Source organism: Rhinatrema bivittatum, chromosome 16, assembly GCF_901001135.1.
Source record: "Rhinatrema bivittatum chromosome 16, aRhiBiv1.1, whole genome shotgun sequence".
Classification (NCBI taxonomy): domain Eukaryota; kingdom Metazoa; phylum Chordata; class Amphibia; order Gymnophiona; family Rhinatrematidae; genus Rhinatrema; species Rhinatrema bivittatum.
Window position 1 is genome coordinate 16,272,272 of NC_042630.1, and position 72,089 is coordinate 16,344,360.

Sequence of the window (72,089 nt, forward strand, 5' to 3'; positions counted from 1 at the left end):
AGTAATCAAGGAATCGGTCAAACTCATCCATTCTGCATCATGTAGTTTCTGCTTTCTGGTTCAGTTCTAGCAGCCATATTGGTCTTGGAAAAAGTCAGTAAGCTTTGTATTTTGTGGTCACTAAAAGGGAGGCAGCACCTGAGCTTTGCAGGGCACACTCACTCATGATTTCTCTTCATACATTCTGTTGAGTTGATATCAGCCATGTCTACATTAATGTGGTCTTTTATTCAGCACTGTCAATCAATCTATTATTTAATTATGGGGCTTAAGCATGTCTGCTGGACTTGAGTCCCTCTGAACTAACTGAAAAGCTTATTGGGAACCCACAAGGATATACACTGTATATATGTATTTACTGTAGTGCAAATATTTTTATTTGTATTGTGTCTGCTGTGAAAACAGAGTCATACCCCTAATTAAAATAGCATTACAGAGTCACACAGAATATAAGATGATATTCATGTACTTTATATCACAGGTCTGATTTTACAAGAACGAGGTGCATCAGCAGAGCTGTCTGTTTATATTGGGCAGAGGAGGGTATTCTCACAATTGGCATAGCAAGAGGTGCTACAGGCAGAATTGAGCTACTCTGCATTATACAGACATAAACCAGTGCATAGGTTACTAAACCACAAGCCAGATTTAATGGGACAAGATCCGGTGCCTCAGTTTACCCAGCTATTGTTGGTTTGCAAATAAAAATTATAACTCTGTTCCTTCTGCCCTCTTCTCATTGACAGTTTTCATAATTATGCAGACATATGAAAATCCTGCCAGATCGCCCATCCCAGAGATGGTTGCCCATATCCTTCTGATCTTCTAAAGTGGCTGGAATCCAGCCCGATTCATAGATCCTAAGCGTTAACAGTATTATCATTATCAATATGAAATTTGCACATCCTCTACCCATGCAGAGGGTCGACTTTGGACCTTTCTGCCCTTCATTATCATAATCAATTGAAATCAGCAATGAATAATGAGTCTCTTCCTCCTCCGATGGGATCTGGAAGAAATGAGGCACAATTACAGGATAATTCTCTCCGGAGGGAGATCTCTCCCTGTCAGAGGGTGGGGAGGAACGAGTATAAATGCAGGCAGGATCCTGGGGCAGTCACCACTGCGGTGATACGTCAGGACCTGGGGAGTCACCGGGAAGGGTCAGACGGTCCAAACTTTTGAACTCCACAAGGATTCAATCAAGGATTTCTGATTCAAGGTATTATAACAAACTCTCCCTTTTGTTTCTGACTTTGCAGTATGATGTCTTTTTTTCCCCCTCACTAAAAGGTCTTCCCCTTCCATTTCCATTGTTCTGTGTGACACATATAAAACGAGGATCAGAATGGATTTAAATGCTGATGTTAGTCAGTAGAGCTTTCCCCCATTTATCAGCAGACATACGTGAAGGCAGGCTTCAGGGGTGCAAGATGTTAATAAAAACAGTGAAGAGAAGGAATGAAACTGGGAGACTGGGAGGAAGAGAAAAAGAATTAGAGAGGGAGAGCAAAAAAAAGATAAACAATGAGAGATCGAGACGTGTTACGTGAGATCTTAATTTTACATGCAAGAAATCAAAATATGAAACTTTCGATTTCCTAGCCATGAGAGAGAAGCTTTGGTTTCTCCTATTTTTTTTTTGTAAACTTTCATAGATTCTGATAATTGCTAGCTTGGCATGATCCTCCAGGGACCAGTCCTTAAGTATTACATTCTCTAAAGTGACCTTTCTCTGCACTCCAGAATTTACACATTTTTTATTTATTTTTAAAATGTGTATACCGCACTATCACCCATTCTAGGTGGTTAACTACCATGCATACATAATCCATTAAAAAAAAAAACCAGAAATAAAATAAAAGCATCATATCATCAAATAACATAAGATTGTGAATTAGATTTTTTTTTCCCTCCTTTACTCTCCCTTCTCAGATATTTCCTCAGTCAACACTAAGGAGTTTTATGGCACTCCTGGAGTTGGCAGTTCTGCTGGCGATACCCGCTGCTCTCTGCAGCTCCCTCTCCCTGTCCCAGGGCTGCACCCTTCACAGCCAAAAAGAGGTGGGATTAATGCAGGACGGGGACATCCTGATTGGAGGATTGATTCCTGTCCACTTCAGCTGGCAGAGACTGGAGAACCAGGTCACCGGACAGTCCATTCTCTGCAATACGTAAGATGTCTGCCTGTCATTTTCATCTGAAGTCTCCCGTGCTGTTCTAAAAGTCTCCCGCATAAGAGTGATCCCTGTGGGTGCTCCGTTTCTCTGCTCTGTCTCTCCCTGTGGGTGCTGCCCGTTTGCGTGCCTTTGCTATGTGGCTCCCTGAGGGCTCTGTTGGACTTTGGCCTTGCAGGCTCCCTGACGCGGTGGGACTTAACGGGACCCGGTGGTACTTGACCATCACCAGGTCCAGAGGCTCCACTACAAAAAAAAAGTTTGTATGATGAAGATGGGAGGTAGATCTTTGACTTGGGTGAGATATGTCAAACCTCCATCTAACCTTCCTGAAGTAAATTCAGTAGGCTAACATGAAAAGTTAGACACGTAAAGTTGAGTGTCGCTAATGCATGTAAGGGGGGTGCACGCTCTTTGAGATCCCAGGCTGCCTTCTGCTGTTCTTGGATTTCTGCCTTTCAGGTTAGCCATCAGGGACCACAAATAAAGTCAGTATAAGTCTCCTGCTGGTAGCGTGTTTACTTTGTTCTCTATAATTTTACCTACGTTGATGTGTAATCTGCATTCCACACACATTAACCCAGAAGGAGCTCCAAGACCAGACCCCGGAGAGAGAGAGAGAGAGAGCGTGAGAGTCTTTGCTCTGTGGCTCCCAGCTCACATCTGCCTCAGTTTGTTGGTGACGGATTGACCCTCTGTCTTTCCCTTTCATTGCACCATCAGGTCGAAGATCACAGGTTGACCTTCGGAAGTCAGCTTTGCTGGGCAGACCTGGACCACTTGTTTCTGTGCTGCTAGTTGTGACTGAGTGGAAGAAGTTCACAAAGAGGCTGGGAGAATCTGCACCCCGCCCTAAAAAAAAAAAAAGTTGACCAACTTGGTTTCAAAATCTGCAGTTTTCTTTTGTCTATATAAGCCATTATTTAAGGGGGAGGGGGCTGTTCCCACAAAATATTAGTGATTCAAGTTAAAATATCAGATCTGCGTCCCTCACGGAAGGGAAACAGACAATTCCAAAAGGCCAAATCAGGAAATAAAAGTCAGCTTTTCCTGACGCCATATTTACGTAGGACGTGTGCGTACACTACAATACTTTGAATTACATCCCCCCTCCCTAACTTATCCTCATTTCTCCTTCTCTCCACATCGTTTTCCTGCTCTTCCATTTCTCCTGTTCCCTCTCCTTCCCTCCCTTTGCCCTGTTGCCATTAATCTCCTCCTGCTCGCTCTCCCCCCCCCCCCCCCCCATCCCTTTCCACCTTCTGTGTCGCTTCAAGGTGGATTATATTCAGGTGCTGGAGACATTTTCCTAACCCCAAAGGGAGCACAGTCTGAAGGGGGTTATTCATTAAAGGTTTTCTCCCATTTTGTGTCTATGGGGAAAATAGTAAATAGAGCCTCAAGTTTGTAACTTGTTGCAATGGAGGATGAAGTGACTTGCGCAAGGAGAAGCAGCAGGCGGATCTGAGCCCGGGCTTCCCCAAGTCACGGCCTGCTGCTCCAACCACCAGGCTGCTCCTCCACTGCTGCCTCCTGTCTCCTTCTCCCTCCCATCTTATTGCTTTCTCCTCCCTTCAGCTCTTTCTCTCCCATTTCTGCTTCCTTTCCCCCCTTTCTCCTGTCTGCTCTCTTCCTGCATTCTTTCCTGGTTCCACATACGCTATCTATCCTTCCACTCTCCTCTGCTTGTGTCTCATTTTCTCCCCCAAAAAGGCACAGACAAGGAACAAAGATCTCTGTAGGAGTGGAGAGGACCAATTGGCCTAATCCTCTTTATTTTACCCTGTCTGGTTCTGACAACACAGTTTCTTGGCAGGAGGGTGAGGAGACTGGAGAATCCCTGCCCCCCAAATTATTGGTTGGCTATGTCCTTCCCAGAGGTTAAGAGAGAAAGATGGTACCTACGTTCTAGCACACTGATTGGCCTCAGTTACACGGGAGCAGAGAAAAGAGGAAGCCGTTGGTAGCTAATGCAGTGGGGATACAGCCAGAGACGTTGCTTTGAAAAGGGTGTCAAGCCAACGTAGCCAGGGAATAAGACTTCTGCCTTCCTTAAGGGACTTGAAACAGCAAAGTCTAAAAAGCAATGCACCAGAAATTAAAAAAAACAAAGACTAGAGGTGAGGCAGATATGATCTGGAAATCACAGAAGAGAATTTTGCAGGACTGAGGCGACCACATCTAACTGGATGATGACCCCCTTGCAGCCGAGGACACATTAGCTAAGAGGTTTATTGTAATCTGTAAGATGATTCATAAATATCTTATTTTATAAGAGACTTCCCAATATTATGTAAATAGTTATACTAACTGCTCGGTTATCTTTCTCTTTTTCTCTACCCAGTTATTCGATCCCTGTTGTAATGTAACTTTAAGAACTTTTTTGCACTTGTCAATGTTCCGTTTCTGTGTTCACACCCCCTGTTATATGTAAACCGGCATGATGTGATTTTTAATCATGAATGCCGGTATAGAAAAACTCTAAATAAATAAAATAAATAAATGTTCTTATATAAATAAATAAGTGTGGAATTCCATTTAATCTTCAGATTATACACCAAGGCATATGCTTGGGTGCAAGCCATGGTGTTCTCCATCAATGAAATCAATCAAGACCAAACCCTCCTCCCCAACATCAGTCTGGGCTTCCAGATCTATGACACCTGCAACTCAGTCACCAGAGCCCTGGAGGGCACCGCATGGATGCTGACAGGGCAGGAGAAGCCCGTCTTGAACTACCGATGTCAAAGCCAAGCGCCACTAGCAGCCGTTATCGGAGAATGCATTTCTACTGCCTCCATTTCTACGGCAAGGGTGCTGGGACTTTACAGGTCTCCCCAGGTAAGATAAGACATGGCCTCATCATCTGAAACATCTTCATTTATCAACGACATTCATAGTATAGTAATAGTATGAGGCATGAAGACCAAGACTCATACAAGCACTTCAAGGCTGAGGAACAAGTAATAAAAGATGTCCTATTGGACTTATTTTCAAGTAAGGTTTTCCAAAGGCAAAACATAAGACATAATGTCATCTCCTTGAAATGTAGAAACATAAAATACGATAGCAGACATGGACAGAAAGACCCATCTAGTCTGCCCAGTATACTTCCTGCTGGAATGCCTTCACTTCTTGGTCATCAGGGATCCTCTGGGTAGAGAGAGATAAGAGAGAAAAAGTACTGAAGAGCTGCAAAGTGAAAGTTCTTGAAGGTATGCATGAATGGATAGGAAGCCAATGTAATGACTTGAGAAGAGGGGTTATATGGGTGTAGTCACTTTGGTGAAAGATAAGTTAAGCAGCTGAATTTCGGGTAGATTGTAGTAGACAGAGATGGCTCACTGGGAGACTTGTGAGGAACAGGTTGCAGGAGGTGATGAGAGTGGACAAGGGTTCTGGTAATATGTTCAAGAAGGAAGAGGTTTTGTTAATGTTATAGAGAAAGAAACGACACATTTTAGCACTGTTTTGAATGTGTAGAGAAGGAAAGAGAGAAGTCTAAGATGATTCCAAGGTTATGGGCGGAAGGAACTGGGAGGATTAAAGTGTTATCCTCAGAAAAAAAGAAAGGGGGAAGAGGGGAAGTGGGTCTGGGGGGAAAGATAAAGAGTTCTGTCTTGGCTATGTGGAGTTTAAGGTGGCGATGGGATATCCAGGCAAACAGGCTGAGATATGGGTCTGGATTCTGGATGAAATTTCTGGTATAGAGAGGTAAATCTGAATCATCAGCATAAAGACACAATTGAAAGCCATAACAGGAGATCAGAATACCAGGGAAATTAGTACACAGAGAGAAGAGGAGGTGGCCTAGGATACAGTTCTGTATACAGATGGCTCCATAATGACAATGATATTAATAATATAAATAATATTGCACTATGGGAAAATTCCCATCTCCCCATATATTAAGAGATCTGCCTTTCTTCTCTACACAAACCTTCTGCTCTTTCAGATAAGTTATTTCTCAACAAGTCCTGTGCTGAGCGACAAGTTCCAGTTTCCATCCTTTTTCCGGATGCTTCCTAGTGACGATGTACAGGCCTTGGGCTTGGCCCAGCTGGTGGCCTATTTTGGCTGGACATGGGTAGGGCTGCTTTCTAGTTTGGGTGACTACGGTACGCTGGGATCGCAACTCTTGAAGGTGGAACTTTCGAAGCTGAGCGTCTGCATTGCCTTTCATGAAACATTTCCTATGGTTCTCCCAGATATGAAAATCAAACATATCTTAGAGGTGGTTAAGGGATCATCAGCCAATATCATTCTGGTGTATTCTTCGTACTCTTATTTCATGCCTGTTGTAGAGGAACTATATAGAGCAAACATTACTGGCAAGGTGTGGATAACCTCTGATGGTTGGTCAAGCACTTTCCATCTCTTAAAGATAGAATATAATCATATTTTCAGTGGTGCCTTTGGGTTTACAGTTCATGAAGGTGATATGTCAAAGTTCAATGAATTTCTTCTCAAGCGCCATCCATCTACCTCTCCAACTGACATATTTATCAAATTTTTATGGAAGGAGCTCTTCAGGTGTCACTGGCCAGACTCGAAGGAAAACATAACTGCTTCAGTTAATGTGGATGCCAACATACCTGGGGTCATGTGCACGGGAACTGAGAATTTACAAGACCTGAAAGGTCATAATTCACAATGGTTTGACATGAGCATTAGCTATGGCATCTACAATGCGGTTTACTCTGTGGCACATGCCTTGTGGGACATGAGTTCCTGTGTGCCAGGGGAAGGGCCATTCACTAACAGCACGTGCGCTGACATCCAGAATTTCAAGCCATGGCAGGTAAGAAGCAGTGGTGAGTTTTATGTTTTAAGTGAAGTTGCTGTTTGTTGGTGGAGGGACTTATTTATTTATTTGTGCACCTTCGCTTGACATCACAGCATGTAACAAAATCAAAGCAAAATAAAATACATCAGAAAGTAACCTACTAAAACTTCAAACATAACACATCACATTATCTTCAACAATTCAACCCTACCCTCCCATCCATAAAAGCTTTTACTGCATTATAGCTACTCAGATCCAAATGCCATCTCAAAAAGCCAGGCTTTCCTGTTCTTGCTTTGTTGGGAAAGAGGGAGTTTGGGGTAAGCATTGTGCTAAATGATATTATTATTATTATATTTTATTCTTTATAGAATTTTAATATTTTATTGATTATTTATTTATTTATTTATTTAATTTCTTTTCCTATACCGATGCTCAAGACTAGGTCTTATCGTACCGGTTTACAATGTAACTGAGGGGAAACCAATTAACATCAAGGTAGAAAGTAAAGTTACATTAAACAGGGAGCATAAAACCTGGGCAATGGAAGACAGTACAGAGTTTAAACTATGTATTTGTATGTATTTGTATATTTTATTGAATGTTGTAATTCTATTGTAAGCCAATCTGTGTCTTGTTTCTGAACAGCGGGGTATAAATGTGAACTAGAATAGACTAGAATAATATGCCACAGCAACTAAATAAATGTCATTATTTAAAGATACTGCCTTGTCAGACCTTGAGTTGGATCCTTCAGAGCAGAGCAGAGGAGCACTGGTGGGAGAGCTGGCCAGGGAAGTGTCCACTGCTGTCATCCTTCCCTATAAATAAGCAGAGGATTACAGTTTATAGTGCTGTGAGCCCAGGGTGTTTCTGGAGCACCACATTTACAATGTTGAAATGAAAAAAAATCATCAACTGTTCCAATGGCATTTCCAGAGCATGATCATCATATAGAAACGATTTTATTCCCTTAGCTATTGCATTACATGAAAAAGGTGCATTTCAGGAACAAGATGGGGGAAGAGATATTCTTTGACAGCAGCGGCAATCCCAGTGCCGTGTATGACATCATCAACTTGCACCTGCAGCCTGACGGCACCATCCATGATGCGAAGGTGGGAAGCTTTGACTCCAGGACGCCCAAAGGGCAAGAGCTGCCCATCAACATCAGCGCCATCCAGTGGCACGCACAAAGCACAGAGGTATAAGGGCAAGTTAAGCAAGCGCAGGAATTTTCTTAAAAGCTGTCGTGACGCTCAGAGATAAGGATCCAAACACTTTCAATACCATTATGCCTTGAAGAAGTCGTATAAGCTCCGTAGACTGCCCTCTTCAAATCCTCCTTATCCATTCTTTCTAAAACTGCACCACCATTCAGCGGGTCACTCAGAATAAAATATGATAGCAGATGAGGACTGTAAGGCCCATCTGGTTTGCTCAGTTTATTTCCTAGCGCAGTGCTATTCACCCTAGTAGATCTCCAGCATTCCTCTGTCAAAGCAACACTGGAAGCACTGGGAGCAGGCAAAGAAAATACCTCGTTCCTGGCTGGGATTTTGAAATCTGTTCCTAGAGATCCAGACTGGCCATTGTCGGAGACAAGGTGCTGGGCTCATTGCACCCTTGGTCTGACCCAGCTTGACCCTTCTTATGTCCTTAAGCCCAGGGCTTTCTGAAACTTACGTAAGCCATTGTGTTCAAGCAGAGGGCACGCCCTAAGAAAAGCAGAGTCTACAGGCTGATTAGCATTATGGCCTCTTGCTGATCTGTTAAGAGATACATTAAGAGACTGAGCATCATGAAGGAATATCAAACTATTCTTACTGGTGCCTTTTTCTTTATCTCTGTTAAAAGCTTCATTATCAAGTACAAAGTCAAACAGGGCCGTTTATTTTCTTATGGTGGCAGGAATAGTGTAGGAGCATAGGTTATGCACGTGGCCATCCCACCACTGCCAGGACATGGGGTATCCACGAACTCGGAACCACCTGCCCTGGTGCCCATAGCTTCAAGGTACACACCTGTTCCTGATTCCTCCCAGCAATGTTCTCCTATTATCTTATAAATTCAGGAACCTTTTTCGGATTATCCCCTTTAGTTTAAAGTAAAAACTAATAATAATATGTATAGATCTAAAAAAAAGATTTTCTTTTCTCTCTCTTTCTTTCCTCTCTGCCAGGCACCACGCTCCGTGTGCAGCGAGAGCTGCTCCCCCGGGTATAGGAAGGCGGCTCAGAAGGGACGGCCCCTCTGCTGCTTCGACTGCCTCCCCTGCGCAGAGGGGGAGATTTCTAATGTGACGGGTATTCATTCAACCTAGGACCATAGTATTTATTGGATTTTGTATAACTTAAAATAGAACAATTTTATTATCAGCCGTACAGTGAGTGAGCATATGCGTCTTCACACAGTGGAGTTTCTTCTACCAAACTACCCACTAGCAAAGCTATACGTTGGAGATGGACCCTACCCAAGGTTTTCACTTTATTGGTACCTGATTCACTTGATGCAGATTCTGAACTCTGGTGAAAACACTTGAGAAAAGCCCCTGCTGACTCTTCTGGCAAGCAGTAACTCAGAAGCAAGTTTCCAAGTCTTGCACTCCTTGCTCTGACTTCAGCCTGAAACTCTGCTCCAAACACTTAAGGCAAATCTTCAGTGAACTACAAAGAGTATAGGGACCAACTATACCTGGAAACATTTGATTTCCATTCTCCCTGAGATTGAAGCGAGGCACACTTACATATTCACTCTCATACTCTCTTTCACACACACATACAAGCGCATCCTCGCACACACACTCACTCATCTCATTCTTCCACACAAATACTCTCACACAGCTGCCCGCACACTTCACTCCCTCTTCCATGTACACTTGTACATTCACACAGGTCCGCCCACACAGTAACACACACACACACCCAAGTCTACCCACATTAATACACATACATGACCTTACACATTTTTCTCCCTGTCACTCCCATACTCTCACATCTCTTACACACACACACTCTCATTACCCCAACATACCAGGAACAATAGCCTCTTCCTCTAGGCCCACTGGATGTCATCCTCCTGCTAAATGCATGCTAATCAGCTTATTAACATGCAAAGGAAAAGGGAAGTCACAGATCAACTGGCACCATTTTGCATTCTGATGTCGGTGAGGCAGTAGCAATTTGAGATTGCTCCTGTCCTTTCTACTGCCAAAGGACTCCCATAGTAATAGGGGGAAGAAAGGGCTTACTGGGGCTTGCTAGCTGGTGGGGTTGGAATTTTGGGTGAAGGTGGGGTATGCACCCTCTGGGGAAGGACTTGCTAGCTAATACTTCGTGGGGAAAGAGCCTACAGGGGGCTGGATTTTTGAGGAAAGGTAGTTGAACTTGGAGATGCTGCCGGGGGAGTGCTTTCCCATGGCTAGAAACACACAGTCACTGCTGGCATTATCTGTGCATTCTTTCACATAGAAAGCATCTTTACTGTGCGAAGAGTCTGGGGTGCTTTCTTTGGTAAAGAATGCACAGATGTTGCCTGCACTCATGTACCGTTTAATGAATAGCATAGGAATAACTTTTATTAAAGCTGGCTAGTTTTAACTATGTTAGTAAATAGGCCCCTGTGTAGATACTTCCATGATTAGGAAGGAGATATACCGAGTTGCTTTTCATGAGAAATCCACTCTTTATTAGGGTAAAGGGAACATGTTTCTCAGTATACATCATAAACATTTGATATTTTTTATTTCTAGATTCCAATGTCTGTTGGCAATGTGCAAGCGACCAATGGCCCAATGACAGAAGAAGCGAATGTGTCCCAAAGAGAATGGAATTCCTCTCCTATCAGGAGGTCTTGGCTAACATTTTAGCTATTGTTGCCATTTGCTGCTCCATCATGACAGCTGCCATTTTATGCATCTTCATCAAGTACCGAGATACCCCCATTGCTAAAGCCAATAACCTTGAACTCTCTTTCCTTCTTCTGGGAGCTCTGGCACTGAGTTTTCTCTGTTCTCTACTCTTCATTGGAGATCCTCAGCCAACAATTTGCTTGCTTCGCCAATCTGTCTTTGGCATCATGTTTGCTTTCTGTGTTTCTTGTGTGTTGGCCAAGACCATCATGGTGGTCATCGCCTTCAATGCCACCAAGCCCAATAGTAACTTGAGGGGTTGGTTGGGACCCCGGGTGCCAATTATGATAGTTGCTGCTTCCACGCTTCTTCAGATTTTCCTCTGTGCCACCTGGCTGTTGCTTTGCCCTCCCTTCCCAGAGAAGAACATGAAACTGAAGACTGGCATTATCATATGGCAGTGCAATGAATGCTCAGATGTTGCTTTCTGGTGCATGCTAGGATACATGGGACTTTTGGCATGTGTCAGCTTCCTGGTGGCCTTCCTTGCACGCAAGTTGCCTGACAGCTTCAATGAGGCCAAATGGATCACATTTAGCATGCTCGTGTTCCTGAGTGTTTGGCTGTCCTTCATTCCAGGCTATCTGAGCACACAAGGGAAGTACACAGTTGCTGTGGAAGTCTTTGGGATCATCTCTTCCAGTGCAGGGATTCTTGTTTGTATATTTCTGCCTAAATGCTACATAATGTTGCTGAGACCTGATATGAACACCCGGGAGCAGCTCTTAGGGAAAGGGGCCAGAGAGAAAAAGATAAAGGCCATCTAGGAATCTATCATGGTTACTCCCTGTAATGTAGTTCTAGTATTTGTAATGGTCCTGAAGAAAAATGGAAGTCCTGCAGTTTGTGACATCTTTATTGAACTACAAAAAAAATATTGGAGTACCTGAGCTTTCAAGACTACATAAAGCTCTTCTTCAGATGTGACTCACTCACGATTACTGTTTGCAATTTATGCTGAGTTTAAATTGCTGCTGTTTTGATTCCTTCAATATCTACAATACTGTTGTCTTTCTATGGCTACTGGCATTTGATCTACTGCTTAATGACTGTATTAAATTGGTTCTGTCTGTCTGTCTGACGAGTTTGCAGACTGATAATTTATCTCATTTAGATATTGAGAGGTCAATATTCAAAGCTGGCCATTTAAGTAGCTTAGCTGGATATTACTTATCCAGCTAAATTACAAGGTATATTCAGTGGCATGGTTAAGCTGCTGAATATACACTTATATATCTGCACGAGGTCGTATAAGTTATAACTGGCTAAGTTTAGACCTGCTCTATGGCATGTCTAATTTAGCCACTTAATTTATGCAGCTAAGACTGAATATCATTAGTTATCTGAGTAACTTATACAGCTAACTTGCTCTACTCTGATCTGCCCACTACACGCCCTTAGGTTGTGGCTAACTTTTTAGCCATGTAATTAACTTATGAGGCTAAGCAGCAGCCCCTGAACATAGGCACAAATTCAGGGGCCACTACTTAGCCACAATAAGTTACACTTATCCAGGTAAATAGCGCTGAACGCACTTTGAATATTGATCTCAGACTGTCCAAAGCTTAGTCGGGACCTACATGCATAAAATAAGGAGCTCCACAGGTAGATTGCCTGAATGTGCTTGAATGGGATTTTCAGCCTGCAGAAACTAGACGCACATGAATTTGAACACATAATGGGGAGCTGTTCTCCAGGGGGATGTTTTGGTGGAATGTTAGGAATCTTAACGTTTCATAAAGTATAAGTGTGCCCAGCATGCCGATGATAGCACTTGTAATGTAAACCACTTTGAAGCAACTTACGTATATTTATGGAGAGGGCTTTTTCAATGCCATTTTGCCAGCGTACAATAGTGATTTAATTGCGTATGCTGACCTGTCTGCAAATTGCCCTCAGAGCGCTTAAAAAGTACCTGCAGAGGTGCCCAGCCCATGTATTTTTAACTCCCTTAAGAAGGGGCATTCCGGGGGGGAGGGGGGGGGGGTTATGGCGGAGGAGAAAAATACACGGCATGGAACGTTCAAATCTATACGAGGTGCAAAGTCCACGGGGAACTTTTGTGCCCATGTAAGTCCAATTTTCCAAAAAAAAACAAACTACGGGTGTAGTTTCTTTTGGAAATTGCCCATCCTGGTCCACGGGTGCAAAATTACCCATGGGCATTGCGTTTAGACGAGGCTCCTGAAAATTGCCTCCTTTGACACAGAGCAACCCCAATATTTAAACACGATTTCTGGGTGTGTCTTGTCTTGGAAAAGCAGGTTTGTTTGGGGTTGTTTTGTGTGCTGAAAAGCATGCACATAGCTTCGGGGTGAAGCCGTCCTTTGAAAATGTACCCTTGAGAACCTTTCGGGTTTTTATATGTTTTACTTGTATTGTCTACTGTCAGTGCAAAGTCAAACCCCCCATTAAAAGAGCATTTATCGAGTCCCACAGGTTGTCAGGTTAGCACTAATGTTCTTCGTGTTAGAGATCTGCCTGCGCAGGAGTGCGGTGCTCAGGCAGAGCTGCGTCCAGGTGTGTGAGAGAGTTTCCCGTACCGGAATAGCAGGCAGTGCAACGGGGCAGGACTGCTCAATAGCATAGCAGATGAGGGCAAAAAAAAAAAAAAGACTCATCGATCAGTCTGGTCTGCCCAGTTATTCCTGTCCGTGTAGACTGGATGGCCATTGATTGAAGAGCACGGATTGAGGCAGTTCTTGTAGGAAACGATGATGAGTTATACAGGTTACTGAGACCCAAACCAGAGCCACTGGGGTGAATCCTCGGTCTACTCTACTATCATTAGGGTCTTAATAAAGTGCAGTTTATGCAAACCTGCAGGAAAAACAGAAGGCAAGACACATTTAAATTTCATTTCCTCTTTAATAAGGATTCCTAAGGGACAATTTTGGGTGGGATAATGAAAGCGCACCCTACAGAAATGAAATCAGTCATTAAATGGCCCAAAAATGCAGCACAAATATACTTTTTTGAGCGTGAGTGACAGAGTGACAAACACACAAACCTAACAAGTTGTATGTAGATAGTTTGATAAGTTTGAATGTCCCCTGTACTCACTGAGCCCCGACTTTGGACATTTCTGCAATTAATTTTCATAATTAATCGAGATCAGCAATAAGTAATGACTCTTACTCCTCCGATGGGATCTGGAAGAAATGAGAGACAATTACAGGATAATTCTCTCCAGCGGGAGATCTCTCCCTGTCAGGGGGTGGGGAGGAACGAGTATAAATGCAGGCAGGATCCTGGGGCAGTCACCACTGCGGTGATACATCAGGACCTGGGGAGTCACCGGGAAGGGTCAGACTGTACCAATTCTGCCAGAATCCATCTTGGGACTATTGATTTCAGGTATCTTAACAAGACCTCCCATTTGTTTCTGCATGCATTTTTATGACAGTGCAATATCACTTCCCCTACCATTTGCAGTCATGTGTGTCTGTGTGTATGTACGCATGCACAAGGGCCATTAGTCGATAGCTTCGAAATCCCAAAATTGGGCTTTCTTCCTGTTTATTAGCGCACGCCTGCGAGGGCAGGCTTTAAGGTGCAGGAGGGCAATAAACATAGTGTCAGGGAGGGAATGAAGCCCAGAGATCAGGAGAGGGGAGAAAAGTAATAGAAAAAGACAGAAAGAGACAATAGAAGGATAAGAGTCTAAAAGACCTAAAAATCTTTTTTAAATTTACTTGAGAGTTCTACCAGTAACTTTTACTAGCCATGATTTTATAATTTTGTAATTTCTTTATAAAATCCTTGACATTTTAATCATGAATGGTTATATCATTATTTACATTGAGATATATATAGAGAGAGAGGGAGGTGGGGGGCTCGGATTTCACAAAATATCTAATTATTTTGGTAAAACTTAAGCCTTCATTGGTTTTGGTCGCTGACTGCTCGACATGATCCTCCAGGGACCGGTCCTTATATCCTGCCATCCTACAGAGCCACCTTTCTCTGCACACCAGGAGTTTACAGGCTGACATTTATTTTCTCCACATTGTGCTACTAAGCTTCTGACTGTCTCAAGTGTTTCTGTCGATAATGTTTCCCCAGCCCACCCTGTATGTGCGCCATGTCACTTCTGGGACTGGTGGTTCTGCTGGCGATGCCCCCTCCTCTCTCCCTGTCCCCGGGCTGCACCCTCCGGATCCAGAAAGAGGTGGGCTTCGCGCAGGACGGGGACATCCTGATTGGAGGAATAATTCCGGTGCACATCGACTGGCTGCAATCAGGGAATCAGATCACTGGACAGCCCGATCTCTGCGACGCGTAAGATGCCCGCTTTTCACGTTCACCTTATGTCTCCTGCACTGCTCTAAAAGTCTCTGCTACTAATTTATCATTTGTAAAGCACCACTAGACATTCACAGTGCTGTGCAGATACACATAAAATACAGTCCCTGCTCCATGGAGCTTACAGTTTAGACAAGAGAAATATATACAATAAACAAGCCTATGGGAAGTGTATTTATTGTATTTATTTATTCTCCTGTATGAGACTGATCCCTGCAAGTGCTGTATATATATGTGTGTGTGTGTGTGTGTGTGTGTGTGTGTGTGTGTCTGCTCTTTAGCAACTTTTGAGTTCTGTTCTCATGTGGCTGTGTCTCTGCTCTTTGGTTCTTCTATGTGACCCTTCTACCAGGAAAGATTTTGCCTACCCACCATGTCCATCTTTTATATTATGTGAGAAAAAGGAATATCGGGTATCAATACAGGGAAGAGATCTCATGGATGGGGAGAGGAGAAGGTGAGGGGGAGAGGACCAGGGATGGGTCGTGGAAGGGAGGAGGACAAGAGATGGGGTTGAGAAGAAAGAGAGAGAGAGGACCGGATATGGGAGAAAAACGAGGTATGTGTTGGGAAGGAAGGAATCTGAGAATGGGAGGAAAGCAGGAAGAGAGAAGGAAGAGAGAAGGAAATTCTGGGATTGAGGTAATAGGAGGGGTTGCCAATGGGTTCCTGGATCCCGGGGGATAGAATCCGTGATCGAAAGAGAGGGAATGTGAATTGCAGCAGTGGGAGGAGAGGGGTGCAAGGGGTGAGGAGGAGGCAGTTGGTCCTGATTGTGCTCTGGTCTTACTTCCCTTTACATCCCCTCTCTCACCTCTCACCCAGTCTGACACTCACATACCCAGCACCAATCCCTTCTTTCTTACACACAAAAACACCCCCTCCCTCCTTCATTCCCCCCCCCCCCCACCTCTCTCCCTCATGCCTTCCAGCTGATTCCCACTCATTCCCCAGTAACCTCCCATTCATTCCCTTCCAATCTCCCCAAAATGTTTATTTATTTATTTAGATGTTTTATATACCGTCGATCCAAAAGACGATCGCAACAGTTTACAAAGTCAGCTTTAGAATTCTTGGTCAGCATTCACATCGCTGTCGGCTTTCATATTCTAGGTCAACACAACAGCAAAATCATTTTCTCCTTCATATCCACACATATTCTAGGTTAACGATTTAGCAATATATAATCTAGTACAAAGTCATACATTTTCTAGATTGATCCCTTTTGCTCTGTCTACTCCAGACCCATGCTCCCCTCCTGTTCCCTGCATGCTGCCTGGGAGGGAAGGAGCTGGACCAGGAAGCAGAGAGTTGTCCTTTGCTGAGCGAGACTCAGCTCTACAGCCAGCCTGCTGCCCTCAAGAGTTTTGCCACCCTAGGTCTCACCATTTTCTCTGCCATTCCTCCTTTCTCCCACTTATCTCTCCTTCCTTCCCTTCTGCTCTCTGCCATCTTTTTCTCCCTCCCCTCCTCCTGCTGTATTTTTCCCCTTTCTCTTCTTGTCCTTTCTCTCCTCCACTGTTCCCCGTCCTTCCTCCTCCTCCCCAGTCTCTCCTCGGCATCCCCACCCTTCTAGCAATGATTAGTGGGGAGATGAGATCCTTGCCCCCTGCCCCTGTGGCACTAATTTTCCTCATCCTTCTTGTGGTTAGGGAGAGGAGGTAGCTGCTGCCTGCTTGAGGATTTGGGGACATAGCCAGGGACAAATGGCTTCTAGAAACAAGCTTCTTAGTGTGGAGACAATCCCCGAAACCCAACCATATCTCCATAACCTTAATCATCAATGTACTGATTCAGCAGCTGTAGAAAGGAACTAGATATCTAGAAAGGGACTCTTTTGGATAATAGAAGGACTAGGGTGGCACTTCATGAAATTAGTAAGTAGCACATTTAAAACAAATCAGAGAAAATTATTTTTCACTCAGTGCACAATTTAGCTCTGGAATTTACCATCAGAGGATATGATTAAACCAGCTAGTTCCTAGTGGATAAGTCCATAACCACAAGTTCCTAGTGGATAAGTCCATAAACTGCTATTAATCAAGTTGTCTTAGGGAATAGCCACTGTTTATTTCCGGCATTAATAGCATGGGATCAATTTAATATTTGTATCCTGTATTGGCCACTGTTGGAAATAGAATGCTGGGCCTAATGGACCCTTGTTCTGACCCAGTATGGCAATTTCTTATATTCTTATGTTCCTATGAGATAAAAAAAATCCAAAAAGCAGTAAATAAGAACTTAAAGTAAACAAAGACTTAATATAAGGCAGATATGATCTGGAAGTCACAAAACAGAAACAAATAAACCTGAGGCAACCAAAAGTGACTTGATGATGACCATCATATACTGTCTGAATGTGGATTTCCCTTTACTTCTCAGATTAAATACCAAGGCATACGGCTGGGTGCAAGCCATGGTTTTCTCCATCAATGAAATCAACCAAGATCAAACCCTACTCCCCAACATCAGCCTGGGTTTCCAGATCTATGATACCTGCTACTCAATTACTAGATCCCTGAAGGGCACCATGTGGATGTTGACAGGGCAGGGGAAACCTGTCTTGAACTATCGCTTGCTGAACCAAGCATCACTGGTAGCCATCATCGGAGAATCCAGATCCACCTCCTCAATTACTATAGCGAGGGTGCTAGGGCTTTACAGGTTCCCCCAGGTAAGACATGGCCTCCTTATCTGAGCTGTCCTCATTCGGCATCAAGCTTGAAGGTGCAGTAATCTAGTGGGACATGAGGTCCAAGACTCATAAAACCAATTTCTGATGAAATAGCGAGAAAAGATAATCCTTCAACTTACACTCAAGAAGAGTTTTGCCAAAGGCAGAAAATATAAAAAATAACACCAGAGATTAGGACTGACTGAGATAGCTTAGCAACAATAGACAGCAGCTTCAAAATGATCAAACTCCTTTAATTTCCAGGCATAGAGGCTCTCTCTTGTTTTATCTACCCAAGGTTGGCATAAAAGTAGTATAACGATGCCTATCAAAAAATAATACAATGTTTTGCTTTTGAAAAATTTCCAGCTGCCTATCTTTTAGAAGATCTGACCTTTCCTCCCTTATTCTGAATTCTTCTGCTCTTACAGATAAGTTATTTTTCAACAAGTCCCCTGCTGAGTGACAAGTTCCAGTTTCCATCCTTTCTCCGGATGCTTCCCAGTGATGATGTCCAGGCCCTGGGGTTGGCCCAGATGGTAGCCCACTTTGGATGGACATGGGTGGGGCTGCTGTCCAGTGCAGGAGACTACGGTACACTGGGATCCCAACTCTTGAAAGAGAAGCTGTCAATGCTGGGCATCTGTGTTGCCTTTCATGAAACATTTCCATTGGTTTCCTCTGCCACAAAAATCATGCTTATCATGGAGATGGTCAAGGGATCATCAGCTAAAGTCATATTGGTTTATTCCTCATACTCTTATTTCATGCCTGTAATAGAGGAAATACACAGACTGAACATTACTGATAAGATATGGATTGTTTCCGACAGTTGGTCAAGTGTTTTCCATCTTTTAAAGAAAGAATACACTTATATGTTGAGGGGTACACTTGGGTTTGGAGTTCATGAAGGTGAGATGCCAGGGTTCAAGGAGTTCCTTCTCAAGCTTCATCCTTCTACCTCTCCCAGTGACCTATTTATCAAATCACTATGGAAGGAGATCTTCAGCTGTCACTGGCCTGACCAGAATAACTTGACCACATTGGCCAACGTGAATGGCAGTGTACCCAGAATCATGTGCACTGGAGCTGAGAAGCTACAAGAGTTCAGAGGTCAAATTCCACGTGAGTTTGACACAAGCATCAGCTACAATATCTACAATGCCGTTTACTCCATAGCTCACGCCTTATGGGATATGAGCTCTTGTGTGCCAGGGAAAGGACCCTTCACCAACAGAACATGTGCCAACAGCCACAATTTCAAACCATGGCAGGTGAGATTTAGCATCAAGCCTTATGTTTTAACTATATGTGTGAACATCTAAAGAGCTGAAATACTGTCGTGGAACAACTGACTGCAGAAATCTCCACTGCTGTCACCAACCTCTCTACTTATAGAGAGGTTTTCAGAGCTATTAGCACAAGGTCTATTAGAAGCATGAAGTTAACCACTTTAAAATGAACATGTTTAACTGTTGCATGGCCTGCCTACACCATGAGCATAACGCTTAGCAGTTTTCATCTCCAGCTCCTACATTACTTGAGGAAGGTTCACTTCAGAAACAAGATAGGTGAGGAGATATACTTTGACAGTGACGGCAACCCCCCTGCTGTGTATGACATTATCAACTGGCAGCAGCAGCCTGATGGCACCATCCATGATGTGAAGGTGGGACACTTTGACTCCAGGGCACCCAAAGGGCATGAGCTGTCCATCAACATCAGTGTTATCCGATGGAACACACAACGTGGAGAGGTACAAAGACTACTGTACACCCAGCCTAAGGGAGCAGGAATCTTCTTATGCCTTTTTTGTGCTGCCTGGAGCTCAATCTTGAGTGAATCATGTAGTCTCCCTGCCTGGCCCTCTTCAAACACTTCTTATTCATTGTCTCAGCAGGAAACTGCCTAATGTTTACTGTGCCTCACAGAGGTCCTTTAGAAACAGGGCAGGCATCCCATCCATGTTCTCATGGAATGGCATAGAGTGGGCAACTTTAGTTCCCTCTGCTTTACCTCTCTCCCTTGTTGCCATTCCCTAAGGCATGTTTCCTATTCTGTGTCTATGAGAAAATGCCTTGATCAATCAGGCCCATAGAGAGCTATAGAAAAGATTTTCTGTTCTCTCTTCCTCCTCCCACCCTCAGGTGCCGCGCTCTGTGTGCAGCGAGAGCTGTCCCCCCGGGTACAGGAAGGCGGCTCAGAAGGGACGGCCCCTCTGCTGCTTCGACTGCCTCCCATGCGACGAGGGAGAGATTTCCAACATGACAGGTAGACATCTGAGGATCACGGTGTTTATTGGATTTTATGTAGCTAGTTACTGCCATTATGACATTGCAAACAGATCTGTGATCTCTTGGTTCTTGAATGACCAATTCCACTCAAAACCAAGACCTGTTGAAGTGAGTCAAACAACTACAGCGGCACTTGCTAGCAGAGAATCATCTTCAGCTTAAGAGCCGAAGCCACCACTTTTGGAAAATAAAAAGGCAAGATTTAGTGAAAGTTAAAATATGCAAGTGACATTCACAATAGCATTCAAACAGGAACCTGAATACCTTGCGTTCAAATACTTGTTCTATCATTGTTACTATTGTGTTATCTGCTGAAGAACATGCATGAGGCATGGAAAGTGAACTTCTGAGGATTACCATGCTATGACCAATATAAATATCCTTCAGTAATATTTATGATTGCAATAGAATGAACGACAATAATCAGTTTTCATCTGTAGTAGTTTAGCACCAAGTGACATAAGCAGATCCTCCTGTATATCTAGTGGAAAATCCTCAAGTCCCATAGCCAAGATAATTGCTCCACTTTTATGTCTTCACGCAGTCAGATGACTGATAACTTAGGTGCAATTTCCAATTTACAGAGAATTCTAAAGTAAAACAATTAGTAAATTCCAAACTAATGTTACAGATAAATGGTAGAATATAGGTATAAGACGATTATATATAACTCTGATAGGTACATCAGCTATGGCTTTACTAGAGAGAACCTCTTATTACAAAGTCAGCTGGAAGATTTCTCATCATACACTTGGTTTTCTCATTTTTAGATTCCAATATTTGTTGGCAATGTACAAGTGACCAGTGGCCTAATGAGAGAAGAAGCGAATGTGCTCCAAAGATAATAGAATTCCTCTCCTATCAAGAAGTCTTGGGTACCATTTTGGCAACTGTTGCCATTTGTTGCTCTATAATCACGGCTTCCATATTGTGCATTTTTATCAAATACCGAGATACCCCTATTGCCAAAGCCAATAACCGGGAGCTCTCCTTCCTTCTCCTGGGAGCCCTAGTGCTGAGTTTTCTCTGTTCTCTTCTCTTTATTGGGGAACCTCAGCCAAGGACCTGCTTGTTTCGGCAATTTGCCTTTGGCATCATCTTTGTCCTCTGTGTGTCTTGTGTGTTGGCCAAGACCATCATGGTGGTTATCGCCTTCAATGCCACCAAACCCAACAGTAACTTGAGGGGGTGCTTGGGACCCCAGGTGCCCTTTGTGATAATTTCTGCATCCATGCTTCCTCAGGTCTTCATCTGTGGTACCTGGTTATTACTCTGCTCTCCTTTTCCAGAGAAGAACATAAAGCTGAAGATTGGCATTATCATATGGCAGTGCAATGAATGCTCAGACGTTGCGTTCTGGTGCACGCTGGGATACATGGGACTCTTGGCATGTGTCAGCTTCCTAGTGGCCTTCCTTGTACGCAAGTTGCCTGAAAGTTTCAATGAGGCCAAATGGATCACATTTAGCATGCTTGTGTTCCTAAGTGTCTGGCTGTCCTTCATCCCAGGCTATCTGAGCACCCAAGGGAAGGACATGGTTGCTATGGAAGTCTTTGGGATCATCTCTTCCAGCACAGGGTTACTAGTTTGCATTTTTTTCCCCAAATGTTACATCATGTTACTGAGACCTGACAGGAATACCAGGGCGCAACTCTTAGGGAAAGGGTCCAGGAATAAGAAGATAAAATCCATCTAAGAATCCAACATACTCCTCCATTTTGCATCATATGTTTACTATGGCAAATGATTTATGATTTACAGTTGAAGCTGTTTCCATTTAAGCAATATTTACTGTCATGCAGACTTTTAGGGGTCAATTTTTAGTGTTATGCAAAGGTTGTGCTGTAAAATTGAGATGTCCTTGTGCGTGTTACGTGAATTTTTAGAAGATCAGAAGTACGCGCATATTTACCTTTTCACATGTACTTGAGAGCATTCCAGGAAGGAGTTTGGACGTATGCGTACAAATTAGCAGTGTACATACAGCTTATGTGCACACCTACACCTGCTATTTGAATCGCAGAAATTAAATTGCACTTATTTTTTGTTTGCAATTTTTGGTGTGGGGGGTTCAGGGTGTTAGTAGTGGAGGGTCTAAAGGGAACTGGTGGCAATGTCAGCGAACTGGCGATTAACAGTGCACATACAAGTGAGCATTTTCATAAGCGGAGTATGCGCCGACGTTATAAAATAGCTACCTCCACGCATAAACTGAGGGCTATTGCACGCACAGGATACAATTCCTTCCCACGTAAAATAGATACACGTACTTTTATATAATAGGTGCACAAACCATATGGATCCCTGTATTAAAAAATGTGCATGTGCTGACATATATGCGTGTACTTTTGGGACTACTGGTTTATAAAATACAGCCTGAACTTCAACCACACCAACTTTGCCCGTTATGTGCTGACTTAGGCATGCTATTGAAAATTCCCCTCTTATTTTGCTTAAACCACTTGCCTGTTATCCAGTCTGGGGTCTTGGGTGTTGAATCCCTTGTATTCCGGCCCCTATACTTCCCTTTTAAGCTCCCCAAGGACTGCAGGCAAACTCCCTTTCCACTACATCTCCTCCCCCAAACATGCCACAGGGGCCCAAATACAAGACCCCTTTATCTTTCTGAAATGGACCTCCTCTCCCACCCCATCCCACCCAATGGTAAGGGACATGAACAGTTGCCCGACGAAAAACAAAAAACCTTCTACCGCTTGTCCTTTAGCAGGTGCCGTCCTTCAGGTTGATGACTAGGGGTGCTGTACTTTTCCTTCTTCTCCTTACTACTTCCAGATCGGTCAGAACCAGGGCTGACATCTGCCATCACGGAGCCTTCACTCACAACTAGCCACCCAGTCCTGGGTCAGGAGCCACGCGTCCCTCAGAACCCAGAAATCGCAGGCCCCGAATCCTGCCACTAGAGATCATCCTTAAGCAATGACCCCATGACTCCCTCCCAACCTGGGGCTGTGAACATGGAAGACTCACCTTCCCCAGGGCAGGCACACAGCCCTCTCAAAGCTGAAAAAGCAGCAAATAGTCCACACCGCAATATATACAAATTCCCAATACAAAGAGGGACCCTCACAAACCTATTCAGATACACTTAAAGGCCTACATGCCTCATACTGAGTACTAAATTTTTGTCAAAGTTTAGTCTTACCTCCCATAGACTTATGGAGAGAACACTGTGACAAGAACCACACTATTTAAATAATTTACCAGGCAAATACATACATTTCGTTTTTGAAATGGCAAATAAAAATGCCTCTGTTCTTAAATGTTTCATAAAGAGTGTCTTAATTTAAAAACAAAAAAAACCAGTTCTTGTCTCTAAGCAAAGTTTCTATGCCGCTGAAAATGCGTAGCTTCGGAAGGGCCGATTCCAGCAGGTAGGGCCAATGTAAATCCTGACACGCAAAACTCTCAGAGGCTGGAAGGCAAACTCAAATGTTAAAGCGCAAAGCAAGTACAAACCTAGAAACCACCGGTGATTTGTCATTCCAAAATGCCTGCATCAGAGGAACCACCGCTCTTACTCCAAACATTTAAATTTAAACTTTAATCAAAACACTTATAAACGCATATTTCAAAGGAGCAGTCATACATAAGCACAGAAACTTCACTCATTCCTGCCGAACTCACATTTCTCAATGATAAACAGTCTCGGGACCAATCACGAGCTCTTTCAGGAAATCGCCAAATCCAAATTCAACCAGAGCTTCTCACCCATATGACAGTAACCAATGAATGAGCCATGGCTGTTTTAAGAAAAAAGGGGGACCAATCACAACAGGTAAACAAAAGTGAAACAACATTAAAGAAATGTAAAAGAAAGACGCATGTCTTAATATAATTCAGTAATTAATCAACTTCCTTATTTAGACCAGGTGGTGTTAAACATAAGAACATAAGATTTTTCCATACTGGGTCAGATCAAAGGTCCGACAAGCACAATTTAAAAATCCACCACACTGAAGTAAATGCTCTGTAGCTCCACCCTCTCGGGGGAAGGGGATCCACTCTCCCAGTCCTGGAGAGAACCAGACTGCTCACACAGGGTGGGGGGAATCTTGGGTTCTAAGGAATGGGGATAGGGATTCTCCTGCAGAGCCACTAAAAGGTGTTTTACAAAAAAAAAAAACAGTCCGCTTCGGAGAGTTCATGTTTACTAAAGAGGAAAAATATAGTTCAGGTTCCAAAATTTACAGGAAAAGTTACAAAAAAAAAATTTCACTCCCAGCCAAGCAGAAATCAGAAACAGCTTACATGGTTCTTTTCAGAGTCTCAGACTCACAGACACAGTTTATCCAGGTTTTCTGTTATTTAAGCCAAAGAAAAAGGTATAGAGTCCTTCTTGAAATTCCTCACAGACTGGAATGGCTGACCTAAGACAAATCCTCAGACTTGGCTCAGGTGGTTAAAAATTCCCTGGGAAACCTGCCTCTTCCACAAATCCAAAATGGAGCTCCTGGCTAGGCTCCTGGTCCCAGCACAATGCCACACCACACACCATCAAAACTCCTTAGACTCCTCCCTGTGACTCCTCGAGTCACCTTTATAACTGCAATGGAAGTAGTTAACCTGATTCTGACTACTCTGGCTGAAAATGTATTTAGGCCTTAATGGATTCAGAGTTCTCAAACAGACATAACTTCTGTGAGGGAATAAGTGGTAAACACCAGGTGCACAGAACCTGTAGTGAGGGGCTCAAAATCAGAAGAGACAGCTTGAATTGTTTTGGAAAAGCTGTATGCATTTCTCATCACATAGTTTCTGATACACAGATAGAAAGCGTATAACTGGCAGAGGGACAGACAGTGAGTTCTGAATTGAAGAGTGGAGAAATTTTAAGACAGACTAATTGCAACAAGGAATGTAAGCTCAGAGAGAGAGACAGAGAAAGAGAGAGACAGAGAAAGAGAGAGATTACATACAAATATACATATTTAGAATAACTTAATAAATAAATATTTATTTGTTTTGGTATATATAAATATATAAATATATATATTTGTTTTGGTATATATATATATATATATATATATATATATACACACACACACACACACAGAGAGACAGAGAAAGAGAGAGAGATTACATACAAATATACATATTTAGAATAACTTAATAAATAAATATTTGTTTTGATATTCTCTTTAGTAATGCTTTGTATCTGCAATTAACTCTTCTGATTTTATTATCTGATTTTATTTATTCTCTGTACTGTCCTCTTATTCCTTAAATAAACCTATCAGAAAGACTAGGAACCATGATTAACTGAGTCAGAGTGTGCTTGTATGTGTGTATGCATGCAGATAATAAGCCCCTCAAGTAACTCCCAGTGTAGACCCCAGTTTCATTAGCCCCAGGGATGAGCCCCAGGCAGAATGCCAATGTGTGCAGTCTAAGTCCAGAACAATACCCCTGACTACTGATCAACACTTTAATGATTGAACCTGTTATCAATCACCAAAACCATTAGCTACCCTTGAATTACCTATTGCAAGAAGATTCCCTTTGCTACCAGAATGTAAGGCCTATACTTTGCTAATAAGGGTACAGGTAACCTTACCTATTATAAACGCAACCCCTCATGCTAAAATGAGATTTATCCAGCACCGAAAAAAATAGGTCTTCAAAATTATGTGGAAGCTGCATGCAATGATCTACCAAAGAAGCTTCAAACTTCTTTCATTGTAGGCAACTCTGATGCTCAATAATACTGGCATGGAGAGATCATTTTGTTATCCCTGTATTATAAAGGTTACACGGGCAGCACACAGTATACACTATTACCACAGTGCCACATGAGGTAGAACAGACCATGTTGAGAGAGCAAAAACTAGGAAAAGGTAAAGCATCCCCATTAAAGATTGTAGACACACTGTACAATTGCCACAAGCATAAAGTCCTATCCTGGGCTCCAGGGATCGAGATTGGTAAAACGATCACATGAGTACGGGACCAATTTTCAAAACACATAGGTGCCTACAGTTTAAGAGTTAGGCCCCTATACTTTTGAATGTAGAAATTCCTATGAGTTGAGTGCCTATATTTAGGCATCTTAAATCACATGATGGCTAAATTAAGGCCCTTGAAAAGTGGGCAGGGTACAGCGAGGATTTAATTAAGGCACCTTAATTTAGCTCATCCCAGCAGCTGCTCTAATTTTAGGTTCCTCAAGTTAAGGCACCTAAAGTTGCTTTTAGACACCTATATTCAAAATGGATATCAGCACCATAATTAGGATACTAATTAGGTCACTTTAAATTGGGTGCTGAGCACTCTCTAAAATCTGCCTCATAGCCTCTATCATTCCGGTCTCTCCTCAAGGCAAAGACCGGTAATTGTTGAAATGCATCTTAAAGTCTCAGCATATGTCAGCACCCAGTGCCACCAGATACTACATTAAATGAAGTGTATTCCATGTGCCAGCACCGCCATTAAGCCATCTGGCCAACCCCTGGTTTGCTGCATTTAGGCCATAAGGCTGTTGGTTCTTGTCATGGCTCCAACACAAGCTGAAGAAGATCTCGCATAGAAGTTATTAATTGTAGTCCTTCATCAGACCTGCTGATCTGCTTCTGCAGATATTTTGACCCCATCCAATTATTTTAAGCTCCCAGAGGCAAGCCTTCATAGGTACAATAAATCCAACAATTTTTTAAATTGTCAAACAGTTATCCTAATGTGCAATCATTAAGAGAGATGCAAAATAAGCGCCCCTCCGATGAATCTCAAACGACGTCTCAAGAACTTTAGTGCAGCAATTAACTTCAATCCCTGGGACCAGCATTTCCCGCCCTCCCCCAAGAGGGAATAGAATGCTTGGCACACAGTCCTCTTCCCCTTCCCTCCCCCAACCCCACTTATCCCAAAGGATAAGTCACAACATCCCAGCCTTGGTTCCAACTGAGGGGAAAGCCCAATGGAGCTGGAGAAAATCTGCAGGTCGCACTTCCCCCTCCCCTTCTTCCCCCTGGATTGTTTAAGGTGTCTCCAATCATTTGTTATTAGTTGTTGGGCCACAAAAGCCACTAACTAAAGTATTAAAAGTTCAGAAAAGAAATTACCTTAGGGATCATTTTTCATGGTGTGCTACGCAGTTCTAATAGCCAGATTGGACCTGGTGGATAAGGAACTTCTGAAGAAGGGTCGCGGGTTTATTTTTTTGGTCCTTTTGGAAATAGTTGAAGCCAGTAGGCGCACACAGCTCTGCTTTCGGTACCACGGATCGTGTGCGTTTCACTACCACAGCGTTGTTTCGTTTCACTCGTTCACTGGAAAGACCAAGTCGAATCCAAATAAAATGTTTTTACTGATTTCAGTGATAAGAATGTTAAGTGTTCGTACATATTTATGACCTAGGAATGAGCATGCTGACTCATCAACTAATAAACCACAGCAGATAAAAAACGGAGAGGGTGCCACAGGATGGAATTGAGGTGCATGGACAGAGCTATGTGTATGTGCCTGTGTGTTTGTTGGGGGGGGGGGGGGGAGAATAATAATTGTACCAGAGATATGGGAATATTACACCCCAACTACGTCAGGCCTCGACTGTCCTTAACAAACCCCCTTGGCTTTCATCTGCTCCTTCAATTAAAACAGAATCCTTTAAAACTTAATTAAATAATGACGCTCTTGATCTTCAAATTGCATGATCAAGAAATGAGCCATAATTATAATGCTGTCTGGAGGGAGTTCTCTGGCAGGCAGAAATGGTATAAATACAGGGGGAAGCTGGGTGGGGACATTGGCGGGGGGAAGCTTTCAGTACTGCGGCACTCTCTCAGGTCCTGGGTTGTCTCAGGGAAGGGGTCATACCTCCAGCTCCGGCACAGGAACATCTCCAAGAAAAACATTTTTTTATGAAGGTACAACAATTTTTCATTCTAAAATGTTTAATATATTTTCTTTTGAAAAGGGGGGGGTCCTATTTCCAATTTTAGGGTGCTAAAGCATGAAGGAAATACCTTTTGCCCAGCTGAACATATTTTTTATTTTTTTTTCTTTGACTGCTGCTTTGATGTAGTTTAGCTAAGCCACGCTTTCCTCAGATGAAAGGGGAATGACAGCAAAATGCAGGTCATTCAAGGGAAAAAGCAAAAATTACATCTCTAATCTGGAGGCAGACTATGATGACTTGTTAGGTGTCTCCTCTCTCCCTGTGCCCTTCCTATTCCATTCATCAGGCAAGTTGATCTTATCTGTGTCCTTCTCCTCCGCTGCTGACTCCCGACTCTCGACTCTGTGCTTTCCTCTTTGCTATGCCATACACCTGCGATAGACTTCCTGAGTCAGTGCGTTATGCTCCCTCTCTGACTGAGTTCAAATCCAGCCTAAAAATTCACCTTTTGGAGGCTGCTTTTATATCTTAAACCCCAGCTCTCCATAATGTTAGTGTTGTGGATTTTAACCACTTTTTTAGGAAATATAAATTTCCTATAGACTGTGGTTTGTCTTGAATGTATCGTTTTGACTAGTCTGTAAGACAGGGGCAACTTAATGGTGCTATAGAGATTCGAGATGCCAAATAATCTAACTGTGCAATAATGTGTTAAGTGCAGGAAGAGTTAAAAAGCATGCATTTAAATATTCCACTGTTGGGATTCTCTTGATCAACAGATGGATTTCACTCCAATGGCTTTAAAATACGTCTAAATTTTATTTGCAAAAGAAAAATTGATTTAAAAAATATCAATTTGCCTCACACATCATGGCCCATGCTTAAAATAAAAGGCAATGAAGGTGTGATCCTGCTAGTAGTGCCTTATATGATTGGCCATTCTAATAACATTGCTTATGTCAATACTCAATTAGTCACAAACGTGATAATTGTGGGGGTTCTTTCATCAGAATTCATATTATGTTGCCTCATTGATTTTTGAAACTATACATTGTTTAAAAATGCCATCTTAGAAGCATAGTCCAGAGGTATTCCATGCATTAAGAAAGATGGGAAGAAGGGCAAACGACTGCCAGCTTGATTAAAATGTGAAGTGAAAGAGGACATTTTAGCCCAAAAACTTCAAAAATAGGGAAAAGGATCCATCTGAAGAAAACAGGATAAAGCATAAGCATTGGCAAGTTAAATGCTAACAGAGAATTTGAAAAGATGCTGGTCGTAAAGGCAAAAACTCATAATAAAAACTTTCTAAAATATATCTGAAGTAGGAAGTCTGCAAGTTATCAGTCTAAATGGCAAATGTGGAATATTTTGAATCGCTGATCACATTATTAGATATGAACCTATCATTGGGCATATACTTTAAATCAAGTTTTATTTGCATATATAAAAAAATATTTAAAATAATGACATCATGTGTACAGCTTTATATCACCGGTGACTGATGATTATAACCCTTTAAGAGCATATGTTTTCGGATCTCTCAATGTAGTCCATGTGCCAGGATATGAAGGTCACATAATATTACAATAATTTATTTTTCTAAGAAATTCTGCTGATATTAGTGAAATTTACTTTTTTGTATACATATTTTCTCATTATTTTGGTTCACTTTTTTGAGTATATACTATACAATTGCAAAATAAACGTACACATGAAAACTAAGACATAAAAATGCACAGAAAAGCAATCAACCACTCGGTGATACCTGAACTCCTATAAACCAAAACCTGGCACCCCATCCTCGTAGCCAATTTGTTCAGGGTTTAGACCAAGAGAAACTAGGATACTTCTAACTGACAGGGCTTGCATTAGTAATACTCTCTCTCACACACACACAAAACACCTCAGTGCCAAGTAAAAGTAATAATGGATTTATTATTGGCTTATAGAAATAATTAGACAAAGGGAATTGCTACAAATAACACCATATGATTAATTTCAGATAAAAGCAACTACTATAAGAATACCTAAAAAAAAAAAAAACAATAACAAGGACCTAAGATAACAAGGACCTAAGAGATCCATCTGTCCTGCCATGGTCTGAGGTTTGTGTTGACTCTGATTCCCTTACAAGGTTGCTCACCTTTATGCACTTTGTGAGAAATCCAGAACCTCCAGGGTAGCATTCTCTGAAATGCTCCCTGTTCCACGCGCAGGTCACCAGAGGCAGGCAGAGCTCCGGAGTTTCAATGCGTGGATGAGACAATGGTGCAAGGAAGGGGGATTCAGTTTTGTTAGGAAGTGGGGAACCAGTTTTGTTAGGAACTGGGGAACCTTTTGGGGAAGGGGGAGTCTCTTCCGAAGGGATGGGCTCCACCTTAACCAGGGTGGAACCAGACTGCTGGCGCTAACCTTTAAAAAGGAGATAGAGCAGCTTTTAAACTAGAACAAAGGGGAAAGCCGACAGTCGCTCAGCAGCGCATGGTTCGGAAAGAGGTATCTTCAAAGGATACTAATGATGCATTAGAATTAGGGCATCCCGACAGTGAGGTTCCAATAATAAGAAAAGTAGTCCAAGTGCCTGTAACTAAAAACTCACCTGAGCTAAAAAAAATTCTAACTTATCCCTATCAATTAAAAAGCAGAATGAAAATACAAACAAAAAACAAACTTTGAAATGTTTGTATGCTAATGCCAGGAGTCTAAGAAGTAAGATGGGAGAATTAGAATGTATAGCAGTGAATGATGACATAGACTTAATTGGCATCTCAGAGACATGGTGGAAAGAGGATAACCAATGGAACAGTGCTATACCGGGGTACAAATTATATCGCAATGACAGAGTGGAGCACCCGGGAGGCGGTGTGGCGCTTTATGTCCGGGATGGCATAGAATCCAACAGCATAAACATCCTGCATGAGACTAAATACACAATTGAATCTTTATGGGTAGAAATCCCTTGTGTGTCAGGGAAGACTATAGTGATAGGCGTATACTACCGACCACCTGGTCAAGATGGTGAGACTGACTGTGAAATGCTAAGAGAAATTTGGGAAGCTAGCCAAATTGGTAGCGCGGTAATAATGGGAGACTTCAATTACCCAGAGTCACTGGTGCAGGTAAGAAGATAAAGTCCCATTCAATAATATCAATTGTATTTATTGTTGAAATTCACAATTCATTCAATCCAGCAACTCCATTCACAGTAACAGTCCAACATTTAAAGTCCCCCGACATGGTCCCGTGTTTCGTGGTGGCTGCATCGGGAGGGACCAAATACTATTCCAAATCTGCAATATAACATAAATAATAAAGAATGGAACAAAAGAAAAGGCTGCTGTATAAATAATAAACATGTAATTCAAATGATTCACATACCTTATAGGATAACCTCAGGAGCGCAACCACCCTCTAGTTTTGACAATTATTTTTATTTTAATTTCTGAAAAAGCAAATTATTATCACAAACCATTCTGTTGGGATTGCACTTGCCTTACTTGAGCTTCAACACGTACTTACAGCCTCGCGAGCGTGTGTATTGCATCATCACGGTTGGAGTCTTGTCAATACTTGATATATACATAAACATATATAGAGCCGGGGGGGTGGGGGGGCTTGGGTTTCATTGTTTTTGGTGAAAATTAAACCGTTGGTTTTTGGCCACTCAGCAGGAGCCTCCAGGGACTGATCCTTATATCCTGCATCCTATAGAGTGACCTTTCTTGGCACTCCAGAATCTGCACATCAGGAGTTTGCAGGCTGACAATTTTTCCATTGTGTGCTACTGAACCGCCCCTTCCCACCCCCACCCCCCACTTCTGACTGTCTCAAGTGTTTCTATCGATTATTAATATTTCCTCAGCCTGTCCCATAATCCAGACAGCATCATGGCACTTCTTGGGTTGATGGTTCTGCTGGCGATGCTCCCTCCTCTCTGTTCTGCTCCGCCCCTGACCCCGGGCTGCACCCTCCAGAGCCAAAAAGAGGTGGGCTTCACGCGGGATGGGGACATCCTGATAGGAGGAATAATTCCAGTGCACATCAACTGCCTGAAATCAGACAACTGGATCACTTGTCAGCCCGATCTCTGCGATACGTAAGATGAAACTTTCCCTTTTGTGTGCATTATTTATTTTCCTTTCATTGGGTGAGAAAAAGGCATCTCAAGTATTAGAATAATGAATAAATATCAGGGATGGGGAGAGGGTGAGGGCAAGGGAAGAGGACAGGAAGGGAGGAGGACCAGGGCTGGGGTGATAAGAAAGAGAGAGAGGACCAGAGATGGGGAGGAGCGAGGTGTGTGTTGGGTGAAATCAAGAATCTGGCATGGGAGAAGAGTAATGAGAGGGAAGGAAATTCTGGGACTGAGCAAAAAGGAGAGGTTGGGTATGGGTTCCAGTATCTGGGGGAGAAGGGGGAGGTAGGAAGGATCAGAGGCTGCTGGATCCGGGGGGACAGAATTCAAGGTCAAAGGAGAGAGGATTTGAACTGTGGTGGGAGGAGAGGGGTGCAGGAGGTGAGGAAGAGGCAGGTGTCCTGACTGTGCTCTGGTCTTACTCCCTCATGCATCCCTTCTCTAACCTCTCACCCAGCCTGACCCACACACCCAGCACCAATCCCTTCTTACTTACACACACACACACATTGCTTCTCTCCCTCATTCCCCTCTCTCCCCACATAGACATATACCCACCCCCATCCCCATAACCGATCCCCTCTTATCCCCCAGGGACCTCCCATTCAATTCCTCCCCAGAATGATCCTCTTTGCTCTGTCTACTCCAGACCCATGCTCCCCTCCTGTTCCCTGCATGCTGCCTGGGAGGGAAGGAGCTGGACCAGGAAGCAGAGAGTTGTCCTTTGCTGAGCGAGACTCAGCTCTACAGCCAGCCTGCTGCCCTCAAGAGTTTTGCCACCCTAGGTCTTACCATTTTCTCTGCCATTCCTCCTTTCTCCCACTTATCTCTCCTTCCTTCCCTTCTGCTCTTTGCCATCTTTATCTCCCTCCTCTCCTCCTGCTGTATTTTTCCCCTTTCTCTTCTTGTTCTTTCTCTCCTCCACTGTTCTCCATCCTTCCTCCTCCTCCCCAGTCTCTCCTCGGCATCCCCACCCTTCTAGCAATGATTAATGGGGAGATGAGATCCTTGCCCCCTGCCCCTGTGGCACTAATTTGCCTCATCCTTCTTGTGGTTAGGGAGAGGAGGTAGCTGCTAACTGCCTGAGGATTTGGGGATATAGCCAGGGACAAATGGCTTCTAGAAACAAGCTTCTCAGTGTGGAGACAATCCCCGAAACCCAACCAAGTCTGATAATCTTAATCATCACTGTATGATTCAGCAGTTGTAGAAAGAGAGTAGATATTTTGTGTTCCTTAAGGAAACCGCGATGACAAGAGAGACAAAGCAGTGCATTAGAACTTAAAGTAAACAAAGACTTAATATAAGGCAGATATGATCTGGAAGTCACAAAACAGAAACAAATAAACCTGAGGCAACCAAAAGTGACTTGATGATGACCATCATATACTGTCTGAATGTGGATTTCCCTTTACTTTTCAGATTAAACACCAAGGCATATGGCTGGGTGCAAGCCATGGTGTTCTCCATCAATGAAATCAACCAAGATCAAACCCTCCTCCCCAACATTAGCCTGGGTTTCCAGATCTATGATACCTGCTACTCGATTACTAGATCCCTGAAGGGCACCATGTGGATGCTGACAGGGCAAGAGAAACCTGTCTTAAACTACCGCTTGCCGAATCAAGCATCACTGGCAGGCATCATCGGAGAATCTAGATCCACCATCTCCATTACTATGGCTTGGGTGCTAGGGATTTACAGGTTCCCCCAGGTAAGACATGGCCTCCTTATCTGAGCTATCCTCATTCAGCATCAAGCTTGATGCTGCAATAATCTAGTGTGACATGAAGTCCAAGACTCATAAAACCATTTCTAATGAAATAGTGAGAAAAGATATTCCTTTAACTTACTCTCAAGAAGAGTTTTGCCAAAGGCAGAAAATAGAAAAAAATATCACCAGAGAATAGGACTAACTGAGTTAGCTTAGCAGCATTAGACAGCACCTTCAAAATGATCAAACTCCTTTAATTTCCAGTTATAGGACCTCTCTTGCTGTATCTACCCAAGGTTGGCATAAAAACAGAATAACGATGCCTATAATAAAAATAATACAATGTTTTGCTTTTTAGAAAATTTCAGCTGCCTGTTTTTTCAGAAGATCTGACCTTTCCTCTCCTACTCTGAACTCTTTACTCTTTCAGATAAGTTATAAATCAACAAGTCCCCTGCTGAGTGACAAGTTCCAGTTTCCATCCTTTCTCCGGATGCTTCCCAGTGATGATATCCAGGCACTGGGGATGGCTCAGATGGTAGCCCACTTTGGCTGGACATGGGTGGGGCTGCTGTCTAGTGCAGGAGACTACGGTACACTAGGATCCCAGCTCTTGAAAGAGAAGCTCTCAATGCTGGGCATCTGTGTCGCCTTTCATGAAATATTTCCATTGGTTTCCCCTGCCACAAAAATCATGCTTATCATGGAGATGGTCAAGGGATCATCAGCTAAAGTCATATTGGTTTATTCCTCAAACACTTATTTCATGCCTGTAATAGAGGAAATACACAGACTGAACATTACTGATAAGATATGGATTGTTTCTGACAGCTTCTCAAGTGTCTTCCATCTTTTAAAGAAAGAATACAACTATATGTTGAGCGGTACACTCGGGTTTGGAGTTCACGAAGGTGAGATGCCAGGGTTCAAGGAGTTCCTTCTCAAGCTTCATCCTTCTACCTCTCCCAGTGACCTATTTATCAAATCACTATGGAAGGAGATTTTCAGTTGTCACTGGCCTGACAAGGATAACTTGACCACATTGGCCAACGTGAATGGCAGTGTATCCAGAATCATGTGCACTGGAGCCGAGAAGCTACAAGAGTTTAGAGGTCAAATTCCACGTGAGTTTGACACAAGCATCAGCTACAATATCTACAATGCCGTTTATTCCATAGCTCACGCCTTATGGGATATGAGCACCTGTGTGCCAGGGGAAGGACCCTTCACCAACAGAACATGTGCCAACAGCCACACTTTCAAACCATGGCAGGTGAGGTTTAGCATGAAGCTTTATATTTTGACTATATGTGTGAACAACTAAGTAAATATTCTTTAGTCATTCTACCTTCTGAGCCCTCAAGTAGGGCTCTCTAGAGCAGAGCTGAATCACCATCGAGGAACAACTGACTGCAGAAACGTCCACTGCTATGACCAATCTCTCTACATATAGGAAGAATTTACATTTCCAGTGATATTAGCTCAGGGTCCTTTAGGAGCATGAAGTTAACCTAGTTAAAATGAACAAAATGTTTAACTGTTGCATGGCCTGCCTACACAATGAGCATGACGCTTAGCATTTTTCATCTCCAGCTCCTACATTACTTGAAAAAGGTTCACTTCAGAAACAAGATAGGTGAGGAGATATATTTCGACAGTGAGGGCAACCCCCCTGCTGTGTATGACATTATCAACTGGCAGCAGCAGCCTGATGGCACCATCCAAGAAGTGAAGGTGGGACGCTTTGACTCTAGGGCACCCAAAGGGCAGGAGCTGTCCATTAACATCAGCGTTATCCGATGGAACTCACAACATGGAGAGGTACAAGGACCAATGTATGCAAAGCATGAGGAAGCAGGAATCTTCTTACACCTTTTTTTATGATGCCTGGTGCTCTGTCTTGAGCAAATCATGTAGCCTCTCTGACGTGCCCTCTTCAAACACTTCTTATTCATTGTCCCAGCAGCAAACTTCCTAATGTTTACTGTGCCTTACAGAGGTCCTATAGAATTAGGGCAGTTATCAAATACCACTTTCTCATGGAATGGCATAGAGTGGGCTACTTAAGTTCCCTCTGCTTGACCTTACTCCCTTGTTGCCATTTCTCCTGCTTTGTAAAGTGCCAAGGGATGCAATTGTTATAAAGTCAATTTATTTTATCCTTAAGATAGCTATAAGTAGCTGAGATGCCTTCTAGTAAATCTATGCGTTCTTAGGATTCTCAGCAGAAATGCATGAATGTTTATTTTTTGTGTCTAAATTCTACAGCAATAGTGAGTGTTGGATTTTTTTGTGGTAATCTCCCAATGTTCTTGGAGGGTAAATTCCATATTCAGTAATTTGCCTAGCTGCAAAGTTACAAATACAATTTCAAACACAAGTGGTGCACACACATTGAGTCTGAATATCAGGTTATTATGTCGGTTATCACGGAACCCTGCCTTCTTACCTTCCGAAGAAAACTTAAGAGTTGGCTTTTCCTCCAAGCCTTCCCCTAATTTCTAAAGTGTCAATCCAGACTCAGCCCAACGAATGGGATGCCCGCACTAGCCCCAGTACTCTTCATATGTATTTTTACCTCTAGTTAATTTTGTCTTTCTACTTCCTGGCTACTCTAGCCCCCAAGTTCAATCTCCTTGTTATGTGTAACTATGCTTCGGCTCTCTGGTTTGGTTAATTAGTTAATCCCTAAGTTCCATGTAAACCGGTTTGATATGAATCCCTTCATGAAAACCAGTATAGAAATATGTTAAATAAATAAATAAATAAATAAATAAATAAATAAATAAATTTTTCCTATTTCAAAATGGCTGATTAAGTTATAAGCAGAAATGGCATGCCATTCAAGCTACACTTGTAAATCCATAACACATACCCAAAATACCTTTTTTATGAGGCCAAATTTATGCATGCAACGAGCCTATAAATATATATTTACATAGAAACATAGAAATGACGGCAGAAGAGGACCAATAGGCCCATCCAGTCTGCCCAACAAGCTTTCACACTTATTTTCTCATACTTATCTGTTACTCTGACCGCTGAGTTTAGGGGCCTTATTGGTAACTTTTTTATTCTAATCTCCATTGATGCAGAGAGCAGTGTTGGAGCTGCATCAAAGTGAAGTATAAGGCTTAATGTTTGAGGGTAGTAACCGTCGTATCGAGCAAGTTACCCCGATGTTTGTATACTCATACTGCTCAGATCAATGCCTTGTTAGATATTGTCTGGATGTAAATCCTATTTCTTCATTCCCCCTGCCGTTGAAGCAGTGAGCTGTGCTGGATATGCTTTCCAAGTGAAGTAACAGGTTTAATTGGTTCAGGGTAGTAACCACCACAACAAACAAGCTACTCCCATGCTTATTTGTTTACCCAGACTGTGCAATTCAGTCCTTGTTGGTTGTTCACTGAATGTAAATCCTCTTATCTTCATTCCCCCCTGCCGTTGAAGCAGAGATCTACGCTGGATATGCATTAAAAGTGAAGTATCAGGCTTAATTGGTTTGGGGTAGTAACCGCCGCAACAAGCAAGCTACTCCCACGCTTATTTGTTTACTTGGAAGATGAAAATCCACATAAGAATGTATAGCAACCTATAACTCGTTATTTGCAGCCCATAAGTGCTGACTAAGTGTTTGAAAATTTACTCTTTAATCATGTCCCAACATGACCAACAATCTCAGTGGCATAACATATAAAGACACCTCAGCATTATCCAATCATTAGTACCAGCAATAGACTCCTGTAAACCCTTATGCATTCTAAAATTTAATTTACCGCTATCATATCCTGGGTCATTAATTTCAAGAAGACACACCCTCAGCCCAGATGAAATGGTGCATGGTCTGCACCACAAGCCCCATGACAAAAGATAAAAGGTCCCAAATACATATTTGCAAGAGGAGAAGAGAAGCAGGGGGACATGATACACAGCAGACACTGAAATACCTCAAAGCTATAACTAATGCATGAGAGGAAAATCTTTTTCAATAGAAAGGATGCTCTAGAACAAGAGAGTCAGGATATGAGGCTCCAAGGAGAAAGAAGCAGGACTAGCCTTAGAAAATATCAGAAAAAAATTAGGCAGTGTAGACAGGCCATAGGATCCTTTCCTGACATCGTATTCCGTAGTTCACCATGGAATGTGTTGATTTATTGTAGGTGAAGCATGGGGGTCTGCAGGCTAAGCATGAAAGACTATTCAGTCACCATGGTAGGAGATAGTCAAGGAAGGTAATTTTCAAAAGCTTTCCCACGGGTAAAACAGTGTTTTGCCCATAGAAATTGACTTTTTCAAATTGCCTGCTGGATATTCCAATTGTATATTATTCTATCTCCCCTGTAGATAAAGTTAACTCTCCTTATTCTGTTGGATACAGCATTCTGTGTCCTCTGACGTCCCCTGTTCTCCCCTCCCTTGCTTAATGTAAGTTCTGTCAAGTTCTCTATAAACCGATATGATGTACCCATGAATACCGGTATAAAAAAACTATAAATAAATAAATATGCAGCACTGCCTGTTTGGTGCATAAGTTTAGCCAGGACCAATACGCATAATTTTGGATTTTTGGAATGTTTGCATGTAAATTTTTCCCGGAAAATATCTGCGTACAGCTCAGTAGGGTGTAATCGTTGTATGCGAGTTGTTTAGGTGAGAAAAATTTCAGAGTGAACTTTACTTCGAAAATTGGTGCATCTCATACACAAATTTGCAGGCTGCTTAATATGAGATGCTATAAAATTATCTCCTCCTCCCCCACCCAAGAGAACAATTTTCAAAGACCATTATGTGGGTTAAAAAGCGCAAAGGTCAATAGAAGGCATGAATATCAATAATGTGTGTAACCATTGTACTGGTGGCAGGATCCGGAGTATCCATAACAGAACCAACCACCTGGTGCCCACAGCTGGGGCCTTCAGTCTTATAGAAGAAGAGTAGCCAGTGATTATCTCTCATTGCCACAGGTAGCCCAGTGATTATCTCTCATTGCCACAGGTATCAACCTTGCTAGATCTTTGGGGCAGAGACTTATCTCCATCGTACAGTGCTGCATACATCCAATAGCATCATAAAAATGATAATAATCAAAATATAGAATACGTGTAGTCTAAAGTGAGGACTGGCAGGGTGCACAAGTGTGTATCAGTGTGACTGATACACACTTGCACAGGCTGCTGAGAGGCATATGTGCTGCATAAGGGGGCAAGAGTGCTGGGATCAAGCTGGGAAGGAGAGTTGGAGTGTGCCAGATGTCGGAATGGATGGGGAGGATGAGAATGCTGGGGTCATGCTGGGGAGGTGGGAAAGAGTGCTGAATTCAGATTAACTAAGTGTGTCAGAGTACACTGGGGTCAGGCTGGAGAGGAGGGAAGAGAATATAGGGATCAGATTGATGAAGAGATTGCTAGGTCAGGCTGGGGAGAAGTGTCAGAGTGTTAAGGGGTTAGGCTAGAGAGGGAGGATGGTTGTGGGGCCAGGCTGAGAGGGATTTGGCATATGCTGTGGATAGACGACAAGAGTGCTGAGGTCCACATGAGAAAGAGTGGAAAAAAGTGCTGGGGTGAGCACCTCCAATTTCCAACAAATGTTAAATTCTCATCCTATGAGTGAGATATCTTTCATCTCAGCCCTTCAAATCTAGATTTAAAAATATAGAGAGCTAAAGAAAAGGTTTCCTTCCCTCTCTTCCTCCTCCCAACCTCAGGTGCCGTGCTCTGTGTGCAGCGAGAGTTGCCCCCCTGGGTACAGGAAGGCAGCTCAAAAGGGACATCCCCTCTGCTGCTTCGACTGCCTCCCATGTGCCGAGGGAGAGATTTCCAACACGACAGGTAGACAATGGAGGATCACGGCGTTTATTGGATTTTGTGTAGCTGAAAATAATAGTTTTATCGCCAGTTAGATTTTGTCATGACATCACAAATGGATCTGTGATCTGCTGACTCTTGAATGACCAATTCCACTTAAAAACAAGTCAAAAAATTACGGTGGCACTTACTAATAGAGAATCAAATTCAGCTCATGAGCTTAAGCCACCACTTTTGAAAACAAAAAATATTGGGCATGATATTCAGCGTTGGCCAATTAAGTATCTTAGCCAGATGGTGAAACCGAATGACTGTATACAAAACACAGTAAGTAATTCATTAATTAATTAATTAAATATGACTAATCCAGATAAGTTACGATGTATATTCAGCTGCTCAGCAAAGCCGTTGAATATATGTGTATATGTGGGCACTTAGCTGGATAAGGCAATCTGGCAAAGTTTGGATCTGCTCTATGGGGCATCTAGGCTTAGATGTAAACTTATGCAGCTAACTCCGAATATCAGTAGTTACCCCTATAAGTTATATGGATAACTTGCTCCACTTTCTATCCACCCAGTACATGCCTGCTTTTTGTGCATGTAAATTTTAGCTGTATAAAGGACTTATAAGGCTAAGCAGCAGCCGCTGATCAGAGGCGCATATTCAGCGGCTGGTACTTAGCTGCATAAGTCCTTCTTATTCAGCTAAATAGCACTGAACGCGCTTTGAATATTGGGCCCAATAAGATTTAGTGAAAGCTGGAATGTGCACATGACATTCACAATTGCACTCAAACAGGATCATGAATCTCTTACGTTCAGAAGCTTGTTCTATAATTGCTACTACTGTGATGTCTGCTGAAGAGCATGCACGAGGCATGGAAGGTGAACTTCTGAGGGTTACCATGCCACTATCAATATAAATATTCTCCAATAATATTTGTGATTGATGTAGAATAAACCTGACATTAATCAGGCTCTATATGCAGTAGTATACCACCAAGTGATATAAGCAGCTCCTCCCGTATAGCTACCAGAAGATCCTCAAGTCCCATAGCCAAGATAATTGCTCCATTTTTATGACTTCACCCAGTTACATGACTGATGTCTTTGCTGAAATTTCTAATTTACAAACAAGTTCTGAAAAATAATTTAGTACATTCCAAATTATATTACAGACTACTGGTAGAATAGAGATAAGAATGTTATATATAACTCTGAAAGGTACTGCCATGATGAGCAAGGAGACAATAGTAGAAAGATTCTCTTATTACCAAGGCAGGGGGAAGATTTCTCATCATACACTTGATTTTCTCATTTTTAGATTCCAATATATGTTGGCAATGTTCAAGCGACCAATGGCCCAATGACAGAAGAAGCGAATGTGCTCCAAAGATAATAGAATTCCTTTCCTATCAAGAAGACTTGGGTACCATTTTGGCAACTGTTGCCATTTGCTGCTCTATCATCACAGCTGCCATATTGTGTATATTCATCAAGTACCGAGATACCCCTATTGCAAAAGCCAATAACCGGGAGCTCTCCTTCCTTCTCCTGGGAGCCCTGGTGCTGAGTTTTCTCTGTTCTCTGCTCTTTATTGGAGAACCTCAGCCAAGGACCTGCTTGTTCCGTCAACTTGCCTTTGGGATCATTTTTGTCCTCTGTGTCTCTTGTGTGTTGGCCAAGACCATCATGGTGATCATTGCCTTCAATGCCACCAAACCCAACAGTAACTTGAGGGGGTGCTTGGGACCCCAGGTGCCCTTTGTGATCATTTCTGCATCCATGCTTCCTCAGGTCTTCATCTGTGGTACCTGGATATTACTCTGTTCTCCTTTTCCAGAGAAGAACATAAAGCTGAAGATTGGCATTATCATATGGCAGTGCAATGAATGCTCAGATGTTGCTTTTTGGTGCATGCTGGGATACATGGGGTTCTTGGCATGTGTCAGCTTCCTGGTGGCCTTCCTTGCACGCAAGTTGCCTGACAGTTTCAATGAGGCCAAATGGATCACATTTAGCATGCTCGTGTTCCTAAGCGTCTGGCTGTCCTTCATCCCAGGCTATCTGAGTACCCAGGGGAAGGACATGGTTGCTATGGAAGTCTTTGGGATCATCTCTTCCAGCACAGGGTTACTAGTTTGTATTTTTTTCCCCAAATGTTACATCATGTTATTAAGACCTGACAGGAATACCAGAGAGCAACTGTTAGGGAAAGGACCCAGAACTAAGAACATAAAGTCCATCTAAGAATCCATCATACTCCCTCATTCTGTATCATTTTATTATTATGTCAAATAATGTTTTTAGAGTTGAAGCTGTTTCTAACTAAGCAATATTTACTGTGTATCGTAAATTATCAAATCAGGCTGTACCCCCCCCCCCCCCCTTTCCCTCCTACCCACCAGCAAAGGTTTATCAGATCGTAGCTCTCCCACTCCCTTCCCCCAACCAGATAACTTCAATTAGATTGCTGGGAGCTAAGAGAGACAGCACTGGAAACGTAAGCCGAAGGGTCCCTTGCCCCCGGCAATCTAATTTAAAGTACTGCAGGAGATTGACAGGGGCAGAGGAAGGAGATGTGGCGCTACAGTATAGTATACCCTTGTGGATAGGTGGGTGGGAAGGGAGCGGGCACCGCCAGATTTTATAATTTACGATATACTGGGACAGGAGGTGTGTTGTTAAAATTGTAAGGAGTTGGGGGTGAGGAGAGAATGGACCAACAGGATCTTTTCAAGATATTTTTTTAGGGGGGGGTCGGGAGGGGATGAGCCACTGTGTTCATTTAATTGTTTTTTCATTTTTTGACAGTGCTACTTAGCTGGGAATCTTTAAAGATATCTTTTAAGTAGCACATTATTCAGCTACACAAGGCTGGATAACTTTAGACCTATTCAGAAGCAGGATGTACCTGATATTTGGCTAGGTTAGCCGAATAACTGAATCCTCTTTGGAACACCCCTGAAATGCCCCTTTTTTATCTGACTAAATTATTATAATAATTTCCTGCTTACAATAGCAGATAGGTGATTTAATATGCCACATTTGCCATTTAGATGCATACCTTGTGAGTTATCCGTCTAAATGGCTTTTGAATATTGACCTCGTTGTTACTCTTTGCATTTAGTTGTTTGTTTTTTTCAGATACATTGACGTGTAAATTTTAATAGTTCACCAGTTTGTTATAGAAATGTTTTATTGTTTTCCATAAAAATGTGGGAATAAATGTTTATCAAAAATTCATTGAAAAATAATTACCAGAGTACCATTTGAGCATTTTATCACATGAGTGTTCAGTTTTTATTTGTGCACTGTATATTTTTATATATATTTCTTTAGGTATTCTCTTTAGTGATTGTTATGTGAACAGGTTAAAAAATATTATTAAATAAAAGTTACCTGTGCTACAGAAAGCAGTGCTGAGCAGAGCTGGGAAGAGAGAGCATGCTGCTCTTTTGTTTTGGTACTGTCACTTTCCCAATATCATCTGTTAAAGCAGCAAGAAGGCTGCTGCTGCCGGCATTCACTAGCAGCCCAGCAATGATGATATCATAGCCTGGACTCTTAAAGAGGCCAGGCTATGTCAGCACCGCACAAAAGTAAAATAAAAGAAATCAAAGTTAAATAAAGTTAAGACAGAGTAAAATAAAGGCAAGAGGGAACTGGACAAGCAGGAGAGGGTACTTACCAAGATCCTGTAGCAGTAACAAGCTATCATAGCCCCTCCATGACAAGCTACTACAGCCCCCCTCCCTGGGAGTGAAAGAGGCATGTTGGAGGACAGAGCACAGCAGGGACAGCAGCAAGGGATGCTGGGATAGCCTCTGCTGCTCAGCTATATGAGAGAGGGTCATGGAGAGAAAAATGAATCCAGGTAAGCAAATCCATGAGGCCCCTAGGAAAAATAGTTTAAAAATAAATGTTTGAACTAGATTGAGTTGTGGGTGACCAGTGCTAGCCCCCATCACTTGTTCAAGACTGGTTTTATATGTTTAAGTGGCCAGGAAAAGTCCCTATGCTGGGACTTCAATCTAAGCAAGAATCCAGTTCAGGATTTCACAGTCTTCCTTGCTGAGATTCAGGCTTGGAAGCTTGTCAAGAAATTAGAAATTCCATGAGGTGTTCTCCATGTGAGAAAGTTCAGTGAAGAATCCAGTGGAAGGATACCCTATTTCCTGCAATACTTCAGTTGAATTAAGGTTACTGAAAGTTATTTCAGTGATCTAGGCTGTGCCAAAAATTATCATTCCTGCTGGCTATTGTAAGCAGGGAATAAAAGGAAAGTTTTTGTAATGGTAAATTTTACTCCCAAGGACCCCTGGGTACTATTTTGTCTGAAATTATCAGCAGAGGATGGGTACTCCCAGGTCAGAAAAAAGGGTTTGGCTTCATGTGCTTTTGCCAGAAAGAAGGCAGCAGCTGAAGCAGGCTGAAGAAAGAAAGCCACAGTTGAAAAAGAAAGTAATAGAAAGAAAGAAAACAAGGAAGGAAAAATGGCTGGAATAGGACAGAGGCAAAAGCATTATTCTTGCCATTCCAGGTCCTGTTCCAGTGGCAAAAAGAAGAAAATACAACAAAACAATAAGTATATGTGGTTTATTGCTTATGCTGAGTACAGAGGATAAAAATCAAGAGTTAGTTAATGGTAACTGCCCAGCTGATGCCATGTGTTTATTCAAATTCAGCTTATTAAGATAGGACTGTATAATCTTTATTGCTGAAAAATTTTAAAGTGAATATATATATGATGCCACCTGTTCTGTTAGAGATTTACTCAAGAATAATTTAAGAATTTATCTTTTAGACTATGTGAGATTGAGTTTTACTATACCCAGTCAATGGTAAAGATTGCAGCAATATATAATCTCATAGACTGTTAAAATGTATCCAGGACAACAGTAGAATTTTCTAATCCTTAGCAAAGGAAATCTAAGTTAACTGGAGAACCAGCAAAGTTGCCTTTGTTTCACTGTTATTGTGCAAGGGAAGGAATCTGCTACAGACACAAACAATGTGAGTGCTACAGTCAGTGCAACTGCTGTAAAATACACTAACCATCTTTTTATTCTCTCCACACACAGAGAATAGGGAAAAATGATTATCCTTTTATTTTTCCCTTTCACTAGAAATACAGTACCAACAAGTCTTCAGGACCACACTGAGTTAACACTGCTTTTAAGTACACCTTCAGAAGATTGTCGTGGAGAGTGTAGTGCGTCCCTCCCCATTTTATTTAATTAAAGCATAGGTAACACATTGAAAAAAGAAGATATACAAATCACAGATCCAGCATCCACATCAATTGCAGGACCTGGAGAGAACCAAAATACAGGATCAAGATACAGGAACCAGTTAACAAAGAAAACAAGCTACAGACTTTGAGCTAAGTATACTTGCACCACAGCCCATAGGGGGTCATTTTCAAAGGAGTTACGCATGTAAATGTGACATACTATCGTAGCAATTTTCAAAAGCTATTTACTCGAGTAAAGTGCACTTACTTGAGTAAATCCTATGGACAATTCAATGGCATATATTGTAGCAATTTTGAAAAGCCCACTTACTTGAGTAAAGTGTATTTACTCGAGCAAAAACCAGTTTTGCTCGAGTAAATGCTTTTGAAAATCTGGCCCTTAGTCTAGTTAGACTGACTCACAGGAAAGACACAGGTTCAAAGAGTGTATACTTACACAGACAAAGAAAGAGACAGCTATAAGACAACTCTGAGTAGAAAAGGTTTAATAAAGGAAAACATGAATAACAAAACACAGCTACAGTCTTAAAAGTAAAAGATACCTACCTTTTTGCTATTGCCTGGCAGCAGGAACAGGAACACCTGCAAAAGAACAGTGAATACAAAGCATTAAATTCTTGAACTTACTGCTCATATTTTGCGTTAATACTTAACACCTTAAACTACTTACAGAATACATATCTGACAGCTTTATTTATAAACAGTCATTCTTGATTGAACAGACTGCCACCTCAGGAATAGCTGCATCTTTAGTACATATAAAAAGATCTTTATATAAAAGACATTTTCAGCATTGTTATCAACATTGTTTAGGTTCTTTGCATTTATCACTGTTTTTCCTAATAAATCTTGTTTACTATACAGCAGAAGATATCTAGTCATTCAGGACCCTTTGCTCTTTTCCCTCCTTACCCCTGCTCAACCTCCCTATCTGTGGGAGACAAAATTGCAACACCCAATTGGAGAGAGGGCTTCCGAGAGTGTCTTCTGCAAGCTCCATCGTAAGTCTCTGCCTTATATACCCTCGGCCCACATACAGACACCATAGTAGAAAAGACTTCTCCTGGCAGGGCGGTTTACAGTTATTATCCGCAATTAACTCTTCTGTATTGTCTGATTTTATTTATTCTCTGTTCTATCTTCTCATTGCTTAAATAAACCTATTATCATCAAGACCTGGAACCAAGATGTACTGAGTCAGCGTGTGCTTGTATGTGGGTTTACTTTGGGCAAGCCCCCAAAGTTATGCTGTGTGTGTGCAGATGATAAGCCCCTCAAGTAACTCTCAGTGTAGACCCCAATGAGATTAGTCCTCATGTTTGAGCCCCTCGGTAGAATGTCATTGTGTGTGGTCTAAACCCAGAACAATAATTCCTGGCTAATGACCCACCCTTGAGGGGATGGATATCTTATCAACCACCAAACTCAATAGCTTCTCTTGAACCTCTCATTACCAGAAGATTCCCTTTCCTACCAGAATATAAGGCTTATACTTTGCTAGTAAGGTTATAAGTACCCTTACACCTGTTATACTCGCCACCCCACATACCAAAATGAGGTTTATCCAGCACTGAAAAAAATAGGTCTTCCAGTGTTGAAGCTGCATGCAAACATCTATCAAGGGAGCCTCAAACTTCTTCTTTTGTAATCAACTCTGATGGTCATTAATACAGGCATGGAGACGTATTCTTGTCTTCTCTGTATAAAAAATAGTTTTCATGGACCCTGCACAATTTACACTACTCCCACATGAGATAGAATAGACAAATTTATGAGAACCAAATCTAGGAAAACGTGAAGCATTCCCATTAAAGGATTGCAGACAACACTGTACAATTGCCACAAGCTGTCATGCTGACTGTGATCTGGAAACAAATTCTCAGAGGCAGGGCAGGAATACAGGGCTGGAACCGGGTTTATCTTCTGCCTAGCTAGCCCTTCCCCCGCAGGTTGAGCCCTTGAGTTCTGGAGGCCAACAGGACTTAAATTTCAGTGGCTGAACATGGTGGGCTGGAAGCTGAAAAAGGCTGAGCTGAAACAAGTACCGCTACAAGTATAGATCAGGCTAGAGTGGACTGGAACAAGGCTGGGCAGGCTGAAAGCTAAGAACTGAACCAAGAGCAGGCATAGAACAAGGACTGGAACTTAAAACAGACCCAGACTGGTGCAAGACTGAGACTGGGACAGGGCATGACAGGACCACACAAGAACAGGAGTAGACAAGGACAGGACTGTATAGGACTAGTCAAGACAACACTGAACAGAGAATACTGAGGCTTGAAGGCAGCAGGGTAGAAAACTTGTAGGTCTCTAGGCTAGGAGAGACCTGGATAGGCCACAAGGCTAGGTACAAGGCAAGAGCAGACCCGGAGGCCTCAAGGCAAGGAGAAGCCAGAACAGGCTACAAGGCAAGATAAAAGGTAAAAGAAATTCTGGAGGCCTTAAGGCAAGGAGAACTCTGAGTAGGCTGCAAGACAAGGAGCAAGTTAATAGATGCCAGGTCAGAGAGCCAGGGATGACTCCTTGAAACAGCATAGAGAAACTAACAAGATAGGGTTAAATGGGAATAGAGCTTGGGCGAGGAGGAGCTTGGCAAAGCTGGAGGTAGGACTCGCTGTGGGTCCTTGGTGGTGGGAAGGCTGCACCGCAGACTGAACAAGAGCACAGAGAGCCCGTTAAACAGGAAAAACTGTGACTCAAGCATAATGTCCTATCCTGTGCTCCAGGAATCAAGATTGGTAAAATGATCACCTGACTATGGGACCAATTACAAAACAGATAGCCACTGATAACTGCTAGAGTTATGCCCCTGTACTTTTGAATATAAAAATTCCCATCAGCTCAGTGCCTAAATTTAGGGAACTTAAGCCACATGACAACTAAATTAAAGCTCCTAAAAATTGGATAAGGATATGGCAGGAAAAAAAAATTAGGCACCATAATTTAGGTCATCCCAATAGCGGTTCTAATTTTAGGGACCTCAATGCTCCTAAAGCTACATTTATATACTTATATTTTGGCCGGATATTGGCATCATACTTAGGCTACTAATTAGGTCACTTTAAATCAAGTGCTGAGCCCTCTTGAAAATCAGCCTCATAGCCTCTAACAACCCAGCCTTTCCTCAAGGCAAAAACCGATAATTGCTGAAATTCATCTTGAAGTCTCAGAATACAACAATGCCCAGTGCCATCCAATGAACGAGGTATATTCCATGTTCCAGCCTCTGGTTTGCTGCATTTAGGCCATAAGGCTTTTGATTCTTGTCATGGCTCCAACACAAGCTGAAAAAGACCTCTGATAGACATTACTATTTGTAGACCTTCATCAGACCTGCTGACCAACTCCTGTCAATATTTTCACCCCGTACTATTTTTTTTCAAGCTCCCAGAGGCACAATAAGTCCAACATTCTTCTTAAATTGACAAAAAGCTATCCTAAGATGGCAATCATGAAGAGAGGTGCAAAAGAAGAACCCCTCCAATGAATCTCAAGCAAAGTCTCATGTACTTTAATATAGCAATTAACTTCAAACCCTGGGGCAAGCACTATTTTTCCTCCACAGGAAATCTGATGCTTGGCACACAGTACTCTCCCTTCCCCAAACCCACTTTCTCCAAACAGAAATTTGAATGTCAGAACTACAAATTGACCAAATTTCTGGATGATAAATCAATCATTTGCTACTTAACAAAACAGTCAGGTACCCTAAACCAGGCCTGCTTGACACTGGAAGGGTATGGCAGCAAACAGACAACCCCACACATGCCCCTTCCCTTGTACTTGTCCTCTGAGCACCTGCCGCCTGCTGCTGTGAGAGACAGGATGCTGGATAGTCTGGTATCTTCGGTCTTATCCAGTTTCACTCTACCTATGTTTGAAATCCAGCATGCACTTAGATAATGAATGGAAAAACTCAGACGGAGGACCGGCCCGGTGGCTCAGTGTCTGCGCACTGCGGTATTGAGGGACCAGAGTTTGGTTCCCTGCTCGGGTACTTCCGCTCTTGGGTTGACCTGGGCCTGGATAGGGATGTGCATTTGTTTCATCTGTATCATACGTTTCCTATACAAGCATGTAATATGAAACGTGTGAAACATATGAAATGAATGTACATCTAATTGACATGTAATGGGAAACATATGAAACGAATTAAACAAATGAAACGAATGAACATCCCTAGGCCTGGAACTGCTGTGGGGGCAGTATGCACAGCTTATAGGGGGAGAGGGAGACCCAGTCATCATGCAATAGTGATGACTAGTGGGCCAGATTTAGGACCAATGATTGCCTGGCTGAGGTCTATCGCAGCACTGAAATAAGTTTGGAGGGGATATGAAGCAGGGAGAAAAGAAATTCCCAGATAGTTTCAAATGAGAGCTCATGGCACAAGATCCCAATTCTGATATTAGTTGAAAAGCCAGAAAAGCCACTAAGTGAAGTATTGAAAGTTCAGAAAATAAATCACCTTAGGGATCATTTCTCATGGTCTGCGATACAGTTCTAATGGCTGGATTGGAACTGAAGGATAAGGAATTACTGAAGAAGGAAACCTGTGAGGTAACCACATCATCTTTTTTTTTATTATCATTGTTGGTCCTTTAAAATGTATTGCAGCCTGCTAAGACTCATGACTGGCTCTCACACCTCTGCTTTCAGCACTATGGATCGTGTGCAGTTCAGTACCATGGCGCCGTTTCGTTTCACTTGTTCACTGGAAAGACCAAGTCAAACTTACCGATTTCACTGACAAGAATGCTACGAGTTCATGAATATTTATGTCTTAGGAATGAGTGTGCTGACTCACTGATAGGTGATAAAAAAAATGGATCGTGTGCTGCAGGGCAGGATAGAGGTGCATGGACAGAGCTATGTGTATCTGTGCATGTGCCTGCGTGTTTGGGGCAGGGGTGATAGTTTATTTATTTATTTATTTATTTAGCCACTTTATATAGCATCATTCCAAATAAAGATCACAACAGTTTACAATATGACGTACAATTACATTGATTTATTGAGGTCAAACAACATACACACTAAAGACTGACATGTACTTGAGATAAGATATTTAGTTATATAGTTGTGCCAGAGATTCGTGAACATCGCATCCCATCTATGACAGGCCTCGGCCATCCTTAACAATCCCCTTCGCTTTCATCTGCTCCTTCAATTATAACAGAATCTTTTAAAACTTAATTAAATAATTACACTTTTGATTCTAAGATAAAGAAACGAACGGTAATTATAATTCTGTCTGGAGGGAGTTCTCTGGCAGGCACAAACAGTATAAATACAGGAAGAAGCTGGGCAGAGGTGTAGGGGGGGGGAAGCTTTCAGTGCTGCAGTGCACTCTCAGGTCCTGGGGAGTCTCAGGGAAGGGTGGCACCTCCAGCTCCGGCACAGGAACATCTCCAAGGGGAAAGAGAATTCCATGAAGGTACGACAACTTTTCATTCTAAAATGTTCAACGTATTTCAGTCTGAAGGGGCGAGGGGGTCCCAGGTCCAATGCTGGGTTGTAAAGCCTGAAAGAAATGCGTTATGCCCAGCTGAGCACATTTTGATTTTGTGACTGTTTCTCTAATGTAGTGTAGCTCACCCACATTTTTACTCAGACGGAAGGAGAATGGGGAAAGCAAGAGTTGCAGCTCTAATCTGGAGCTGGGATACGAAGACGTTGGGGGTTCCCTTCCGCCTCCCTACGCCCTTCCTCATAAACTCCATTCCTCAGGCAAGTCGCTCCTATCTGTGCCCCTCTCCTCTGCCGCTGACTCCCGACTCTGTGCTTTCCTCTTTGCTGTGCCATACAGTACACCTGGGACAGGCTCCCTGGGTCAGCGCGTCAGGTCCAGCCTAAAAACTCACCTTTCTCAGGCTGCTTTTAAATCTTAAACTCCGGCCCCCGCTAATGTTAGTCTTTCTGAGTTCAACCACTATTCCGAAATATATAAATTTCCTGTAGAGAGGACTCTGGTTTGTCCTGTCTTGACTAGACTGTAAGCTCCACGGAGCAGAGACTGTACCTGTACAACACCGCATACATCCAGTAAATATAGTGCCATACAAATGAGGTATTGGGAGCAATCCTATATGCAATCCTATATATGCAAAAGCTATATGCGAGTAGATTTAAGACATGGATGTAGAAATAATACACAATTTATTACAAAACATCCCACAAATGTCAACTTCCTTGCACTGACCCTGTCTCCTGCAGCTTCACACAAGGGAAAAATATTGCACAGGAAGACAAAAAGTACATTAAAAGACCTCTGCCAAAACGGTCGCAGAACATTGGGCCGTGAGGGGTAGATTGAAAACATATTTATAAAAAAAAAATAGTCAGTGAAGAGGGTCCCGCCCTCGCTGCTTTTTGTGCAACTTTTCATTGTACATTCTTCCCCCCCCCCCCCCCCGACACATACTTCCTGCCTGCAGGGGGAGTCTCCCACTTTCAAATGCTACAGTAAAGTCAATCCTTGCATTTTCAAACCTGTCTCCAAAAACTGGCTCACATGCACCCTTTATAAATTTTAGGGACCTGAAACTTCAGTCCTACCTTTTGCCACATTCGCTTCAAACAAAACAATATTCAAATTTATTTTGGCGGGACGCGTAAGTCATTGTGGCTGAAATATGGGGGTAAAAAAACAAATAAATATAATTTGAAATGAACTGAGTCTCTAAGAACCTACTTTGCATGTTGTCAGGGATGTCCCGCCTCACCTGAAAAGTGTAAAGCTTGCAGAGTTATTCACGGCTGCTTCCGGACGGACAAAAAAAGAATTATGTTTGCAGAGGTATTATTTTCATGAGTGAAATCAGGAGTGCAGTATGAAAAAATAACGTCTTTTTATTTCAAGTGATACCAAAATATACATCAACGTAGGCACCAACTATGACTAGGGTTATATGAGTTGTTATTAAATGACCCTCCTAAGGTATTCTTTCAATAATAATTTTAATAATAAGAGTAATAATAATTGTTTGCCTGCCTTTCAAGATGATGCTCAAGGCTGCTTACAGCATTATTAGAATTCTGGTACAATAAGCCACTTCTCCAGTGATCTTATAATCTTACTGAGTACCAGAGGCAATGGGAGACATAGGAGTCTATGTACTAAAGGTTCTCTCCCATTTCATGTCTATGAGGAAAATGTTTAGTACAAAAGGCTTAAAGTGACTTGCCCAAGGTCTCAAGGAGCATCAGTGGGATCTGAACCCTGGCTTCCCTGGTTTTCATATCATAGGGCACCCCCTTCTTCTTCTCTATAATTCCTCTCTGTTTTTCAAGTCTTTCCTAGTCACTTGCTTTGAAGTCTGATTTTATTTCCTGCCCTTGTCTCTGTGCATCCTGCTTAACCTGGTCAGATGGCTCTATGCCACGAGGAACAGGCTGAGGCAGTCTTCTGGTTCCAGGCTCTCTAAGCAAGAAGAAAGTACAAATACATAGAATTTCAGGACTGGCTCCACCTCTCCTTTGGACTTGGATCCAGGTGCTGATGATCAGCTCAGTCCTGCTGATGCAAACTTCTAAGTTCAGGTTGCCAACAGAGTCCTACAATTCCCAAAGTAACACTTGAGTGAGAAGCCACAAAAGCCAGGACTGGTATAATCCAAATGAGCAGAATTGAAGCAGGGGCTGGTGTTTTGACTTTTCATGGACACTTCTTTTCCTCCAGCATTTCCTGTTTTTCTGTTAATGTTTCCTCAGTGAGCTCCGTTCGGCACGCCGCCATGCTGCTGTCCAGGTTGGCAGTTCTATTGGTTCTGCCCACTCCAGTCCACCATGCTGGAGCCCGGATGTGTGCGCTCCAGATTCCAGAGGAGTCGGGGTTTAGACAGCAGGGGGACATTGATGTTGGAGGCATAATTCCAGTGAATGTTTTCTCAACCAAAGTGAAGAATGATTTCACTGAGTTTAGGCAACCCGCAACCTGCTACAGGTAAGAAGCAGGACTATGGTTAACGAGCTTTCTGCGCTGATGCAGCTAGGAGATGGGTTTAAAATGGTAAAGTAATAGGCAAAAACCTAAAATGAAATTGAATCTGGAGCAGATGAAATTTAATGTGGATAAGTGCAAGGTGATGCATATAGGGAAAAATAACCCTTGCTATAGTTACACAATGTTAGGTTCCATATTAGGAGCTACCACCCAAGAAAGAAATCTAGGCGTCATAGTGGATAACACATTGAAATCGTTGATTCAGTGTGCTGCAGCAGTCAAAAAAGCAAAGAGAATGTTGGGAATTAATAGGAAGGGAAAGGTGAATAAAACGTAAAATGTCATAATGCCTCTGTATCGCTCCATGGTGAGACTGCATCTTGAATACTGTGTACAATTCTGGTCGCCGCATCTCAAAAAATATATAGTTGCAATGGAGAAGGTACAGAGAAGGGTGACCAAAATGATAAAGGGGATGGAACAGCTCCCCTATGAGGAAAGACTAAAGAGGTTAGGATTTTTTAGCTTGGAGAAGAGACGCCTGAGGGGGGATATGATAGAGGTGTTTAAAATCATGAGAGGTCTAGAACGGGTAAATGTGAATCGGTTATTTACTCTTTCAGATAATGGAAGGACTAAGGGGCACTCTATGAAGTTAGCATGTGGCACATTTAAAACTAATTGGAGAAAGTTCTTTTTTACTCAGTGCACAATTAAACTCTGGAGTTTGTTGCCAGAGGATGTGGTTAGTGCAGTTAGTGTAGCTGGGTTTAAAAAAGGATTGGATAAGTTCTTGGAGGTGAAGTCCATTACCTGCTATTAATTAAGTTGACATACGGGCCGATACAGAAAAATACATGGGAGAGCCAGCTAGCACCCGCTCTCCCAGCACATGCCCAGGCCACTATCCTGGGCACGCGATACAGAAAAAAAAAATTTAAATGAGGGCCCACAGTAAAAGGAGGTGCTAGGGACACTAGCGCGTCTCTAGCGCCTCCTTTTTGACAGAAATGGTGGCTGTCAGCGGGTTTGACAGCTGACTCTCAATTTTACCAGCGTTGGTTCTCAAACTCGCTGACAGCCACGGATTCAGATAACGGATGCCGGCATAGTTGAGCGTCTATCCTCCAACCTGCAGGCTGCGGGCAGATTTTTAATTTTTTTTTATTTTTGGGGCCACCGACTTAATATCAGAGTTTTTTCTGCTTTTCTGTACACTTCCCCGGTGCCAGCTGAAATTAACGCCAGCCTTTGGCAGGTGTTAATTTCTGAAAGTAAAATGTGCGGCCTGGCTGCACATTTTACTTTCTGAATCGTGTGGGAATAACTAATAGGCCCAGAAACATGCATTTGCATGTTGTGGGCGCTATTAGTTTCGGGGAGGAGGGGGTTGGCCACGTGTTTTCAAGGCGCTATTACCCCTTACTGTATAAGGGGTAAAAATAGCGAGTCGAAAACGCACAGCCAAATGCAGGCTAACAGTGCACTCCATCGGAGCGCACTTTACTGTATCGGCCTGTTAGAAAATAACCACTGCTATTACTAGCAACAATAACATGGAATAGACTTAGTTTTGGGGAACTTGCCAGGTTCTTATGGCCTGGATTGGTCACTGTTGGAAACAGGATGCTGGGCTTGATGGACCCTTGGTCTGACCCACTATGGCATTTTCTTATGTTCTTAATCATCAGGATGTAATGGGGGAGCAAGAACTGAAAAGAGAGAAAGACACAGAGAGATAAAGAGAAATCAAACAAAGTTTGACAGAGAGGAAGAGAATGAGAGAGATAAGGAATGAGAAATAAGTGGAAAAGTGCATGCAACAGGCATTCCATGGAGGTGCATTTCCTGTCACTCACCTATCCTGCCTCCCCTCCCTCACCACAGAGACAGCAGCCTTGGCAGAGATTTGCAGCAGCAGCAGCTTGAACTGCCACTATTTCTCCAGCTCTCCCGGTGGCATAGACTCCCGTTCCTCCTTCCACTCTTTGGCAGCAGGAGCAGCAGAACGGACTTGCACAGATCCTCCTGCTCTTGCCCTGTATCTTTCTTTTCCTGACATAGGATATATATATATATATGTTTGCATGCAGCCCTTTCAGTAAGAGTGCACAGACATGCAAGCGTGCTCACCCAGGCAGACAGACAGACACATCCTCAACAACTGGCACGCTCACTCCTGTGAAACAAATCCCAAACTGGCTTTTTGCAGTTTGGTTTTTGACTGCATGTTTCTGCATATACTTTATGAACTCTTTATTCTGTATTTGGTGAGAGGCTTTCTGTTTTGCATGCCTGACTAAGGTGCGGGATTCTGCTAGCGTGTAGTTTCTGTATAGGGATCCATAGCAGCCAACTTGTTCTGTTTTCTTAATAGGAGGTGTGTTGGTGTTTTAGGGCCTGATGTAGTATTTGTAAAGTTGCCTTTTCATAGGTAAGGCTGTTACTGTTTGAGTGCTGGCAAATAGTGCTATTTTGGTATGATAGTTTTACTATATTGGAATTCAATTTACGCATGACGTTCTGAAGTCCAAGTCCACACAACTACACGCATGACAATTAGCCCTAATACCATATGGGTTCCAAATGTCTTCTTTTTGCAGGGTTTTCTGGTTCGCACCACATCAGTGCATGTAAATGTGCGTGCAGTCTTGGCCATGGCTAAAATTGCTTTTATAATCCCAGAGGTACCCGCAGCATGGATTAGTTCTGGTCCTCCCTACCTTGGAGTAGGTAGGCAGAACATAGCTTGGAGAATCGTAACTGTAAAAGCAGCACACGGTCAATGAGAAGGTGCTGGAGTCGGGGGGGGGGGGGGGGGGCAGGGAAGGGTCAGAGAAATGGAGGCAAGCTCCAGTCACAGAGGGGGAGGGGGTGAGCCGGAATGAAATGCCTGTGCATTGTCAGGGAGACTTCTGACTGAAGTAGCGGGGCTGAGGTCTGAGAGCGGCTGCTGGCTGTGGAACCAGTGAGCCTTCAGGAGCATGGGGTTGCCGAGAAGGGGTACAAAAGGTAAAGATAGGGGGTGATCTAGGCTGGGAAAGCAAGCAAGAACGTTACATAATGATGCAGGGAATACACACTAAGGAGGTAAGTTTCAAAGGAGTTACACAGGTAAAAGTAACCTACTGTTCCACCAATTTTCAAGAGCCATTTACTCACATTAAGTGCACTTTACATGGGTAAAGCATTGAAAATTCAACAGCATATATTGTAGCAATTTTCGAAAGCCCACTTACAAAGGTAAAGTGCATTTACACACTTGAAAACCCAGTTTTATGTCTGTAAATGCTTTTGAAAATTACCCCCTATGTGAGCACTTCAAAGATGAAGTCAGTTGGTACATTTGATGCCGGGCATCTACTCAAAATGAGGACATCAGTTTTGTCAATGTTTAGGGCTAGCCTATTCTTAAAAAGCCATGTACTCACTGTAGGCAAACAAGATGAAGCAATCTGTGTATTCCTTCTTTCTCTCTGCTCTCTCTTCAGTTTCAGCATTCGGGCCTATGGTTGGTTGCAAGCCATGGCATTTGCCATTCATGAGATCAACCAGGACCAGACCTTCCTCCCAAATCTTAAGCTGGGCTATTGGAATTATGATACCTGTTTTGAGACCAAGAGAGCCCTGCGGGGCACCCTGTGGACGCTAACGGGGCAAGCAAAACCCATCCTGAACTATCACTGCCAGAGGCAGCCAACACCAGTAGCTTTTATCGGAGAGCTAAATTCAATATCATCTGTCTTTATGGCAAGGCTGTTGGGGCTTTACAGACACCCCCAGGTAAGAGCTGGTCCCCTTTCCCTTTATCTGAATTGTACACTCAGATCTGCAAGGCATAGAGACAAATGTTAATGCACCAATGATTTATTTTCTGTAGTTTTTATTGCAGTTGATCAAAATCCACTAAGCATCCCACAATCAGTCCGATGCAATATCGGTGCACTGAAAACGGGCACTCATGATTAAGCGCCCCCTCTCCTAATGCGTGCCAATTGACTTCTCTGGGGCATCCAATGCAATATGCAAATGGGCTGTCAAGGTAAAATGGAGGTGCTAGGGGAAACCGTACATTCCAACTGCCTGTCAGCCACTTAGGAAAACAGACACTCAATTTTACAAGGATTTGATTTCCTAACCTGACCAGCGGCACACTTTAAAAAAAATTTAATTTTTTGTACCTATCTCCTTTCTTCAGTTTCTCCAACCTAATATCGCCATGATATTAAATTGGAGGAACTACAGAAAAGCAGTATTTTCTTCTTTTCTTTGAACCTTAGGGACTCCTCAAAACTTAACATCTGCTCCAGGCAGGTGTTAATTTCTGAGGGTAAAAATGTGCATGGCAGGTGCACACTTTTTTTTTCGCTTCGGGAAGTAATTGCTAATAGCCTTATCAACATGAATTTACATTTCATGAGTGCTATTAGGCTTACGGGGGGTTGGACGTGCGTTTTGGATGCGCAGATCCCCTTATAGCATAAGGGGTTATGGTCACGAGTCAAAATGCGCGTCCAACCATGGGTTAACCAGTGCGTTTGGTTGAGCACAGTGTATTGCATCGGCCCATATGTGAGATATTCCCCTTATAGCAGCTGTCCACCCAAAGCATGGAGTATATCAAATACAATAAAACAAAACCCAGACACAAAAATATGGTGATATACTGTCTAGAGCATTAATCTACAAGTCAGAATAACTCCTGGGCTACAAGTTCCAGTCATCCCGCCTCACTCTATTTCTGCATGACTTTGGGCAAGTTGCTTTGGCCAATATAACTAATTTTATGAAGCATCATTCATAGAAGCAGGATTTCTATAATAATACATATATAGATCTAAATTCGCTTTACATTTGTACTATGTCAAAAACTATCCTGCATGAAAGGCTCGTCAATAAACTGAACAGTATTGGTTGGAGATGGAGAGGGGCAAGGAAGAGTCCTAGAGTTGTTGACTGGGCTTTTTAACCTGCTTGAGAGATAGACGACAGAGGGTAGTGATAAATAGTCTATGCCAAGAAAAGAGGGGCTGTCTGTGTCTTTTGGCAGATGGGTTCCCATTTGCAACTCTGGGCTTCATTCTGGAGCAGCTCCAGTGCTTACTCCAGTTTCCCTCTCCAGCAGCTACAGCAGCAGCAGTTCTGGTCTCCCTCCTCCGGTGAAGCTCCAGCAATGACTCCAGTGCTGATGGTGGATCAAGTCTCCTCCTCGAGCGAACCTCCTTCTTCCTCCTGCATTGTGGGCATGTAGTCATGACTGCAATTTCTTTTGCTGCCTTTACAGTCTGAACCCAGTTCTTGTGCATGTCCCACTGTCAAACTTCTAGGAGAGGAGATGCTGGAAAACACTACAGGCCTGCAGCTATGTTTCTGAAATTAGGGTGAAATATCACTTTGAACTGATTTTCACCCAGGAATTTATAAGTGAGAATTGGCTTAAACTAAAAGGAAGGACCTTAGACATATCCTTTGCAGTGTGAAAAAGAGGTACTGCTTACATGGAATGCATCATTTGGTTCTTTGTTGCCATCATCTACAATGTTACTATAATTTGGAAGTCTGTGATCTGCAAGTAAGAGGTGTATGGTGGAAGGGAAAACCAGGAATAAGAACAGTAGAAGAAGGTACAGAACCAAGAAGCAAACAAGTTGATTCTTTGTGGGAACTGTCAAATATAATGTTATTTTAAGTTTTGTATTTTATTGGTTCTGAAAAGGACCAATTTCAGATATTTTATGAATTGTAGAGTCATGCTTTGTTGATTAAACCATCTACTCTTCTAGATTAGTTATGGATCATCCAATTCCTTTCTCAGTGACAAATTCCTATTGCCATCTTTCTTCCGGATGCTCTCTAGTGATGATGTTGAAACCCGTGGACTTGCCCGATTGGTGCAGCACTTCGGATGGACCTGGGTAGGGCTTCTGTCCAGTGGGGATGACTACGGCACTTTCAGTTCTCAGATTCTGAAAGAGGAATTCTTCAAATTTGGAATATGTATTGCTTTCCATGAGGTTCTTCCTGTGGTTCTTTCAGATGTAAAAAAGAGCCAAATTGTTGAGTTGGTCAGGAAATCTTCAGCCAACATCATCATGGTCTTTTCCTCCTACTTCAACATGGCCCCAATCATGGAGGTGCTTTCCCACCATAATATCAGGAAGGTGTGGATTTCCTGCAATAAGTGGTCAACCTCTGAATTTGAAACCAAAGAAATTGCCATAATGTTGAATGGCACCATTGGGTTTTCTATCTATGAAGGTGATATGCCAGGTTTCAAAGACTTCCTCCTCAATATCCATCCTTTCAAATCTCCAAATGACATATATGTTAAGCTGTTATGGGAAACAGTCTTTGGTTGCCAGTGGTCCAATAATGAAACTACCTTCGACAAGGTCAACAATGAACTCAGTCAAACCAGAGCCTTGTGCACAGGTGCAGAGAAGCTAGAAAAGTTCAAAGTCCAGAATTCAGATGAATATGACCAGCGATTCAGCTACAATGTTTACAAAGCAGTGTACGCTGTGGCTCATGCCCTGAAGGACATGCACTCCTGTGCTCCTGGGGAAGGGCCGTTCACGAACAACAGCTGTGCAGCTATAAGGGATATTAAGCCTTGGCAGGTAAGCAGCACAGTTTTGTCTTTGTCAGTTTATCAATTATTTATTTGCTAAAGTAGCAAGCTTATTGAGCAGGAAAGTGTGCACCCAGGCATTGGATCCAAACTCCCAACTTCATAAGCTTTTTGGCTGCAAACCAAACAAAGCTCATGTGAAAAACATGATGCGAGTTGCCTTCTATGTGGTTATTTTTTATATGATGAACTAGCGGGCATCTGAAAATTAAACCAGAGGCAGGAGGATCCAGTAAAACCTTGATATTTCCTAAGTTATGTATACTCTATCTTGGCTCCCTTCCTGCCAAAATGTTTGAAGATGGAAATCTACAATAAAACTTACATCCAATAGCAGCAATTTCATTTGTCCTCTTGCCCTGGATCTCATTCCTTGTGGCCATCTGAGTGCCTCCAGTCTCTCTCCTTCTTCTTCTGTTCCCTTCCTTGAGCTTTCTCTCATCCTCCTTGAATCATTCTCCAGTCAGCCTTCTGCATTACCAATCTTCCAACTGGGACCAAAATCAGGTCCTTCTTCCCAAACCTATGTATGTCAACAACTGCAATGACTTCAAAAGCTGCTGAGTGTAGTGAGTAACCTGTCGTCTGGTCTATCCTCTTGGTTTTGTGCAGCTCCTCTACTACCTGAAGAAGGTGCACTTCAGGAGTAAGATGGGGGAAGAGATGTACTTTGACAGTGGTGGAAACCCTCCTGCTCTGTACGACATCACCAACTGGCAGACGCAGCACGATGGCACTGTCCGTTATGTGAAAGTGGGCAGATTCGACTCTATGACCAAAGATGGGCAGGAGCTACACATAAACATCAGTGCCATTCAATGGAACATGCAACACACCAAGGTACATGTGGTATGTACAGTATTTGTTGCATAGTTTGGTTAAAAAATGGTATTGGTCCATCAAGGCCAACCTTCAGAGATAGAGAGGAATGCTAGTGAGTTAAGTTTATTATGCCTTGAAATGACCCTTATTCACAGATAGCAGTAGCCTAGGATAGATAGTTACCAGCTGGTTCTCCATGCCGTATGAACAGGCTCTCTTTCTCCCTCCCTTCCTCAGATCCCCAGATCCGCATGCAGTGAAAGCTGCCCTCCCGGGTACCGGAAAGCAGCTCAGAAGGGACAGCCCCTCTGCTGTTTCGACTGCATCCCATGTGCTGAAGGAGAGATTTCCAACATGACGGGTATATGAATATTTGAGACATATTGACATATATGTAGTTTACATGGTCTATTGTATATGGGAAACCTTATTTCTGGGCCTCCTTATTTCTGGGCCTCCCTCTCTCTACTATCAAACCCCTCCAACTATTACAGAATGCCATGGCCAGAATTCTCACAAACACACGTAAATCTGATCACATTACCCCTATCCTAAAATACCGCCACTGGTTACCTATAGTCTCCCATATAAAATACAAAACACTAGGGATGTGAATCGTTTTAGGACGATTAAAATTATCGTCCGATAATTTTAATATCGTCTTAAACCGTTATGGAACACAATACAATACAGATTCTAACGATTTATCGTTATAAATCGTTAGAATCGTGAGCCGGCACACTAAAACCCCCTAAAACCCACCCCCGACCCTTTAAATTAAATCCCCCACCCTCCCGAACCCCCCCCAAATAACTTAAATAACCTGCGGGTCCAGCGGCGGTCCGGAACGGCAGCGGTCCGGAACGGGCTCCTGCTCCTGCATCTTGTCGTCTTCGGCCGGCGCCATTTTCCAAAATGGCGCCGAAAAAATGGCGGCGGCCATAGACGAAAAAGATTGGACGGCAGGAGGTCCTTCCGGACCCCCGCTGGACTTTTGGCAAGTCTCGTGGGGGTCAGGAGGCCCCCCACAAGCTGGCCAAAAGTTCCTGGAGGTCCAGCGGGGGTCAGGGAGCGATTTCCCGCCGCGAATCGTTTTCGTACGGAAAATGGCGCCAGCAGGAGATCGACTGCAGGAGGTCGTTCAGCGAGGGTTCCGGCGCCTCGCTGAACGACCTCCTGCAGTCGATCTCCTGCCGGCGCCATTTTCCGTACGAAAACGATTCGCGGCGGGAAATCGCTCCCTGACCCCCGCTGGACCTCCAGGAACTTTTGGCCAGCTTGTGGGGGGCCTCCTGACCCCCACGAGACTTGCCAAAAGTCCAGCGGGGGTCCGGAAGGACCTCCTGCCGTCCAATCTTTTTCGTCTATGGCCGCCGCCATTTTTCGGCGCCATTTTGGAAAATGGCGCCGGCCGAAGACGACAAGATGCAGGAGCAGGAGCCCGTTCCGGACCGCTGCCGTTCCGGACCGCCGCTGGACCCGCAGGTTATTTAAGTTATTTGGGGGTGGGGGATTTAATTTAAAGGGTCGGGGGTGGGTTTTAGGGGGTTTTAATGTGCCGGTTTTTTGATTTTTCGATTTTTTTCGATTTTTTTAACGATTTTTCACGATTTTTCACGATATTTTACCCCCCCAAACGGCAACAATACGATTCCCTCCCCCTCCCAGCCGAAATCGATCGTTAAGACGATCGAGGACACGATTCACATCCCTACAAAACACTCACCATTCTCCACAATCTATTGTACAATCAAAATCACACTTGGCTCGAGAATGCACCCCTTTTCCGATCATCAACCTGCCCCTCCAGATTCAACCTTGCTGGAACTCTATACACCCCCTCCCTAAAAACTGCCCACCTCACTTCAACCAGAGAAAGGGCCTTCTCCATTTCCGGCCCTTCCCTATGGAACACCCTGCCCACGGCCCTTCGCCTAGAACATAATTTTTCTAAATTTAAAAGAGGGCTCAAAACCTGGCTCTTCACATTAGCATATCCAGATGTTGACCAAACTTAGCTTACACTCTAACCCCTTAGCCCCCTCACCATCCCCTCCTCCTATCTGCCTCTCCTCTTTCTTCCCCCTAAGCAAAGTCTCCAAATACAGTGTTTCTTCCCCCTAGCAAAGACTGATAAATAATGTTATTAGTTTCCCCCTCCACCCTTAGCTTATCCTTCCCTGTCCCTCCCTCCCCCCCCCCCCCCCCCCCCCTTCTATCCCTTTCGCTGACATCAATGGTCTGGTACCTACCAGCCCACCTGTACATATATTGTTTATTGTTAATTTATATTTTTTTCTCAAATATCCACCTGTACATATAGGGGCAGATTTTAAATACTTGTGCGAGCGCGTACTTTTGTTCGCGCAGCAGGCACGAACAAAATTACGCTGGATTTTATAAGATACGTGCATAGCCGCGCGTATATTATAAAATCCGGGGTCGGCGCGTGCAAGGGGGTGACATTTGTGCAACCTGCGCGCGCCGAGCCCAGCTTGCGCTGCCTGTTCCCTCCCAGGCCGCTCCGATTTCGGAGCGGCCTCAGAGGGAACTTTCCTTCGCCCTCCCCCCACCTTCCCCTCCCTTCCCCTACCTAACCCACCTCCCCGGCCCTATCTAAACCCCCCCCTTACCTTTGTCGGCAAAGTTACGCCTGCTTTCAGCAGGCGTAACTTTGGGCGCGTCGGCCGGCTGCCCCGCTCCGTGGTCTGGTCCCGGGGGCTGTTCCGGAGGCCGCGGCCATGCCCCCTGAACGCCCCTGGGCCAAAACCACGCCCACATTGCCGCCCCCGAAACGCCCGCCCCTAAACGCCGCGTCATCCCGCCACGCCCCCCGCCACGCCCCCGACAGGAAGCCCCGAGACTTACGCGCGTCCTGGGGCTCTGCGCATGCCGGCGGCCTATGCAAAATAGGCCGCCGGCACGCGCAGGGGTTTTAAAATCCGCCCCATATTGTTTATTGTTAATTTATTTTTCGAATGTTCCTTTAAAATCTCTTTCTCTATCCTTCCTACTGCTGTCCTCTCTCCTCCTTCATTGCTGCTCCCCCTTCCTCTTCCCTGTTTATTGTATTTCCCTCTATTGTTAACTTGTTATAATATAAACTGGCATGATGCTCCGACGAATGTCGGTATATAAAAATCAACAAATAAATAAATAAAACCTCTTTCACTGCTGATCAGTGGAACCCAGGGCTTTAGATCTGAAAGAAACCTGTTCTGATCCTTGCTAAGAGACTGCCCCACAATTGTGTACAATTGGGTATTTGCAAACCTCACATGCTCTGTTCTAAGTAGTGATTCAGTAACTAAAATTAATTTTGAAAATAATGGAGTAATTACAAAATATTATGTCAAAATTGGGCTCTGAGTGCTTGTGTGCTTGCAAGGGACAAGAATTTGTTAAGGAGAATGGACTATGTAATAATAATATAAGTCCTCATTTATTGTTATAAAAAAGAATTACAATTAGCAAAAGCATTTACTGCTTGGCTAGTAGAGGGCATGGATATTGGCCGATCAGAACAGAAGGTCCTGGCTGGAATATGTACCCTTAACCTAAAAAATTCAACCCACTTAACCTAAAAAAAATCTATGGTTTACAAACAAACTGAAACTTGAAAAGAAAGTGCTAAAAAAAAAAACTGGAAATAATTTGGAGACATAACAAAAATTCTCTAACATTAGGCAATTTTAGAGCAGCCCTTAGTCACTATAAAAAAAAGCATAGACAAGGCAAAAAAAGAATATTTCAAAAGTAGGATTGAACAATATTATCATAATCCCAAGATATTGTTCTCTATAGTCAAAAATCTAACCATTAAAATCATTAAAATCATTAACCATTAAAATAACCAAAAATCTAGTATAACATCCACTCCACCCTTCCAATTTGACAACATGCAAATTCAATTCAAAGACAACGTTAAAGACCTTGGTTTTTGGCTAGATAACGAGCTAAATTTTAAAAAACATATCTCATCAAAAACAAGAGAAGGCTTCTACAAAATTCAAATACTCAAACACCTTAAACCGCTGCTTCACCCCCTGGATTTCAGAACCGTTCTTCAAACCCTCATATTCTCCAGTTTGGACTACTGCAACTCCCTTCTAATAGGCCTTCCTAACTCAACCTTAAGACCACTGCAGTTACTCCAAAATGCAGCTGCCAGAGTTCTGACTGGCAAAAGAAAATCCGACCATATATCCCCAGTACTCTACAACCTACAATGGCTACCAATTAAAAAAAGAATAGAGTATAAAGTCTTCACTATCCTACACAAGAGAATTCACAAAGCTGACTTCACTGCCCTGGACAATATTATAAATCTACATAAATCATCACGTACCACAAGATCAACATACAAAATTCAGCTGGATGTCCCTTCACTACCACAAGCCAAGCTATCCTCCACTAGAAATAGAGCAATCTCTATCGTCGGCCCAAAATTATGGAACTCACTACCTCAACACCTCAATTCGCAAGTAAACTCTAAATCTTTTAAAAAAGAACTCAAAAATTGGCTACTCTCACAGTCATACAATGACTGCTCACCCATTGACAGCAGAACTTAAACCTTTTATCATATCCACTTCTCATTCCTTTTCTTGCTGCAACCCCCTCCATCTAACTTGCCCCAATTCGCAGAAACCTTTTTCTCAATTACGATATCAACTGTCTACTTCAAGATAAGCATACATTCATATCTAATGTTATTGAATTTTATTAAGTTATTGTTTTTTTGATTCAATCTCTGTCATACTGTTATGAATTTAAATGTAACTGGTTGTTATTATGTAAACCGGAGTGAAGGCAATGTCAGCTATACCTCGGTATATAAACAAATGCTAAATAAATAAATAAATAACCAAAGACAATACTCAAATCATCGAAGCTCTATCTGAAAATAGAACAAATGAGATTGCTCAGTTTTTTAAAAACAAAATTGACCTACTGATTAATTCTCTTTCTCCTAATTGCAATCAAGATGTAAAGATGATGCCAAAATCAGAAGTTACCTGGAACACCTTTGAAACAATTTCAGCATTAGAAATTGAACTTATGATCAAACACTGCTAAACACCCCCTTGATCGAATTCCAATTACTACCTTAAAAACAGTTGCTCACACCATTGCTAGACCTATTGCCACCTTAATTAATCTGTCTCTAACAGAAGGCAATTATCCCGATATATTAAAAAACGCTCTCATCAAACCTATACTTAAAAACCCCCAACTTGATGCTACACAAGTGATCAACTATAGACCAATATCTAATCTCCCATTTGTATCAAAAGTAATGGAAAAAGTCGTACAGCAACAATTAGATACCTATCTAGAATCTAATAACATTTTATTTCCGAATCAGTTTGGTTTTAGAAAAAATTTTAACACCCAATCCCTTTTAATTTCTCTATCTGATACAATTCTGAGGGGATTTGATTACGACTGGAGCTATTTTCTAATTTTATTAGATCTTTCAGCTGCCTTTGATAGAGTGGATCCCCGTATTTTACTCTCTCGTCTTAAAGAAATCAGAATACAAAATTCGGGTTTTAAATTGGTTCACATCTTTTTTAAATAACGGACTGTTTCACGTAAAAATAAAAAATGCTTACCCCAGTAACTTACCTTTGGAGACCGGAGTACCACAAGGCCCCACTCTTTCTGCAACACTTTTCAATGTTTATCTTTTACCTGTTTGACATTTTTTATCAGGGTTAGGTCTCAAGTTTTATATTTATGCAGATGATATAGAGTTCCTTGTACCAATTGATGTGTCTATAGACCAATCCTTAAAAACTGTAACTATGTACTTAAACACAATTAATCAATTACTTGTCCCTTTAAAACTCATCTTAAATACAAACAAAACGGAGATACCTTTATTGGAACGTAAATGCATGGAAAGAGATATTCTACCAATTTGCCTTAAGAATAATTCTAAGATAAAGCCATGCGCTTTTGTTAGGGACCTCGGTATAACCATAGACACAGAAATAGGATTAAAAAAGCATATTGCACTAAAAATAAGAGAGGGCTATTATAAACTTCTCAATCTCAGAAAGCTTAAACCCATTCTGGATCCAAAGGAGTTTAGAACTGTACTACAATCTTTGAAACTATCAAACATAGACTATTGCAATGTACTACTGCTTGGCCTTCCACACAGCACCATAAGGTCTTTGCAAGTTTTACAAAATGTGGCAGCATGGGTATTATCTGGAACAAAAAAGTGTGATCATATCACTCCCATACTCACTTCATTACACTGGTTGCCCATGACCTTTCAGGTGCAATATAAGGTAGCATGCATCCTCCATAAGATAATACATGGAAACAACAGAGAATGGCTAAACTATTCCATACATCTCCATGTACCACAAAGAGACCTTCGATCTAGTAACAAGGGTCTCCTTTCAATCCCAACAATTAAATCAGCAGAACTCAGTGAGGTCCGTGAGAGAGCAATTTCCGTCGCAGGTCCCAAGCTCTGGAACACATTACCAATTCATTTACGACTGCAAACAGACATCAAGAAATTTAAAACTGATTTAAAGACATGGCTATTCACATGTGCGTACACGGAGTCATGATAATTAAACAGCAAGTCTCACATTTTAAATTTCTCTACCTATAATTCCCTATTTACTATTTTAATGAAATTTTAGTTTATTTTATTGAATTTGTGTTTTACTTAACGATTTAATAATGTTTTAGTGTTGTTTTAGATTTATTTTAAGCTACCTATAATTTGGCGGTTATTTAGTTGTTATTATTTATATTTTATTATATTATAGTAATTCCGTTTTATTATTTGTACACCATTGTGATGGTTTTACTACTGATGTGACGGTATAAAAAACCCAAATAAATCATAAACCATAAACCTTAAACCTTGTAGGGCAAAAAGTTCAAAAAATTCTTGCCACATATTAATTTTTAAATTCCTGTAAAACTGTCCATTGTTAAGCACCTTAATAATATCAAATTTATTATTTTTCTTAATTTTGAAAAAGGCATGTCCATTTTGTTGCCTGAGATGTGATCATATTTATGATAAGGCCTTGGATGTGGGCATCACCAGTCAAATTTTTAATCAGATTGGTTGAACAACCCACTGGAGTCTGATAAATCAAAAGCAAGTTCTAAAAAGGTTCTACAACATTTATATACTATAAGGGTCAGTGGAAGATAAAGCACAACCCTAGAAATGCAAAGAAACTGAACAGTAAGATGATTTCTTCCAATATTAAACTACAGAAGTTCATCAAGCATGACCCAAAAGGAGAAAGGCAACTCTTAAGATCAGAGATTAAGTTGCTATTAGCTCAATGCAGTATTTTGTTCTTTGTATAACATGAAACTTTGATTTTTATTTCAGATTCCAATAATTGTTGGCTGTGTCCAAGCAACCAATGGCCCAACGAGAGAAGAAGTGAATGTGTGCTAAAGAGAATAGAATTCCTCTCCTATCAAGAACCCCTGGGGGCCACACTCGCTACTATTGCAATTCTATTGGCCATCATAACCATTCTCATTATATACACATTTATTAAATACCGAGATACACCCATCGCCAAAGCCAATAATCGGGAGCTCTCTTTCCTTCTCCTGGGTGCTCTGGTGATGAGTTTTCTCTGTTCTTTGCTCTTCATTGGAGAGCTTCAGTCAGTGACATGCTTGACACGCCAACCTGCCTTCGGCATCATCTTTGTCCTCTGTGTTTCTTCTGTGCTGGCTAAAACTATCATGGTGGTTATCGCCTTCAATGCTACCAAACCCAATAGTAATTTCAGGGGGTGGTTGGGACCCCGGGTGCCCACTGTAATAGTTTCCGCTTCCACACTTCTTCAACTTCTCATCTGTGCCATCTGGCTGCTGGTCTGCCCCCCATTCCCAGAGATGAACATGAAATTAAAGATTGGCACTATCATATGGCAGTGCAATGAATGCTCAAATGTTGCGTTCTGGTGCATGCTGGGATACATGGGGTTATTGGCATGTGTCAGCTTCCTGGTAGCCTTCTTTGCACGTAAGTTGCCTGACAGCTTCAATGAGGCCAAATGGATCACATTTAGCATGCTTGTGTTCCTGAGCGTCTGGCTGTCCTTCATCCCCGGCTATATGAGCACTCAGGGAAAGTACACAGTCGCTATGGAGGTTTTTGGCATTATTTCATCCAGTGCAGGGATTCTCATTTGTATTTTTTTCCCCAAGTGTTACATCATTTTACTGAGGCCTGAAATGAACACCAAGCAGCAACTATTACGAAAAGGGGACAGGAACAAGATAAAGGCAACCTAGAAATCATGGATTCCTCTAACCTCATTTTCATCCTTTTCTATGAGTGTTATTTTAACTTATCAATCAAAAATTTCTCATCCTGTTGATGGGTGGAGGATTAAGTTTCTGTTCAGTAAGAATCAACCACAGAACAGTTAGTTCCATTTCCACTGTTGATATATCCCCTCATCATTGCACACAATTGGGGACCTAAATCCCTTGATCAAATGCATCTGCAAGTGGTTGAAATAAATTAATGGGTGTGTGAAAATGAATAGCTACATTCTTACAACACGTCTTTCCCACACGTTCAAAAACTAGAAGTTCCATGAGGAACTAGTGAGTTCCAAGCAAGACTCATGCACTCTCCTCCTTGAGTATACAGTATATGGTTCCTGAAAAAAATTAACACACCTTCCAGGATCTTCTTGATTTCCCCTGATATGTCTTGAACTCTTATGTGAATAGAACACCAGACACAAAAGTTATTTGGAACAAATACATAGACACACACATACAGACATGGAAAGTCCAGTTGAAGAACCTCCATAGATAATGACAGCAAGGTCCAACTAGATTGCCCATATTCCTTCCCTACTGAACTGCAGGCCCTACTTGACCTTCAGTTTGACCTCCTTCATGTCCATGACACTGAAGCTTGTCCCTAATGCCTTTCTTGGGGAAACTGTTTCATGCATCCACTACTCTTTTGTTGAAGAAAAATTTCCTGAGTTTATTCTGATTCAGTTTCATGTTCTCAAGTCTTCTTCTAGAACTTCTTTACCAGTGAAAAGTGCTTGTCTCTTGTGCATTACCTACAGTATTCCTTTGTGATGTGTGACTATCTCTATCATATTCCCCTTTCCGTCATCTCTCATCTCGTGCACTCACATTTATGTCCATAAGTCTCTCCTCATAATTCTCATGGCTAAGAGCCTTCATCCTTTCATTAGTCGTTCTCTAGATTGCCTCTGCTCTGTCTATATTCTTTATCAAGATGGGACCTCCAGAACTGGACTAAAACAAAATCTTAGAGTCTCTAAAATGCACATCCAGAAACCTGATGTTTAATTTTCACCTTCTGCCTTACATCATGTGATAAGAAACTATTCAGTATCTAGTCTTCTATAAAATCACTAAATTAGCTCCTGCAAAAAGGAAAATAAAAAAATAAATCGAGTTACGTGATCCTAGCAAAGCCCATGGGTCTCCTAAGATAGGGGCTCCTCTACCCCTACCATAGCCGATATACTTAAAGTTGACATGACTTATCACAACCACTAAGTAATATTTAATATTAAACTATGTTACAGTATTTGATGGCACCTGTTAAGTTAATATAATTCAACACAATTACGTTTGAAATTATGTGCCTTATTGTGAACTTGATTACGCCAATAATTCAATGTAGGGTTTGTTTTCCGAAAGGTTGTGATGGTAATTGTAGCTGCCAAGAGTAATTGCCCTACTAACACCCTACATTTAACTGGCATGAAAGAGCCAGCCCAATGGCCTAGCAAACCAAGCTGTGGCCCAATGTGAACTGGGAAATCCACTATATGAGTGATTTTTTGTGTAACCTAGGACCAGAAATACTGAGCACTCTGGCCATACAATCACATGTGTATAATTGTACCAACTTCCCCACTGCCCCACCAGCAAGTATTATCAGAGGACGGTGAAAAAACCTTTAGAGAAAAGGTGTGGTATGCTCTATATAAGAGTCTCATCATTAAAGCAGTCCGCCATGCACATATAGAAATGTGATGAGCAATGGACCAAATAGTTTACCAATCCTGGCTGACAAGTGTTATGCCCAAATCCATGTTCCATTCATCAATGAGAAGAATATTCATCTTTAATAGGCTATTTCTTCCTGTCCATGATCAGGCAGCTCACCCCAAATCTGCAAATCTTGCTGAATCTTACAAATTAAACCATTATAATTTTCGGAAAACAAACTATGGTGTAGGAGTCATTTTCTGTTACTTTGGCTGAGGATATATATAGAGGATAGGCCGTATGGATTCAGAGTTTTCACCCAGATACAAACTAGTTTGAAGGCCACAGGCCAACCTCTGAGTGAACTGCTGTTCACTGTTTCGAACACTGAAATGTTTATAAACAGGCAAGAGTCTGTTTATTTAGTTATTTTACTAAGTCTATGAAGAGAAAACTAGCAATTAACTTATACATTACTAAAGCCTGAGAGAGAGAATGAAGGCCACACAGAAGTGTCTGAAAACTGATAAGAATTCAGAAGGGAACGCTGCTGCTTTCACAAGTGTTTGTAGTATATAAGGAGATACAGCAAGAAAGAGACGGGAATAGGGAGCCATTTAATAGCAAGCACGCTCTGGGATGGTGATACATTACTTTTATCCCACCAACAAATTGCTCAGATATAGCCATACACATCAAAACCGGAAAGAGGAAAGACCATTCTAACCTATCAAAAGCCTTCTCCCCATCAAGTGAAAGCATCTAGGCTGGCTTACCCCCCTTTTTAGCCATATGTAAGACATTAAGAAACTGCCTGGTATTTGCAGTGGAAACCCTTCCCTTTACAAATCCAGTTTGATCTTCATGTATCAAGTTAGGTAAGAAAGATTCCAGTCGCCACTGCAGCACTTTTGCCAACATTTTAATATCTGAATTTAACAAATATATGGGTCAGTAAGAACCGCAGTCTAAGGCGTCCCTCCCCTTCTTATATTTGAGGGATATTGTAGCATTAGGCATGTCACCTAACGCTGTCTCTAACTCTCCTGCCACCTGAAAAAAAGGTAAAAAAAAAAAAAAAAGGAGAAACCTCTGAAAGAAATTTCTTATAGAATTTCATATGGAATCCATCTGGTCCAGGACATTTCCCACTCTAATAGAATAAATAAAAAGGTAAGACTGTTCAGTTCCTTGTAAACCGGTGCGATATGTATTCTTTACAGGAACATCGGTATATAAAAATTAAAAATAAATAAATAAATAAATAAATAAATGGGGTTGCGAGTGCCTCCTGCTCTTCTCACAAATGGGGAAGTTCAAGACCATCCAAGAACCTTCTGATATATTTCCCAGAGTCAGCATACAGAGTGGAAAAGTAATCAAGAAACCTTCGCTCTATTTATTTATTTATTTATTTATTTTTAATTTTTATATACCGATGTTCCTGTAAAGAATACATATCGCACCGGTTTACAAGGAACTGAACAGTCGCTCCAGAAGGTCTGTAATTACCACACCAGAGGTCTTCAAAATGGCAATAATATGTGACTTGCCCGCCCTTTTCTTAACTATTCTAGCTAACAAAGAGCCCAGCAAGGCTGGGACAGGGCATGACAAGACCAGACAAGAAGAGGAGTAGTCAAGGCTGACAAGAACAGGACAGGACTAAAGACAACACTGAACAGAGAACACTGAGGCCCAAAGGCAGCGAGGTAGAAATCCCATAGGCCTCTAGGCTAGGAGAGGCCTGGATAGGCTGCAAGGCTA

The 72,089-nt window shown here is 42.4% G+C and overlaps 2 protein-coding genes across 2 annotated transcripts; both read left to right on the forward strand.

Moving 5' to 3' along the window:
* Nucleotides 1–14,957: 14,957 nt before the first annotated feature.
* Nucleotides 14,958–21,842, forward strand: LOC115077442 (extracellular calcium-sensing receptor-like). The gene is made up of 6 exons (XM_029579733.1): nt 14,958–15,154; nt 17,561–17,852; nt 18,284–19,126; nt 19,381–19,608; nt 20,000–20,123; nt 20,917–21,842. The coding sequence occupies exons 1-6, from the start codon at nt 14,958–14,960 to the stop codon at nt 21,840–21,842; spliced, it is 2,610 nt and encodes an 869-aa protein (XP_029435593.1).
* A 10,046-nt stretch (nt 21,843–31,888) lies between these two features.
* On the forward strand, nt 31,889–41,909 carry LOC115077443 (extracellular calcium-sensing receptor-like). Its single transcript, XM_029579734.1, has 6 exons — nt 31,889–32,097; nt 33,559–33,850; nt 34,281–35,123; nt 35,444–35,671; nt 38,014–38,065; nt 40,984–41,909. Exons 1-6 carry the CDS (start codon nt 31,889–31,891, stop codon nt 41,907–41,909), a joined length of 2,550 nt encoding a protein of 849 aa, XP_029435594.1.
* Nucleotides 41,910–72,089: the final 30,180 nt, after the last annotated feature.

Excerpts from the sequence above, each read along its gene's own strand:
- LOC115077443 (XM_029579734.1), top strand. The coding sequence starts at position 31,889 with ATGGCACTTCTTGGGTTGATGGTTCTGCTGGCGATGCTCCCTCCTCTC. Across the intron at positions 32,098-33,558 it reads CAGCCCGATCTCTGCGATAC|ATTAAACACCAAGGCATATG; the intron begins GTAAGATGAAAC and ends TTTACTTTTCAG. Across the intron at positions 38,066-40,983 it reads AAGACTATTCAGTCACCATG|ATTCCAATATATGTTGGCAA; the intron begins GTAGGAGATAGT and ends TCTCATTTTTAG.
- LOC115077442 (XM_029579733.1), top strand. The coding sequence starts at position 14,958 with ATGTCACTTCTGGGACTGGTGGTTCTGCTGGCGATGCCCCCTCCTCTC. Across the intron at positions 15,155-17,560 it reads CAGCCCGATCTCTGCGACGC|ATTAAATACCAAGGCATACG; the intron begins GTAAGATGCCCG and ends TTTACTTCTCAG. Across the intron at positions 20,124-20,916 it reads AGAGATTTCCAACATGACAG|ATTCCAATATTTGTTGGCAA; the intron begins GTAGACATCTGA and ends TCTCATTTTTAG.